At 43.5% G+C, this 72,089-nt stretch overlaps 2 protein-coding genes across 2 annotated transcripts; both read right to left on the bottom strand.

Annotated features, from left to right (window-relative positions):
- Positions 1-7,293: 7,293 nt before the first annotated feature.
- On the bottom strand, positions 7,294-7,716 carry LOC147625398 (uncharacterized). Its single transcript, XM_086817973.1, has one exon. It carries the CDS (start codon positions 7,714-7,716, stop codon positions 7,294-7,296), a length of 423 nt encoding a protein of 140 aa, XP_086674099.1.
- Positions 7,717-25,951: 18,235 nt separating this feature from the next.
- LOC147625399 (ubiquitin receptor RAD23b-like) lies at positions 25,952-56,743 on the bottom strand. Its single transcript, XM_086818735.1, has 12 exons — positions 56,420-56,743; positions 55,616-55,777; positions 54,889-54,942; positions 54,701-54,783; positions 54,558-54,596; positions 54,288-54,462; positions 54,022-54,216; positions 53,831-53,893; positions 27,179-27,226; positions 26,958-27,070; positions 26,794-26,872; positions 25,952-26,706 (listed from the first exon to the last, which is right to left on the bottom strand). The coding sequence occupies exons 1-12, from the start codon at positions 56,576-56,578 to the stop codon at positions 26,590-26,592; spliced, it is 1,287 nt and encodes a 428-aa protein (XP_086674861.1). The 5' UTR covers positions 56,579-56,743; the 3' UTR covers positions 25,952-26,589.
- Positions 56,744-72,089: the final 15,346 nt, after the last annotated feature.

Raw genomic sequence — 72,089 nt, forward strand, 5'->3', positions numbered from 1 at the left:
TATGCATGTATGCACATGTGTGTGTATGCATATGTGTGTGTGTGTGTTTGTGTGCATGTGTCTGTGTGAATCTGTTACATAGATGCATATCTGTGTGTCTCTCTCTCACCAGCATTTTCTCTATGCCTCTATCACGTGCACAAACACAACCCCCTCTCACACAGGCACATGCACTCTCTCTCTCTCTCCCCCCCTCTCTCTCTTCTTTCTCATACACATACACACCTCCCCTCCATGCGCATGTTTGTGACCATGTGTACATGTACATATGTGAATGTAAATGTGTTTATAAATACTAGTATTAACATAATATTATTATATATTTACTATATATACATTGATTACCTTGGTAGCCTAACACCCTTGCATAAAAGCAAGCAAGGTTGTGAGGCCACGTGGACTATGACAAAAATGGACGCTTAAAGCACAATGATGCGCTAGACAGTCACGTGGATAATGACAAAATTGGGTGTTACAAGCAACCTACAAACAATGACAAAACTGGGCATTAAGAGCAACTTGCACTCTAAATAGACTCAATGGACGCTAATAAAAACAGAAGTTGGTAAAAATAGAACACAGCATCTAGACACTAATAAAAACAGAAGCTGGTAAAAACAGAACACAACATCTACCACCGCCATCTTCAAAGAGAGAGGCAGAGGGACGTCTCATTACTACCGTGGTCGCCAGCATCAAACTCGTCTCCTAGGTTGGCATCTTACATATATGATTTTTTTATTATCATAATCACCCTTCGTCAACCTTTGTTGGCTTGCCCAACTGCTGTCACACTCCATAATCACCCTTCCTCTATTGGCTTGTCCTTAATCTACAAGAGGAGTTAAGCTGGGTGATGATTTTGTAGCCTCACACGCCTCGAAAGTCACCGGTGCCACCCACCATGACAGGCGATCTCATTGGTTCCAGCATTGACAAGGCCATATAGGCTCTTAGTATTCCCTTACACCTTCCCCCATGAAGCCTTAAACCTCTCCACTCCGAGATCATTTGGATCCCCAACTTGCCATTTTTCATTGGAGGTCAAACTTGGGCCCATTCAGAAATAGTGAGCTATTTGGGACAAATGACATGATAGGATGGATGCACATCATTAGGGCTTTCCAAAAATCCATAGTACACCCAGATCCGATGTCGTTTGGAGGGTCAAACTTATATGGTTGACTTTAACCAAAAAGTCAAAATGTTCAGAGGATATCTACGCTTTGGTCACCTACCAAACCCTCTTGGGAATAGTTATTACTTGTCATCACAAGCCCACACACCAAATTTCATCTAAATCCGATGATAAAATTTTGAGTACTCTATAGCCTAGTTCCTATTTTCAGTAGTGTCGCACAAACCCGAAAACAAAGAATATTATGGCTATCCAAAAATCTTTTGTTCTTGCATATTTGGATACTACGCCACAAGATCTATCCATAGAGCCCTAGATCATCAAATTCTGACACCATATACGCCTTCTACTAGCCATTTTCCATTTTTAGCCATTATGCCAAGGGGGCGTCCATCTAAGCAAGCGATAGAACTTCAAGAGACAAGGGAATACAGGGAAATGATGAATGAGGATCATGTAGAGGAGATTGGTGAATTTACAAGGCAACAACAACATTGCAAATGTGGCACATAGGACAAATCATCATGTACAAATTGGGCCAAGTTTTGCAGTTGTGGCCAATACATTAAATCAATTGGGGGGAGAAAATGCACAAGCAATGCCCGCTATGAAAAATGATATGTCACAAATGGTAATGATTATGAAAAGCATGATGGAAAGCATGATGCAAACCATTATGCCAGAGCTTATGAGCCTTTATGATGACATGAAGAGCATGGATGAAGATAAGGGTGGATCATTTCACAATGTTCTACAAGCTCATGTTGAAGACAAAGAGAATTATAGAAAGATTTAGGTATTGATGAGTATCATAGACCTCCATGGCTAATCACCCACCATTGATAGCTTCGAGCAACAACCTCGTAGTTGGCCAGTGTGGATGGCATGTCATCTGGCAAGAACAAGTCAAGTTTGTCAACACTATCATCCAGGATGACAGATTGTTACAACACCCAACACCAAGTCCAAAGGTTAAGCACTATGGGATGTAGTTGGAAAAAGAAAACGTGAGCAGGATTAGTAAAGCATCACATCACCTCTAAGTGAGTAGGGTTAGTAACGATCACATCACCTCTAAGTATGCCCATTACTAAGGTGGGGTCAGCATCCCTCTCTGTGTTTTGATGTATAAGTGTTAAATCTCCTAAACTGAGGTCCTTTGTCAGGTTAATCTCATATATTTGAAGCAGCGAGAGTGTTAGTGTAGACAAAAACAAGGTAAGAGTTTGAGGTGCTTTGAGGAGGAGTCATTAGCAATGAACCTATCTCTTAGGCACACTCGATAAGTTATCATAACTCATCCATTTGATCACTTCTTTGAGGCCATTATTTGAGGGCTAGCTGCTGCTCTAATTCCTAGATTCTTCTATCTTTGGCATTGAGGAGAGTCGAAATTGCAGCTTCTATTGCATCCTGAGGAGTTGTGAGCTCTGTGCACCTTCTCTTCGTTTCTTCGGGTAGTTCTGTGGGTGATAGCTTGGGCCTAAGCCTCCTCTAGTTGCTTGAGTCGATCTTGCGCGAGTGCTTAGCTGCTTGAGCTACTGGTTGACATGTTTGAGAACTTTCTGGTGACTCTCCAACATATGCTCCATCTCCTTGGTTTTTGCATATATTTGTGCTAGTAGAGGCAGAGTCTTGAAGCTAGAGTTGTATAGCAATTGGTCCATTCTTTCCAGGCTTTCTTCAAGGAACGTATCTTTTGCCATGTCTAGATGGTCTAAGAATGAACTTGTGCGCCTAAAAGGTTTTCGAACTCAAGGCGCCTTCTTTTGCTGGGGATGGGACTCTCTTCTTGCCTTTTCTGTTTTTGGCTTCCTTTGCTTGTTTCTCCAAACTAGGCTCTGGAGGTGCTGAGGTTTGCTCGATTTCCTTAATGACCTCTGCCTGTGGCTGTCTGCCTCTGGCTGTGGCTACTCCTCCTTGTGTCAACTTTCTCTTCCTTCTCAGCTGATGGGGGCAAATCTGGAAGTGTTGTATCATGCTGAGCGAGAGGTTTTTGAAGACTAAGGCCGTTGGGCTGGAAGGGGCATTTGGAGTATAGATTCTGGTATGTCTTGTTCCCCTATCCCCAAGGGTAACTACTCGGGTGAAGCTGATGGTTTCTACACCTAATTTAGAATCAATTGTTGTTTTGTCACCACAAGGGAACTTGCTGGCCTTCCAGGGCTACATTATATTATGCGATGTCCTTGGTCACATCTTCTTCCAGTCTTTTGGCTTCCTCTTTGACTTGTTGTCTAGTTCTTGGCTTTTTGGATGGTTCTGTAATGCTTCATTTCATATATTTTGTTTTGTTTTAAGTCTTTCCTTCCTTGGCACCTTTTGACATCTCCTTCATGAGCTCTTTGGTGTCCTTGAGGATAGCTTGCCCTAACTGTAGTTTTTCTTGCAGTTGTGCAACAACAGGATCCAGAATCACCTCTTACTAGACTTATGAGATAGCCTCTTCTTGATGCGCCGTGGGTATTGGAATGTTACCAACATAGCTTAGAAATTTGGTGAGGAGATAGGGGTTGCAGACCCTCTATTGGTGGGATTTGAGGTACTTCTCCATCTCCTTATGTAGGTACCAAGCCCAATCATCTTCTTTCTCCTTATGCACACGAGCTATCTTGTGAAGGGGTATTCGGCTAAACCTATCCACCGGCTTGTTTTGCATAATCATGGACATGGCAGGGTAGGCTCTCTCGTCCCCTTCTTCCTTTATGTTGTTGTACTCTGCCCCATTAGAATTGTAGGAGAGCTTCTTCAACATATCTTCAATAAGCATCTGATCAATGTGATGGAGATGTGTTGCGAGACTGGAGGTGGCAAGTGGAGGGCCTCTCTGATCATGTGTTTTGTGATATGGATCTGCTCCTTGGATCCATCTGGCTTGGTGAAGGTTCCTCTCTTGGTGTTTTTGTCATATGTCTTGAGGTACTCTGCACATCGGATTTGGTTGAAGGTTCTAGGGAGTACCTCAGCCATCCTTCCCAAGCCCACTTTCTCTAGCTTTTACTGCACATATGTGTCCTCTAGAATCTTGAGGCATTATGGGCTGTGATACTGGAAAAGGAGGTTCCCTTTCTCTGTCTGGACGTCTTGCTAGATCACCGTCCCATCTAGGTGGTCCTTGGCATAGAGGCCGAGATAAGTAAGTTTATGCCGCAATGCCCCCCTTCTTTCCTTCTGGTGACTCCAGTGCAGGATCTTGTTTTGTCTTACTTTTCTTCTTTGCCAAAGGAGATGTAGTGGTGCTTACTTGAGTGACCACAGGGGTCTTTTCATACTCAGGGTTGGAGTCTCCTTTGGTGGATCTGGAAGCCATCATGAGAGCGTCACCCTCTGATGGCTATTGGTAGGAGTTAAAGATTGCTCAGTACATGTGTGTTATGCTGTGGGGAGGTCAAAAACTTGAAATTGGCATCAAAAAGTTAGTATTGCATTTGGCCAGGTGTTTCATAGGCCTGTTATGACATTTCATGACATGAAATGCACCTTGGTTCATGGCGTGAAATGGCAGGTTTGAAGATGTAAATTTTGAATAGAATATGCAATTAATCCTCTAAGGGGTATATGCATGATGGAAAGAGGGTTAGTATGGTGAGCAGCAAACAAAAGTGTAGTGTGGATGTGAATTAGTAGAGAACATTTCACAATGTGAAATGGTACTTTATCACGAAAAAGCAGAGTTTAGGATTTCATGGCGTGAAATGGTGAGGCGGTCAGTGATGATTTGTGTTGGTTAGTATCTTTGAACTAGAACATAGATGTTTGAAGAGCAATGGTTAACAGGACAGATAGATTTTGTAGTTAGTTATGAGATGTGTGTATTTCACGACATGAAGGGGGATAGCCCATTTCATGGTGTGAAAAGGTACTTCACCTTGTAAAATAGCAGAGTTAAGGATTTCACGGCTTGAAATGGTGCTTCACCATGAAATAGCAAAGTTTGGATCTCACGCCATGAAATAATAGAATGCTATTTCACGACTTGAGATCAATTTGTCATTGGTGATTGTGATCTTAAATCGCAAATAGGTCAGGCAATTGAGTGCAGGAATTATCAGATGCAAAAGAGAACTTCGATCAATTGCAAGCATGAGGAGAATCGATTCAACATTTTAGCAGGGTTGCAAGCATAAGGAGGATTAATGAATCTTTAACATATGAGCAAGCATGATGAGAATCAATGAAGTATTAACATGTGAGAGCGTCTGAGCCCCTACTTAAGGAGTGGAAGTGGCAAAGTGTTGGGCTGATGATGCGCACGACATGATGAAAAAAATCAGCAGAGTTGAGATGCAGATTTCAAAGATCGATAGGAGCGAAGTGTAAAAAAAGGGAAAGATTGTCGTTTTTATGGTCTAGCCCATCTGCATGGTGGCTATCTTAATTAGGGATGCCACATAGAAAAATGTGATTCATTGGATCTTGCTGGCCATTTCTTGGCATGAAAAACCCTAGCTCTTCACAACGTGAAATAGTCTGCAGCTTTTCACGGCCTAAAATGCTGTTACATTGAGGTTTTCATGTCGTGAAATGGTCACTTTCCCTTATCCATGCAATTGGTGATACCCTATATGGTCCTATATGCTCATTCAGTCCAAGTCCAAAAATTATGCATGTATAGGAATAGATATCAAGCTCGTGAAACGTATGAACCTGTTTCACGGCATGAAATGGGTTAGACATTTCACGGCATGAAACGCTTAACTCTCTACCTTGTTGTACCCATGGAAAATTGAAGTCATGTCCTTGGTATCAAGGTACTTGTTCCTTATTGCCACCTTCCCTTGCCTTATTTCCAGGCAAACCATGTTGGAACTTTGAAGCTTGTTGGTATTTGTTGTTATAGACGCCTTAGTTCAGAATGAGAACTCCTCAGTTTTCCCTTATTTCCAAGCAAACCGTGTTGGAACTTTGAAGCTTGTTGGTATTTGTTGTTATAGACGCCTTAGTTCAGAATGAGAACTCCTCAGTTTTCCCTCCATCCAATGGAGGAGAACATCACTGTAATCTTTGTGAACCTATTGTTCTTCTTGTGCATGTGGGTCCACTTCTGTGTGTTAACTTTGTCTAGAACTTGGCCCCTCTTGATTTCTTTAGTGGGTGACCTCGGTACCAGTGGTGTTGCACTCTCTTGTCTAATTGTTTTCTTCCTCTAAACTAGTTTCGATGGTGCCTTGAAAAATAATATAGATGGGTCCTGATTATGCTTGTTCCCTTGTCTCTCTTCTTTGCTTTTTGAGGTAAACCCTACAGTGGATGTTTTTTTGTCCCCTGGTAACCATACTTGCAAGTCTCCTTGATATTATCCCTAGGCAGCTAGTATGTCTTTTCTCACCCACCTGTTTTCAATGATGGTGCTTGGGTTCATATGTGGTGCTGCTTCCTCTCGATGGTTTTGTTTCCTTGGCCCTTGCTTGTATTTCTATTATGCTGCCTTGACAACCCTGAGGTGTTGACATAGCCTTGGGCTTTGATGTTTCCTTTGTTGGATACATATAGTGCCCTTGCGGCAGTCCTCTTGAGTGGTGAGGTTTTTTAGAGGTCAATGCCTTTTCTGTGGATTCTCTTGATTTGCTTGTTGCTGGCGTCTCCATGTTGCATTCAATTGCTTGTTTTTATTTATTCAAGGGACTCCATAATGGAATGGTCAGGTGTTCATTGCCTTGACTGAGTTGCAGTTTCCTTTCCTCCCATTGGATGTTACAGTTGGTGGCGTAATTCCAAGACCTTCCTAGTAGCATCTCCTCTTCCATTGTACATGCAGGCATAATAAACACCTTCCCAACCAAGGGATTATTTTTTATGGAGATGTTGACATTTAAAAATCCCATGGTTTGTATAACGGATAGATGTACACTACGAACCTAGGCATTAGTTGCCTCTAGGTTATGTTTGTCCAGCAGCGCTACCCAAGTTTCATAGGAAATCAAGTTGTGAATTGATGTCGTATCATTACTGCAATACTTTTTACTTGATTACCCATTGTAGACATGTACACTTAGGCTTGTAGGTTCAATATCTAAGTCATCATCTTCTAGCAATGTGAGTGAAGCCATGTTTACATGTAGAGTTCTTCCCTAGAGTCTCTGTTTCATTTTGGCTTCCCTTGCCTTGGCTTCCACTTGAGCTTATCTCATTTTTCCGTTTTTTAGCTGTTTCTTTTATTTCAAAAGATGCTCTTGTGAGAGAATTTCTTGGATCAGTGGTTCGTAATACATTTTCAGCTTGCTTCCGTTGATGTAACCCTCCATTTCTACCCCATCTATAGTGTCAATTCTGACCGACCCTTGTGGGGTGATCTCAGACACTCTGAAGGGTCCTAACCCTCGATATTTCAATTTGTTTTTCCTCATGCTTCCAACACCATACATGAGGACAATGTCCCCTTTTTCAAGCTCCTTGTATTTTAGGTTATGGTTAAACCAATGCTTCCTTCGGAGTTTTTCGACCATAAGCCCATGCAATGCAATTAGCTGTGTTTCATCAAGTTTGTCCAAGTCAATCAACCTCTCGACTAACACATTCTCTGTGAGCCTTTCTTGTATCGTAATACGTAGGCTTGGAACTAAGATGTCCATAGGCATTACCGCATCGATGCCATAAGTTAGATGGAAAGGACTATATCCCATCACTACCTTATACGATGTACGATAGGCCCATAATGTTGTAGTCAACTTGTGCTCCCAATCTGTTCAACTGGCCTCCAAGGTCTTGGTCAAGATAGCACATAGAATCTTGTTGGTGCTCTTAGCTTGGCCATTTTCTTGTGGATAGTAAGGTGATGATTTATGATGTACCACAAGGAATCCCGTGAGTAAATGTTCAATCACCTCATTGATGAAATGTGGACCCCATTCACTGTCTAATTCTAGCGGGTAGCCAAATCTGAATATGATTTGCTCATACAAGAATTTAGTCATAGTTCGAGCATCAGCTTTTTTAGAGGCTCTTGCCTCTGCCCACTTGGTGAAATAATGTATGGCCACAATCACATATTGAGCTTATGTGATGGATGCACCTCTAGACTAATGGGTTCAAAAAAAATCAATGCCCTATTTCTCAAAAGGTTGTCTCACTATTACAAGGGTAAGTGGCATCATGTCTTCTTGTTGCGGAATGGAGAATCGTTGACATTCTTCACATCTTTTTACAAATTTGATGACATCTCCGAGCAACGTAGACCACCATATTGTTGCTTGAAGAACCTTGCGAGCTGTAACTTCTCCAGCAAAGTGTCCTCCATCTATTCTCGAGTGTGCTTCTTTCAATATCGTAGTGAATTCATCTTCTTGCACACATCTTCTGAGGATATCGTCCTTACCTAGCTTATATAGTTCTCCTACAATTAGTTGATATGGTGCAGCTAGCTTAATAAGCCGATGCATCTTATACTTGTTCAAGTGCCGATCTTGTGGTGGAAAACCATAAGCTAGATACTCATATATTTCCTCACTCCACTCAGGTACCATATCAATCTTGAATAGACATGCATCTGGAAGGTCATGGTCTACACCCATTTTGCATGTTCTATGTTTGGAATCCTTAACATATGGTCTACCAAAACATGTTGTGATTCTTTCCTTACCGTGACCATGAAGTCAAATTCCAAGAGTAAGACTAAACAACGTGTGATCCTTCCCGTGGTGCACGGCTTGTTCACCAGATACAATAAGGCTTGATGATCCACAGAAAATACAAACTTACTAGCAATGTCTATATTTCTTGACAACATATACCATGGCCAACCCCAGTTGTGGTATAGTTGATTTCTACATCAGTTAATTGTCGACTGGCAAAGCAAACCGAGTAATCCAATTTAAATTCCCGAGGTTGCACCAATACACACCCTATAGAAAAATTTGATGCATCAATGTGCACATGGAATACAAGGTCCCAGTTGGGTGGTCTCAAAATTGTTGCACTAGCCAGTGCTTTTTTTCACTGATCATATGCTAGTTGGCTCTCTTCAGCCCATTTAAAGACTATGAGCAGTTTATATAATGGCCTAGTAATTTTAACATAGAATATGATGAATCTTCGATAGTACCCAGCATGTCCCATAAACCATTGTACACCCTTGTAGTTTGTTGGTGGGTGTAATTCCAGAATCAACTTCACTTTGCTCTCATCGGTGGAAATCCCATTCTTAGACACAATGTGTCCCAATATCACACCATGCTTGACCCAAAATTGACATTTCAAAGGGTTTAAGGATATAGGATACAATCGACATCTCTTAAACACCTTCCTTAAGCAAGCCAGATGTTCAGTCCATTGTGAGTGTGCACAAAGATTGTCAATGAATGCCTCAAGCCACTTTTGCAAGTAGTCCTTGAAAAGCCATGCACATCAATCATTGAAATGTTGCAGGGGCATTAGTGAGTCCAAAAGGCATAACCTTATAGGCATAGGTCCCCCACATTGTGTTAAAGGTTGTCTTGTGTTGCTTCTCTGGTACAATGTATACTTGGTTGTATCCCGAAAAACCATCTAAGAAGCTATAGGCTTCATCAACTACTACTCGTTCTAATACATGATCTATATATGGTAATGGGTAGTGATCTTTCCTGGTAGCTGCATTGACATTTTTGAGCTCAACACACACTCTGAGCTTCCTATTCTTTTTTGGCACAATCACAATTGGTGACAGCCAATCTGTGTGCTCAATCTCGTAGATGAAATCTGTAGCTATGAGTGTATCAATTTCCTCCTTTACAATAGCTACATATTACGATTCATTTGTTAATGATTTTGCCTAGATGGTCTCGATCCCTCCATGATCAGGATAGTGTGTTGAACCAACTTGGGTGGTACCCACTTCATTTTAGTATACTTCCAAGCAAAACAATCCTTGAACTCTTTCAAGAGAGAAATGAGTTCCTCTTCAATAATCAAGTCATAAGCAATGCAAACAGGTTTGGAATCCTCTCTTGGCTCAGTAATGTCTACCTCTTTGACTTCTGTTGGTCCATCATAAGACATGGAATGGCCATTCTCCTACACTCTTTTTGCCATCAGTTGGACTACTTTTCGCTCTCATCGATGGTGTAAGTTTTGAAATGGTCTCGCACTAGGTGCAGATCTAGCTCATCATCGTCCTCCTTTCGAGTCATCGCCTTCATTACCTCTCACTTAGCTTCAACTCCATAGCTTTATTTTGTTTCCTTCTTCCAACCTTAGAAAGCTTAGGCTGATCATCAGGATCTTGAGGAGAAGATTTCTCTTCTTGTTTCCCTTCCAAGGTGATCTTACTCAACTCCTCAACCTAGTTCTTAGAGAACACATCGTGCACCTTAGGGACCTCAAGATATCTTAGCCATTGGGCATCCGTGGGTTTACTTCGCAATAGGGCATTGCATTGAGTGATATACCTCTTTTATTTCTGCCATTTCCTTAAGGTGTTTAGTGTTGTTTTGCAACCTTGCATCCTAGGCACTCATGTGCTTGAGGCTTCATCTTCTGTTTCCTCTTTCATGAATTGCACATTCACCATGCACACTGAGGTAGTAGGAATAGTTTCCAATTCAACATACTTTGTTTCTTTGGGAGGTAACATTTCTATGGTGGCAAGTACATGCATCCAGTTTTCACTAAAGTCTGGAGGTGGAAATGACACGTACATCTCGTTCTCTTCCTCTTCACATGAGTGTTCTTTAACTGGTTGTTGGCAGACTTGTAAGGATATGGTTCCTGCTATTGTGATTGAATCGAATCATCTCCAAATAATTTTCCTTCCATGGCACGTTAATGAATCTCGGTGCTTTCCTTTCCTCAGGCACTAGGTTCTTCTCAGCTAGAGGTGTTTGGCTCTCCTCTGTAGTGGTCGTTGGGTTCATTCTTCCTTCTACCCAATCTTTGGCATCTGCCAATAATGTCGGCGTGTTGCATAACAATGGTCCAAGTGGCATTTTGACAATTGTGGACAATACTACTGAGAGACTACCTATATCTCTGGGTTCTCTGGTGGCAAGTGAAGCCTCCTTCCACATATTTGTCTCATACTCAATCTCCTAGTAGGGAATGAATGGTTCGACAATTCTTGATCTAACTTTGCAAGAATCCTTGCCATCAGTTCACTATTAGTCTCTTCCTCAGACTCTTCCAGAATCGGAGTTGGCAGATCTAACTTCCTTTCTCTTAGCAACTCATTTCGTGGGGATACAATGAATCCCTAGCCTTGTTAGCCCCTCGATTTGGCTTCATGGTTGTGTTGACACTCCTTTACAAGGGCCTTAGCTTCTTTGAGCTTTCTTATTTCCTCCTTTGTATTCGGATATTCTCCAACACCCATTGGGGTCGCTGGTCTCTCTTTTACAGTTCCATGTGCTTGCTCATCTGGTCTCAAAAATAGATTGTCTCCTTCCTCACTGGGTGGAGCCAGTGTTAATGGTATCTTCCCCATATCCATACTGAATTATGACCAAGGTGTTGCCCTTGCCCACCTTTTTTGCTCTTCTCCTTCTCCCAGACTTAGAAGTTGTAATACCTTATGGGTGTTTCCTTTTGTCCACCTATTTGGCTTGTGCGCACATCAGGACATTTACTGGCGTGATATTTCTAGGCTTCATATCCACACTTGACACAGGAAAGAATTGGCATGGTGTGTGTCTGTGCCGCTATCGGTTGAGGCTGACCAACATTAGCTATATTTTTCAGAGGACACTCTAATACTCATTGAGGTCCATTACAATGGAAACACTCTATGAGTCCCTTTCTCATAGTCGAGTATATGTCTTTTACCTTCCACTGTATCGTGGTTTGAAACAATACTACTAGTGTGCTATTTTGTAGGACATAATACTCTAGTGTGATCTCGGGTGGTTCCTCATAATAGTCATTATTCACTTTTACTTCGCACATAATTTCCCCAACTGCCAAGGGTTCTTCAATTAACACCTAGTTGATCTTGGTCTGTGGTGGCTGTTGTGGTGGTAGAATAGGTTCGAGTAATGGCGTCATATCATGCATCCTAAATATTCCTCTCGGTAAATAGGATGCATTCGGCTTCCCTGCAGCCACATTGGGTTGCATTGGTGGTGCTAGTAAAGCTAATGGCACTCTGGGTGGATGTGGTGGTAGAACAAGTGGCGATAATGGCATCATATCTTGCATCCTAAACATTCCTCTTAGTAAATAGGACGCATTCGGTTGCCTTGTAGCCACATTGGGTTGCATTGGTGGTGCTGGTAAAGCTAATGGTGCTCTAGGTGCTGGCAATTGTGGTAAGGGTTGAATCCTCAGGTATCTGTACATGGAAGTATTGTTTTTTCTTAGTATTTGACAATGACCATAATAGAGCAACTGTCTCAGTCGTCTCTCGAGGAGTTCACTATGAAAAAATCCTATGTATCATGTGTGTTTAAGGAGTATTTAAAAAACCCCTTACATACTTTTGTGAATAAAATGACCCCTTTTTCTTTATAAACTTACGATTTTTTTCAAAATTGGTTAAAAAATCCCCTCCTATAAATGTAATTCTATAACTTTTTTAAATTAATATACCCCTCCTAATAAACTCACGTGATACACTTACATATTTTTAGGTGAAGCCCCAAGGCTTGGTATTAGGTGAGAACATTTAGTGCTCATATGATTTTGTCTACAGATTGAGCACCAAATTAACTCTCTCCGGGGGTAGAGATGGGCATTCCCCATGCTTCCCTCCCATCCTGGTTTTAAGCTTCTCCAAGATGGCAGTACTGAGTTCTTCAACTGTCATGTTGCCAACTTGCTTGTTTTTAGGTCCCGTGTCTTGATGACTAGAGACTCGTGATGTTACCGAAGCTTTGCCTTGGCATCTTCTAGTTGTGGCAACTTAAGCATGTTATCTTCATACTCGATAACTTAAAGAGCAAGTATTCAAAGTAGGTGGTTGGACTAACACCAAATAACCATGCATCTTATGATCTCGTACTCCTCTTCGATATAACAGGGCAATAACTGATCATCAGTTAGCCTTTTCCTGAATTCGCATCTTGAGTTTAGGTGCTTGATTAGAGAAACATAACTCCTCATGGATTTATTTTCTTTTTGCTCCATGTTATGGAGTTGAGCCATAGGCCCTCCATCTATCACCACTTCGAGCGAAGCTTGGTATGAACACATTCATAAGCCGAGTGAAATTAACTTTGTCCTCGGGCTTTAAGGTTCGATACCATTGGTGGGCCCTCCCATCTAGAGTTAGAGAAAAGACATGTATCATGGTCACATCGTTCACCAACCCATAAGTTTCAGATGTTGACTCAAAGATCTCAAGGTGTTGGATTGGGTCCCCATCTCCTGAGAACTTTTGCATGAGTTTCGAAATGATGTGCAGTTTGATCGGATATGTTGGATTCAAGGGTAGTGTCTAGAAACCTAACCATGCCTTTTCCCATTTCTACCCTTGTGGTCGTGTTTAGAACTATGTGGGGATCCACTATTTACCTTCGAGGAGAAATTTTCAACTACCTAGACCTCGTCCTCTACCTACGTATGTCCTTCTACTATTGAATCTGAGTCTACGGTTGGGTCCGATACATTCCTCATTACTTGGTTCTTCATTAGGCGGCCTCAGCCCGCCTTTATTAAATCAAGAGTTCCATGCTCTGCAAGAAGGTGGGATTTTTTATCATCTCATTTATCTCCTCCTTTGTGTAGATCCAATCCTCTTCTCTTGCAGATGCCCTAGGTCGACTGTCCTCTTCTTCTTGTATTTTGAGGTCTTCATCCGCCTTGGGTTCTAAGGTTGGTATCCCTCCTTCTGCCATTCCAACCCCCATGTTATCCGTGGCATCCCTAGATGTTTTTGCTTCCTTGCCACATAATCGAAGCAAATTATCAATTTTCCTCCGTTGCACCGCCATTCTACCCCTATCAAGATCTTGCCTTTTTAAGCTCAGAAGTCACAAAATTGACGCTTTGCTTCAACCATCTTAATGTAAACCTCCACTTCCTCAAATGTGGGGAAGAAGATTTGACCCATCTTGATAGCGTTCTCCCTCTCGCCTAACCCTAGGAGTAGTTCCACTAAGTCTCAACGTGTTAGTGTTCTTGGGGCCATACGTTGGGGTTGTAGGTGTTGTTAAATCTAGTTTGGGCCCATTTCCCTCACTCGTTGATGGACCCTTATCCGCAGATTGAGCTTCATCTTCTATGCCGAGTTAGAGACCAAATAATCCTCTGGCTATACCAAATATTCCACTGGATTTTGTAGGAGAAGTGGGTTTCCCTTCCTCTCCATTTTTGAAGAACCTTAGTCCTTCTTCCATGGATTCTTCACTACTGGTTTCTGCAGTGGTAAGATTTCTCCAAGCTACAACACTCAATTGAGTGCTCATCGTGCAACCTGAACAAACACTTTTCTAATAGGAAGATCCTAGGTAATTAGATGCACTGTCATCAGGGGTAGGGTCATCTCCAATAAGTTTTCCTGACCTCAAGTGCATGAAACAACAATTCAGTAGGCCAACTCACTACTCCAACTTTTATGCTCAGTTTTGTTTGTCAGATTGACATTTCATGTCATGAAATGGGTTTCATGCCGTGAACTAGGCTTCATGTTGTGAGATGTATTTCATATTGTAAACAGATTGTGTTTCACGCCTTGTAATTTCAGGCTAGAATTGCATTAACTGAGTCGGGGAGATTACTATAGTGCACTTATGACTCTCTCTTACCCTTGATTTGACAATACTTCACTCCGTGAACTCAACCTATCTCATGTTGTGATATGCAGTTATATCTCACTCCGTGAGATGCGGATGCATTTCATGTCATGATTGAGAAGTATTCGTTTCACAAGAAGAGTTTTTTAGTTTCCTTGTGTCAGTCATGTGTCAAGGATAAGATGCACTAACTTTGGTAAGGCAATCCCGAGATGTCCGTCATTAAGGCGGGTAGGATCTCACGTTGTGTTATGCAATTACGTCTCACGATGTGGAAATTCTTTCCTGCGCTTTCACGTGTTTGTCAATCGAGCCAACATAATGATTTTTTGAGTGGTTCGCATGCTTCTATTTTTCAACATCATGGACATCAAAAACCTTGTTAAGATATCGAGCGATATCAAGCTCAACTAGTGATACGACGGACATTGATGAACCGCCTGCGTGATAGCCTCCACACTTATGTCACTGGCACGTTTGGGTGCGATTATGTGATATGTTGCCAGTGGATGATAGGCTATGTAACAGCCACTTTGGAGTACTAGAATTATGGCATAGTTATAGCACCAGCTCATATAGTCGGTGGCTCACACTATAGACCAACTACTTTGTATGTTGTTGTAGGAGAGTACTTTCCCTTTATGTACGTACTCTTATCTTTTAGTTATATGGTTGTAGAGAAGAGAAGAAGATAGAAGAAAAATTCAACCATCCATCTCTCTTGTGCCTTGCACTCTCAAGTTGTGTGTGTGCATGTTTGCTTGCAAGAAGGAAGTCAATCTCTCTCTCTCCCCCAGAGTCTCCAATTCATGTGAGAGCTAAGGAGCAAGCAAGAGGCAAGAACAAGGAAGCAAGGAAGCGGTACACGAGTAAGAGCATCATTATTTCTTTCCTATCTTGGTTTAGGTACAACACCCCTTGGTAGCTCCAGGAGCTACACATCTCCAATTGAGGAACTATCTTCACAGGCTTGGAGGTGCCTGTGTGATACAAAGTACTTTATATTAAAATTTTACGGCCAGAATCGCGTATCGAGCGCGTCTCAGTCTCCGTTGTTCTGTCTCATTGCAAAGTATTTTTGACAGTTTCGATGGGGGAAGTTCTAGTTGAGAACTGTCTCTGGTTCAAATCTAGTTATTGTAGTGCAGCATTGCATTTTGGGAGTGTAGACAGTGTTTGCACATGTATTGTTGACATTGGGTGTATGTAAACGTACTTGGTCAGATCTGGTGACCTACAGGTTATGTTGTGAAAGTACCGCTGCAACAGTCCACAAAAGATACTGATGTGTTACAGGTTGCATACAGAAATTATCTGTTGCACTTTTTTTAATTGTTGCAGGAAAACATGTCTGGTGTGATGGAGTCAATCAGATTGTTAGTGAGAAGCTGGACAAGAACAACATCCATGCCTGGAAGTTCAAAATGACCAATTTCCTTATGGATAAAAGATTTTGCGACTATGTCAAAGAAGGCGACAGTAATAAGGAGCCTCGTGAGTTGTCTGAAGAGAATGCCACTCCAGCAACAGCAGCAGACATAAAGGCATTCAAGGATTGGAACTAGAGTGTAAGGAAAGTCATGTACTAGCTTTCAAATTAGTGTCACAATGATAGGTCCACATATAGGATGCCAACACTCCAACTGTTGCATGGCAGAAGATGGTGTGCAGATGTTTCAAGCTAACAAAAAGGCAACAAAATTACAGCTAAAGCAAGAGCTGCATATTGTGGAAAAGAAAAGTATGACTATCAATATGTTTCAAAGATCAAGAAAATTATTAAATACCTTGGGTCTATCAATGAATCGGTGGAAGATGATAACTTGGTAAGTATCTTTTTGAATGGGCTTGGCAAAGAGTATAAGCCATTCAAGACCTCCATTATAGTCAGGGAGAATATTCCCAACTTTTGGGACTTGATGTCTATGCTAATCATAGAAGAAAAGGCTTTAGGTGAGGACACTTCACAAAAAGTAAGAACACATCAGAACATGCCTTCTAGTCCAATTCAGATATAGGCAGAGGTAGAGGTCATGGTTGAGGCCAAGGTGGTGGCCAACAAGGAAATCAGAATTTTGGACAACAATCCAATTATTCACAGCAGCAATCATACACAGGTGGAAGAGGCCAGTCTAGAGGTAGGGGGAGCCAAAGAGGCTGAGGTGGTTGGTAGAGAAATCAGAATGCAAATAGCATAGAGTTCTATTATTTGTGGCAAACGAGGGCACAAGACAAAGGACTGCTATAAAAAGCAGAATGACATTAAAAGTGAAAAGTTACAGCAAGGCAACTATGCATTGTCATCTAGTAAATAAGGAGGTGATGACAGAAGTGAGCAGCTATTTATGATGCAACACTTGCTCAATTCCATAACAGGAGATGTGCCAAGATCTCAAGATACATGGTATGTGGATTCTGGTGCCTCTAACCACGTGACCAGTCATGCTAAGTGGTTTAGAGACATGTAGAAAATGGAAAAACCACGTTATGTGAAAAGAGGTGATGATACTACGCATCCCATTGCACATGTTGGTAAAGTGCCATTGTCTATGCAAAATGGCAAAATGAAGTACTTGGTAGATGTACTTCATGTTTCAAATATTACAAAGAACCTAGTTTCTGTTGGACAAATGGTTGAGCAGGGTCTGCAAGTGAGGTTTAATCAATGTCGCTTAATTAAAAATCAACATCGAAGACTTCAAAAATCAATGTCGCTTTATTGCAAAGGGTAACAGAAATGGTAAGATGTTTACTTTGGATGTGAACATGCCTGAAGTAAAGGCAGCCATATTTGCGCATGGAGAATACGTGTCATTTATAGATATTGACATATGATGGCACAAGCGCATTGGTCATGTGAATGTACATCGACTGAAGTCTATGCAGGCCCAAAATATTACTGCATGTTTGCCAAAGTTTAAGGTTGATGGTATGCATAAAGTATGTGAAGCATGCCAGCTTGGTAAGTAGGCCAAACATGCTTTCCCACATGAAAAGCATGTCAGTGCAAGGCCATTATATGTCATACATTCAAATGTATGGGGACCGACCAAGACTGCAACAATTGTAGGTTGCAAGTAATATGTTACAGTCATTGATGACCACAGTAGAAAAGTGTGGATTTACTTTATGAAGGAGAAAAGTGAGGTGTTTGCTCACTTTCAGAGATTTAAAGCCTTGGTCGAGAAGGAAAAAGGCATGCAAATAAAATGCCTGAGATCAGATGGTGGGGGGAATATTTCTCCAATGAGTTCAGCGATTTCTTGTGAGGAAGCAGGGAATCAAGAGACAGTTTAAATGCAAGTACACTGTGCAACAGAAAACAAGCACATTATAGAAGTGGCACGTGCCTTCTTGATCTGAAATGAATATGCCACATTATTTTTAGGTAGAAGCAGTAGCAACTACTGTGTACATTATGAATAGGACACCCACTACAACTGTTCATGGTATGACACCTAAACAGAAGTTTACAAGCATAAGACCGGATGTGTCTCACTTGAAAGTGTTTGGGTGTATTGTATATATGTATGTTCCTGATGAAGTGAGAACAAAGTTGGATCCAAAGGCAGAGAAATGCATCTTTATTGGTTATGCTGTGGAGCAGACCAGTTATAGATGTTGTAACCCTACCACTCGTGAAGTGCGAGTAAGCAGAGATGTCTTTGGCACGATGAGTAGCTGGTATGCACTAGTAATGAAGGCAATAAAAGATATAGATGTAAGAAGTGTTGATGCTGCACCGCATGTAGAGCAGCAATCATAGGTGTTTAGCAGACCTAGAGAGTCCTCTAGCAGTGGATCCAATGTTAGCCCATGGTCAAGCAGGTTGATGATAGATGTAGATACATGTATCACACAAAGGGAAGGAAGAAACAAATCAACCTTTTGTTCCTGATCTGTCAGCATGACACTCATATGCGAATGGTGACTCTAGCAGCTCTAAACAGAGCCTTGATGAGGAGCTTGGCATCCCATTCGTGTGGTTACTCCTGGAGAACAAGGGCTATTTTGAGGACACCTGACGACAGTGATCCAAGTGTACGCAGGTCTACGAGGGTTAGGTACCCTGTTGACAGGTTGAGATATAATGGATATACAGCCCATCATTATGCTTACATGGTTAAAGCAATACAAGATTCGGAGCTCACTTGTTTTGAGCAGGCAATTGGAAATAAGAAATGGGAAGATGCCATGAATGAGGAGATGGTAGCATTGGATTTAAATGAAACATGGGAGTTAGTGCCTTTGCCTAAGGAAAAGAAGGCAATTGGATGCACGTGGGTGTATAAAGTCAAGCATAACACTGATGGTTCAGTGAGCAGGTATAAGACAAGATTGGTGGCCAAAGGCTATGTGCAAACTTATGGCATTGACTATGAAGAGACATTCAGCCCAGTTACAAGATTGGTAACCACCATGAGAGCTGTCATTGCTATGGCTGCAACAAAGCGTTGGTCTTTACATCAAATGGATGTAAAGAATGCCTTCTTGCAGCAAAGGGTTGGTCTTTACATTAGATGGATGTAAAGAATGCCTTCTTGCATGGTGATTTGCAAGATGATGCAGCCACCAGGTTCTGAGAGTGATGCACACCCAAATTTTATGTGCAGGTTACGCAAAGCCTTGTATGGCTTGAAGCAGGCACCCAGAGCATGGTCAAACAAGATCGGGGAGTATTTTGTTACCATTGGATTTCAAATATCCAATGCAGATTTTTCACTTTATGTGAAAAAGACAGACATAGGGATCATGCTATTGGTAATCTATGTGTATGACTTGATTATCACTGGTGAGATAGTGATGTTGACATACAAGATGTCAGGAGGCTTTTGAAGAAAAAAATTCAGATGAAGGATTTGGGTGAGCTACGATATTTTTTGGGCATAGAGGTGATGAGATCACCTCATGACATTTTGTTATTACAAAGGAAATATGGCTTGGGCATGTTGTGTCCAAGTATGGTATGGCATGTTGTAAGCCTATTTTAATACCATTGGAGCAGAACACAAAGCTTTCTGCATATACAGGTGAGCTTTTGGAGGACCTCACTACATACAAGCGCATATTGGGTAGCTTGATCTACATGACCATTACTAGGCCACACTTGAGCTATGTGTTGGACTTGAGCTATGTTGTTGGACTTGTGAGTCAGTTTATGCAGACCCCTAGGAAGCCACACTTGGATGCGGCTAGATGGATTCTTAGGTACATAAAGTCCATAGTTGATTATGGACTTTTCTATGAGGGGGTAGTACAAAGATACAGCTACATGGGTACACAGATGATGATTGGACTGGTAGTGTTGCAGACAGGAGATCTACCAGTGGTTTTATGTTCTCATTTGGGAGTGCTACTGTGAGTTGGAGCAGTAAGCCTAGCAGCCAACAGCTACCTTGTTGAGTACAGAGGCAGAGTACAAGGGTGGTGCTATGGCAGCTTGTGAGGTCACTTGGTTTCAGAAGCTACTTGGTGATATGGGTGAGCCCGTGGATAGGCAGGTTTCATTTGTTGGTGACAATATGAGTAGCATACAATTGGCCAGTAACCCAATATACCATGCTAGAACGAGGCACATTGACATCCACTGTCACTTTGTGAGGAAGAAGTTTCTAGAAGGTGATGTAGATCTGGTATATGTCGGCACACAGAGGATCAAGTGGTTGACATCTTTACAAAGGCATTGGGCACAAAGAAGCTCCATAGGTTTAGGAGCTTACTTGGAGGGCAGTGTGTGGATTTGAGCTCAAGGGAGGAGTGTTGTGAGATATCGAGCTCAACTAGTGCTATGGTGGTGGACATTGATGACCCGCCTGGGTGATAGCCTCCGCACTTATGTCACTGGCACAATTGGTGCAATTATGGTTGATATTCCGCCAATGGATGACAGGCTGTGTGACAGCCACTTTGGAGTACTAGAGTTATGGCTAGTTATAGCGCCAGCTCATATAGTCGGGTTCACACTATAGACCGACTACTTTGTATGTTGTTGTAGGAGAGTACTTTCCCTTTATGTATGTACTCTTATCTTTTAGTTATATGGTTGTAGAGAAGAGAAGAAGATAGAAGAAAAATTAAGTCATCCATCTCTCTCTTGTTTCTTGCACTCTCTTGTGTGTGTGTGTGTGTGCGTGTGTGTGTGTGTGTGTGTTTGCTTGCACAAGGAAGTCAAGCTCTCTCTCTCCCCACACGGTCTCTTTAAACCTGGCATACTTGCATTATCTTGTTGTAACAAAATTTTCTATCTAAGCTACACACTAATTTGATCCATAGAGATCTAAAGTGCATTTTTGTGAATTTTCATGTCTTAGCATCTACATCAAATCATTTTCCGTGATAATTAGGAATTTTTCATGAGGTCTTAATCCATTCCTAGTCGCACATGAGAATTTCACCCGGCTACGCACACATACACACACGATACTAACCACGCACACATACACACACGATACTAACCACGCACACACAAGAGAACCACAAAAGGGTACCACCCTTTCCAAATATTGGCCACTTATAGGCAGTGGACAAGTTAGTCGCTTGGTCGATTGGAGTGAACACCCTGCACAGCTTTGGTAGAATTGGGCGTCATAAGTCAAGTCACGATCTTTGATGTCCATAGCAACCATCGTCCTTGATCCAAAGCATGAGCTTGAAGGACAAGCATTGCACATTGTTGTTATCGTAGGATTGCCAAAGAGAATGTGGAATCAAGCGCCGTGACGATCAAATGACGATGGCCTAAGGAGTGCGGATGGCTGCCTATGTGCCCACCTGCACACAAACACACCCTTAGTATAAGATCTCCCCAAGAGGATTTGAACCCTAGACCTTCCGTAGAAGGTCCAAAGTCTTATCCACTAGGCTACTGCCTTGGGGACCAACAAGCTATTAGTTGCAACCGACCTTAATTGACACCCTTGCTAACTTCATTTTGACCATAGCTTACTCTAGTAGCTTGTCTCCTACATGTACCCAATGTCTAGATGTGTCTAGACATTGGGTACAAGTAGTAGACAAGCTATCAGGTGCAACCGACCTTACTCGTCGACACCCTTGCTAATTTCATTTTGACCATAGCTTACTCCACTAGCTTGTCTACTACATGTACCCAAAGTCTACCTGTGTCTAGACATTCGTGAACCTTGGTTTTAAATGAGAACATGAATACCAGCTGGTTGCCCTACTACCAAGTATGCAAGAGGCTTTACATGTGTTGGGATGCTTGTAGATGTTGGAAGGTCATGGCTTGGCCGTCTACATACCTTTTCAGTAGCCCACCCACCCCACCTCTCAATGCAAAACCTTAAGACCAATCCATGAGGCTTCTCGATATTTGATAGGAAGTTAATGGTTTGCCATCACGCATGATGTCTCTACACCCCATTATTTTGCTATAGCTTCTAACACAGGTTGATTGTAGCACCATGGAGGAAAACCAACTTTTGGAACTTGGCATACATGGAATGCCATCTACACACGACCCCGGAGTTCTTAGCATGGCTCTTCCTGAACTTTCCCAAGGTCTTTGCAAGACCAACAATTCAATGTCTATAGACTAAAAGCAAACAAGTATATGCTACAAGAGGACTATCACTTTTGACGTTTTATTACCCAATCTTTTGTGAAAGAAAGCTTGTAGAGAAAACTCAGGGAAAAATAGCCCTGTACCTATTCTTGGAATTAATAAACCTATAAACACTCAAGTGGGGATTCTTTTGGCACACATGGGAGGGCGATTGGAACCCAATCTTGTGTCTTCTCTCTAGCTCATGTGTTTTTCTTTTTCGTACGCTTTTCGAGGTCTGTGTTGAAATATATATTATCTCTAGAGGGTCTACATACACCTTTAATGCTTGTACTGGTCATTTTATGAGACCCTACATTTGCATATTTTAATAGATATTATTTGGGATTTTTCTACCATTTTTATAGCATTTTATAGCATTTTAATGCTACAGGACAGCTGTCGGCCCACTACAGTTGGCCAACCAGTTCTCAGGAGGGATATATAAGAGTGCCCACTCTTTCCCTTAGTTTTCATCTCATTCTTGCACTCTACCATTTTTTAGGCATTTTATAGCATTTTAATGCTATAGGACAGCTGGCAGCCCGCTATAGTTGGCCGACCAGCTCTTTCAGGAGGGATATATAAGAGTGCTCACTCTTCCCCTCAGTTTTCATCTCATTCTTGCATATCTGCTGGAGGTCATTGGCTGTAGCAACACTCTCTTATGCTTGTAAGCACCTACGGGCTTCCAACCTTCTATAGTTTGTGCTTTGGGCCTACAACCTGTGTTTCCTCTTTCTTTCATGGAATCAGAGCCAAACGTTGATCTACAGGTAAGGGATTGCTGCATTTTTCTGATTGGAGCAAGACTTCATCAATTTATTACGTTTTCTGCATCTATACTGTTGGACTACTAAATTTTTGCTGTTGGAGGTTGAAGCTCTCTTCTAGGTGCTGAGACGACAGGGTTTTTGAGAGATTTTCTTTCTCTATTTATCTTTTCCTACCCTCCCTCCCTTTCTTCTTTCTCTCCTCTTGCTGTGCACATCTTGAGAGGGGGCTATTGTTGGATTTTACAACCCTCTTGCTTTAAAGAAGGTTTCTTGTCAGAGGACATGGCTTCAGGAGATTTCTCTATTGTTGCTCCTTCTCCCGTTGATACTCTAGCTCCTTCATTGCTTGGATCCCCTGCTCCCGCTCCCCAAGTGGTTCCTCTTCCTAATCTTTCTTCTTTGAGTTTCTCTCATCCAGGTCTTGCTCCCACCCCTACCCATATACCATCCTACAATCCTTCCCAAGTCAGTGACTCCATGAAGCTTACAATAACCAACTATCATACATGGTCTTTCTTCACTCAGTTGTTGCTAGAAGGAGCTAGTGTGTGGATGGCTATCTCCACACCTCACTTGGTGGATCCTGCTTTGAGAAGCATGTTGGATGCTCGAGCTCGTCTTATCATCATCCATTACATGACTCCATATATACAGACACAGTTTGTCTCTACCCGAAGTAATGCTCATCAAATGTGGACGGAGATCCAGGGGAGTTATGGGAGAGTTTCGATAGTGAAGATTGCCAAATTGGAGTCAGATCTGGAGAATCTTACAATCAATGAGTCAGATAACTTGATTGAGAAGATTTGAGAGTTCACCCATATCAAGCTGCAGCTTGAGGAGTACGGGAGCACCATCAACAATCCCATCCATAAACTTCTTGGTAAATTGCTTGCCTCCTTTAATTCTTTTAAGGATAATATTTATTTTTGTGATCCTCTCCCCCCTTTTGAGGAAGTCGTGAGTTATCTCCACGACAAGTGCATGCTTCACGGAAAAGCCAAGTTGGAGTCTGCTTTTGTTACCTCTGACAAGGGTAAAGGCAAAGGCGAAAAAGGGACCTCCAACAACAACAACAACAAAAACAAAGGCAAAGGCAAGGGTAAAAAGGATTCAAAGGAGTCCAAGGACAAAAGCAATGAATGTGATTACTGTGGGGCAGGACAAGTCATACTGATGCTCATTGCTTTGCTTCTGACACACATATTCATCAGCTTTTCTCCCCCTTGATGGCTTTGGTTTTTGAGGTAGATACTTCTCTATGGCATTCGCGCTTCGGTCATGTTCCCATTGCTGCTTTATAGAAGTTCCATTCTCAACAACTTGTCAGCGGACTACCTCAGCTCAGGTCTCTTTCACACATCTGCTCATCCTACATGATGGGCAAGCATCATCGAGATGCATTTCCAAAGGAGGCCGCTCATCGAGAAACTCAAAGACTGGAGCTTATACATGCAGATCTTACTAGATCCATGGAGGTTGAGTCTCTTGGAGGGGCTCGATATTTTCTTCTTGTGGATGATTTCACTCGCAAAGTCTAGGTATGTTTTCTGGCTTGCAAGTCGGATGCTTTTGCCACTTTTAGGGCTGGATCGCGATGGTGGAAAATCAGTCTGGGGGTACAATTTCTTTTCTCTAGGCTGACAATGGTGGCGAGTTTATACCGTTTGATAACTTACTTGCGTCAAAGGGCATTCACCGACAAACCTATGTTTCTTACACTCCTCAGCAGAATGGAGTTGTGGGAACAGAAGAACCGGACCATAAAAGAGATGGCTCGTTCTTTGTTGCATCTTGCTAATCTTTTTCCTACTTTTTGGGGTGAAGCTATGGCTACCTCAGTTTATCTCATTAACCATTCTCTCACAAAAGCGGTTCAGGGGATGACTCCAGAGGAGACTTTTACAGGACACAAGCCTTCTGTATCTTACCTACATGTTTCGATTGTGTTGCTTATGTGCATGTCCCAAATCAGGCCCTTATTTGCACCAAGAAAAGTAGCACCCAGTCACAGAAAGCACCAGCATAAATATACCTATGTAACACCAAGCCACTTGATTCGGTTCAGTTCCAAGTCTTCCAGTCAGCATTCAAGCGTTTTGTTAAACCTGTTTTATCATTGGCTTAGCATGGGAAGTGTGAAAATCATCCACCTCAACAAAGTGACTTGCTTTTGCTTGCACTTATAATATTTAAGTTTATGGGGCTCAAGGGAAGTAGCACTCTGTGCGAGGATCACCAAGTTGCCAAATCAAGGCACACACACGCACGCACTCACTCAAACACCAGTTCATAGTAGTGAAGGCACATTAGAGGATATAGGTTAAAAGTGGCAAGGGCATTGCTCACAAAGATGGTATACAATCAAAAGGAATGTTGGGGCTCTTTGTTGGATCCTCACATCTTCATAACAGCAACAGCATTAATGACCAAACAAATCTTGTAGACCCAATGTTCGCTTGAAATCATTCGCGTACAAACATCAAATGTAGCCAGATCCCTTGATTTGTTTCAGAACTTCTACTCCATTGCAAAGCTTACCCCCATGCATCTCTCGATGCCAAGGACCAAGAATCAAGTACATGCTGCATTGCTGAAGGCCAGCAACCAAATAAATGAAAATCTGAAATATTTTAGAACTTTAACCCAAGCAAGTCCCTTTTTTCCATGGTTTTTTTTTTGGGGGGAGGATTTGGGGGGGGGGGGGGGGGGGGGGGTTGGTTAACTGTAAGTAGCCTTGATTCCCTTTTAACTATAATGATTGCCTTGACTGTTTGGCATGGCAAAGGAGTTCGCAAAATGGAAAAGACCTACAACTAGAGGTCTCCATGACTGAACAGCAATCCTTGTTCTCACTTTACCATAAAGCTGCAAAATAATTATATGTCTAAGAAGAATCAAGGTCGCTTGACAAGTAACTTCCCAAAACTCTGACCAACTACTGGACCACCCTTCCGAACCAAAAATTAGGCACAAATAATGTGCAATGGTATCCATAGTGTGAGTTGGTCTAAATTAACAATTAATAAGCCCCTCCCAAATTCTCAGAAATAACCCTTCTATATGAATACAGTAAAAGAAGGCACTTAGCCCTTCCACACTAGATTTCTTCAGAGAAGGTTTGTAACACTTCTGTTCACTACAACCCCGAATCAATTGACTACCAGTACAAGGAATTATCAGGCAGGAAATGACTTTTGACCCCAGCCTGCTTGCCTCCTATGTCAAATTGAGTAAACACAATCTGTAACCAAACAGCAAAAGAAACAATAACGACCCAGTCTCTTCCCTAAACCCAAGGCCAAATGAATTGCTTGCTGTTAAAACCATAGCCTCCAAAAGGAAAATCTCCGGTTGTTCCTCCAAGTCCAGAACGTGTTAAGACAACTCGTGACCAGAAAAACCCTAGTTTCTTCTGAATAGTGTGCTCTCTCCTGCCAAAACCACTGAACCATGTAACTCTTGAGTGCATCATTCCTCATTCTCACCAGGATCCTCCAGGAGATAGTTGGCAGCCAAAAGCTCATTTCTATCACAAGCAAGGAAGGCTTCTATGACACGAGCCCGATCAAATCCCAGGGCCTCAAGCTGCACATCATAGAAAAATCATCAGGATTTGGGATCAGCATGTAGAGCTGAAGACTCAATTAAGCTTTAATCACAATAGGTGAATACCCGTTCAATGGCTTCTCTCTCTTCAGGTGTGACATTGATTGACTGGGGCATTGCTTCAGCAATCTGCCCAAGAATATCCCTACAAGAAGCAACTCATAGTTAAGTTGCACCTTCAGGCTTCAATACACCGTTGCAACAGCTTTGTGCAAAAAGTTGCAACATACCCTTCTGCTCCTTCTGCACCTGGTTCATTTATCAGCCGAAGAAACTCTCCCTGATTGTCCCTAATCAAACGCAGCAGTTGAGGATTTTGCTTCCCAAGTTCCTGCAACATGGGCTGAACATACCAAATACATTAGGTACAGACCATTTAAATACATTAGCCATTAAAAGCAACCAGAACTTCTACCTTAGATGCATGGAAAAAATAAAACAAATAGCTAACCTGTAAAATCTGTGGGTTTGCTTGAACCATGCTCCTAAGAGCTTGAAACTGTTGACAACAGAAGGTTGTAAGGCCATAGCTTTGCTATGATGGGGACTTGAACATCATGAGAACAACTAATATGCAATTCTTTGTGCTCATCGTGGCACTGAAGTAAGTCTCAAGGAGAACTTAGATCTAATCCCTGAAGAAACCAGAAGCATGAATGGCCACACACACACAGCTAAACGATTTGAAAGGTTAAAAACCAATGTGAAGCAAAAGATAACAATCAGTAGTGCCTGCCTGAACCAGCTCCAATGGCAAAAATGTGCTAAAAACCTGGGGTATGCCTTGCGTTATGGAGATGAGTTCTGACCATCAATGAGACATATAGGCACACCCCAGCCATTAGTCTCAACAGATGTGTGATCTACTAGTCCTTGGGCTCCATATCTTATGGCAGTTCCCTTATGGATCTGTAACTCTTGGTGAGAAGACCATTCCGTATCATTCCACAAATTTGGGTAAAATCCACTAATGGCATTGTGCTTTCTTTAGAGTGGATAAATCCCTACTTAGATAATCAGGACTTCACAGATTTGCTAACCAGATGAAAACCCCAGTTCTACATTTCCTTAAGGTACAATATGTCAAGCTTCCATACAAGAAGATCTAGGTCTCTATTTCAAGCCTCACGCAAAAAACGTGAGAGAGGACTCAAGAATAGCAAAAACAAACCTAGCTTGCCATACCATGTTTAACCACCCAACCATTATATATACCAGTGATGTCATGTGCATACAATGCCATGGACATTCTCAGGTGCTGGTCCAAAAGAGGCAGCCAGATAAAGAGTATGAACCAGAAAGAGCTAGGACTTGGAGCACAAGGTGCAGTGTTGGACAGGAGAATGGACTTGGATCCCTGTCAGCTGTACCAGAAACAGAACAGGAGCTGTCGGCTGAGACCAGAAGGGCCGTCGGCTGAACCAAGACAAAGGCGGCTACAGGCGCATGATGATTAATGAATTTTTGTCCAGCCAGCTGGCCGACAGCAGTCGGCCAGCTCTCCGTGATGTTCAAGGGACTATAAATAGCAAGAGTTGCTCCTCATTCTTTTCATTCAACTCATTTAGGAGTTGGGTCCTTAGAGTCCCAGTTAGGGACAGATTTTGGGGATGTTCACCTTTTCCAAGAGGGCAGCGCTGTAGATTAGGAGTACCTTTTTGCACCATATGAATGTACTGAACTTCCAGCCATATCTCTCTTTCTCTACTCTCTCTTCATGTCTGTGTTTTGCATCAGCATGTTTCCAGTAGTGTTTAGGGCTGAAAGAAGACCCCCAGAGCTTCCGCGTGTTACATTGGTATCACAGCATCAAGCTCAACAAAGCTAAACACTGAATCAGTCCCATATGATGGTGTACAAGTCCAAGGTACAGGAAAGTACACGGATACGAAGTCCACGGCGGCAAGGAGCACAGAATCGGGAAGAGCCCCTAGGAGGTTTGTTGGTGGTGTTCCACAAAGCCAGAGAGGATGGCAATCCTGTGAGCCAGATAGGTTCTCGAGCAACGGTCCCAAGGGAGGTTTATCCTCCAAGGATGATGTGAGAGTGCCAGACTCATTTCTCAGGAATGAAGACCAAGACAGTGTTCAGAATCAAGGCAGGAATGGATTGTGGACTAGATGGAATAGATGCATAGATCTTAATCTGAGACATAGTCATTTTGGAGACCGGGCCGGGTTTTCAATGAAAAGGGTTGCCAGAGTTGGATGGATGACAGAGGGACACTCCGAGAATAGAGTGGGATGATGACAATCATCCAAGAACAGGTTGGAATCCTGTCATCAAGTTTAGCAAAGAGGGATGTCATGTGCATACAATGCCATGGACATTCTCAGGTGCTGGTCCAGAAGAGGCAGCCAGATAAAGAGTATGAATCAGATAGAGCTAGGACTTGGAGCAAAAGGTGCAGTGTTGGACTGGAGAATGGACTTGGATCCCTGTCAGCTGTACCAAAAACAGAACAGGAGTTGTCGGCTGAGACTAGAAGGGCTGTCGGCTGAACCAAGACAAAGGCGGCTACAAGTGCATGATGATTAATGAATTTTTGTCCAGTCAGCTGGCCGACAGCAGTCGGCCAGCTCTCCATGATGTTCAAGGGACTATAAATAGCAAGAGTTGCTCCTCATTCTTTTCATTCAACTCATTTAGGAGTTGGGTCCTTAGGGTCCCAGTTAGGGACAGATTTTGGTGATGTTCACCTTTTCCAAGAGGGCAACCAAGGGCTGTAGATTAGGAGTACCTTTTTGTAAAATATGAATATACTGAACTTCCAGCCATCTCTCTCTTTCTCTAATCTCTTCATGTCTGTGTTTTGCATCAACATGTCTCCAGTAGTGTTTAGGGCTGAAAGAAGACCCCCAGAGCTTCCGCGTGTTACAAGTGACCCCGAGCGTCCAGTGTGTACCTTCCCGGCCACACACCATACTCACATGCCCCCTGTGTCCCCGCTCGTACCCTCATGCTACAAATCACTGGGTCTTTGGCCTACAACCGGCACCCACAAACGTTACCCGTTCACACTTATTATTATAAGTGATGATGTGCAATAGTATGCCACCATTGGTTTTCCCACGCAACATCCGTGTGTCCCATGCATTACTTGTAACACGCGGAAGCTCTAGGGGTCTTCTTTCAGCCCTAAACACCACTTAGAACGTGCTGATGCAAAAATGCAGACAGAAGAGAGAGGAGAGAGAGAGAGAGAGAGAGAGGTGGCTGGAAATTCAGTATATTCATATGGTACAAAAAGGTACTCAGTCCATAGCCCTAGGCTGTCTTCATAAAAGGTGAAAAATCACCAAAATCTGGTCCCTACTTGGACCCTAAGGACCCAACTCCTAGATGAGTTGAATGACTTCAATAATCAGCACGTGGCCTTTTATAGTACTCTTGGGACATTGGAGTGCTGGCCGACCAGCAGGATCATTCCTTATATTGCTGCACCTTCAACTGCTTTGTCCTCTGGTCCAGCCGACATCATCTTCTGATGCAGCCGACAGTCCCCACTTGCAACTGATAGATTCCTCTTCATGTCCTCCATGCCTTGCTCCAAGTCCACACTGGCTAATCTGCACTCTGTGCTCCATACATCCTGGTTCTATCTGGTTCATACTCTTTATCTGGCTGCCTCTTCTCGACCAGCATCTGAGAATGCCATGGCATCTTTCATGCACATGACATCCCCCTCTGCTAAACTTGAGGATGGGATTCCAACCTGTTCTTGGATGACTGTCATCATCCCAATCTTTTCCCGAAGTCCCTCTGTCATTGTAACGCGCGGAAGCTCTGGGTAGTCTTCTTTCAGCCCTAAACACTCTTGAAAACCTTCTGATGCAAAACGCACCATCTGATGCAAAAACGCAGGTAGAGAGAGAGTAGAGAGAGAGAGAGAGAGAAGTGCTGGAATTTCAGTATATACTATGGTACAAAAAGGTACATGTCTTTGCAGCCATGGGCTGCCTTCATAAAAAGGTTGCTAACCCTAAATTCTGTCCCCTATGGGACCCCTAGTGACTCACACCCCTAGTGGGAGTGAATGACTCAAATGAGGAGCACCCTTGGCCTTTTATACTTGCTCTTGGACTTCTAGGACTGCTGGAAACTGGCCGACTGCTGGTCGGCCAGTATTAATACATTAAATGATCTATTAATTCAGCCGACTGGATATTCCTCCTTGATCTTGGGGCGCATGCTGCCTACACCTTGCTGACGTCAGCCGACAGCTTCTGTACTCAGCCGACTGCCCCTTGGTGCTTCTCCAAGTCCAACCTGTCCACTACTGCATCTTGTGCTCCACAGTCTGACTCTATCTGGTTCCTAGTCTTTATCTGCTTGCCGCTTCTGGATCTAGCCCTAGAAATGTCCATGGCATCTGTGATGCACATGACATCCCCCTCTGCTAAACTTGATGACGGGAATCCAACCTGCTCTTGGATGACTGTCATCATCCCAATCCTGTTCCGAAGTCCCTCTGTCATCATCCATCCCTGGCAAACCTTTTTCTCTGAAACTCCGTTCTGTTCTCCAAACCACTCTGTCTCTGATGAAATCTATGCATCTGGTCTTCCTCTAGTCCACAATCCATTCCTGCCCTGGCTCTGAACACCGTCTTGGTCTTCGTTCCTGGAGCTGAGTCTGGCACTCTCACATCACCCTTGGAGGATCAACCTCCCTTGGGACCGTTCCCTTAGAACCTATCTGGCTCACGGAACTGCCATCCCCATCTGGCACTGTGGAACACCACCAACAAACCTCCTGGGAGTTCTTCCCGATCTGTGTTCCCGCCTTGGGCTTCGAATCCGTGTACTTTCCTGTACCTTGGACCTGTACACCATCATCTGGGACTGAATCAGTGTTTAGCTTTGCTGAGCCTGATGCTCTGATACCAATGTAACACGCGGAAGCTCTGGGTAGTCTTCTTTCAGCCCTAAACACTCTTGAAAACCTTCTGATGCAAAACGCACCATCTGATGCAAAAACGCAGGTAGAGAGAGAGTAGAGAGAGAGAGAGAGAGAGAAGTGCTGGAATTTCAGTATATACTATGGTACAAAAAGGTACATGTCTTTGCAGCCATGGGCTGCCTTCATAAAAAGGTTGCTAACCCTAAATTCTGTCCCCTATGGGACCCCTAGTGACTCACACCCCTAGTGGGAGTGAATGACTCAAATGAGGAGCACCCTTGGCCTTTTATACTTGCTCTTGGACTTCTAGGACTGCTGGAAACTGGCCGACTGCTGGTCGGCCAGTATTAATACATTAAATGATCTATTAATTCAGCCGACTGGATATTCCTCCTTGATCTTGGGGCGCATGCTGCCTACACCTTGCTGACGTCAGCCGACAGCTTCTGTACTCAGCCGACTGCCCCTTGGTGCTTCTCCAAGTCCAACCTGTCCACTACTGCATCTTGTGCTCCACAGTCTGACTCTATCTGGTTCCTAGTCTTTATCTGCTTGCCGCTTCTGTATCTAGCCCTAGAAATGTCCATGGCATCTGTGATGCACATGACAGTCATCCATCCATCCCTGGCAAACCCTTTTCTCTGAAAGCCCGGCCCGGTCTCCAAAACCACTCTGTCTCAGATTAAGATCTATGCATCTGTTCCATCAAGTCCACAATCCATTCTTGCCCTGACTCTGAACACTGTCTTGGTCTTCATTCTTGAGAAATGAGTCTGGCATTCTCACATCATCCCTTGGAGGGTAAACCTCCCTTGGGACCGTTGCCCGAGAACCTATCTGGCTCACAGGACTGCCATCCCCTCTAGCTTTGCGGAACACCACCAACAAACCTCCTGGGAGCTCTTCCCAATTCTGTGCTCCTTGCCTTGGGCTTCGTATCCGTGTATTTTCCTGTACCTTGGACCTGTACACCATCATATGGGTCAGTGTTTAGCGTTGCTGAGCCTGATGCTGTGATACCAATGTAACACGCGGAAGCTCTGGGGGTCTTCTTTCAGCCCTAAACACTACTGGAAACATGCTGATGCAAAACGCAAACATGAAGAGAGAGTAGAGAAAGAGAGACATGGCTGGAAGTTCAGTATATTCATATGGTACAAAAAGGTACTCAGTCCACAGCCCTAGGCTGTCTTCATAAAAGGTGAAACATCACCAAAATCTGGTCCCTACTTGGACCTTAAGGACCCAACTCCTAGTCTCTAGATGAGTTGAATGACTCCAATAATCAGCACATGTGGCCTTTTATAGTACTCTTGGGACATTGGAGTGCCGGCCGACCAGCAGTCGGCCAGCCGATTGGTTATATTCAGCTTTAAAGCTGCGCCATCTGGACATCATTCCGTATATTGCTGCGCCTTCAGCTGCTTTGTCCTCTGGTCCAGCCGACGTCATCTTCTGATGCAGCCGACAGTCCCCACTTGCAGCTGACAGCTTCCTCTTCATGTCCTCCATGCCTTGCTCCAAGTCCACACTGGCTAATCTGCACTCTGTGCTCCATACATCCTGGTTCTATCTGGTTCATACTCTTTATCTGGCTGCCTCTTCTCGACCAGCATCTGAGAATGCCATGGCATCTTTCATGCACATGCCATCCCCCTCTGCTAAACTTGATGACGGGATTCCAACCTGTGTTGGGGTAAAGACATTATGCCCACCTTATAGTGTGTACAAGCCCATAAGTTATAGTACATAGTACACTTAGTACTTTTAATGTACTAAGTGCACTATGTGTACTAGTGCAATATACATGTGTGATAGGGGAGTCACACACTCACACTTGGTGAGTTGACTTATCCCCACAACTCTCTCTCTCTCTTCTCCCTTCTCTCTGTGTGTTTGTCTCCCACACTGAAACCCTAATTCACTCTCCCATTCAACTGGTATCAGAGCATTCTTGATCCCCTTGTCAGAATATGCAGCGGAGATGATGACCAAATCTGGGAACACAAGAGCAAAAGCAAAAACGCAGGCAGAAAAACAGCACAAGAGAGAGACAGATGTAGGCGTGTAACTCTGCTCTATATACACAAGAAGATCCCGAGATATGATACAAATGAGGTATGGGGGCTGAGGACCTATATATACCTCCCTGGAAGGGCAGTCAGCCAGCATAAAGAAAGCCCACGACTGAGAAAAATGTCCACGACTGCTGAAAATAGCAGTCGGCCAGCTACAGATGCCTACGCCTAGTCAGAACAAGTCGGCCAGCACTCTGACAGCCCACGACTGATGTAGATCCAGTCGGCCAGCTTCAGAGTGCTCCTGGCATCACCTGGCAGCCCTCCCAAGCCTCAGAAAAATGGAAAAAAATAGGGGAAAAAATAGGGGTGTGGGGAAAAATGGGAAAACACCTCATAAGGGCGGGCACACCCACAACAAAGGCCCTGGTGTATAAAACTAGACAGGAGATGACTTCTAACACCCCCTCTCAGCTCCTGGCTGTGTGACCAACCACTGGGAGCTGGGGTGCCGCCTGAGCAAATCCTGAGAGCGACTTCGTGAAGAGGTCTACCGTACTGTCCTCCGTCGAACAGAACTCCAGCAAGATGTCATCAGCAACAATCTGTTCACGAACAAAGTGCCTCTGGATGACCAAGGGTTCCTCCAGTGGAAGCCCAAACCTGCAATGTAACCTCCTCTTGCTCCGTAAAACTGCTCCTGGGCCATAAGTAGATCCCCTCGTGTCTGAAGATACTGAATCTCCTCCCCAAACTGAGTCACTCCATCCGCGGAGTCGGACTCCATCCAACAATCCCCCTCCTGTGTACAAGAGTCTATGATCCTTCGCATGCCGCAGAAACCACAGGAAACGCAATCCTGCCTCACAAAGAGACATCTGCAACCAAGAGCTCAACTGCCTCATCAGGAAGCTCCCGTCCAATCTGGTGTCCATCAACCAGATCCATGAACCATATAGCTTCTGAATCACAGAGACATCACACTGCTCACAAGGATCAACACCTGTTACGGTGCACAAGCAAGTCCTGGAAACCTGATGAAACCTGTCAACAACCCCCTCTGAATCCGGAACCACAAAGCCTGGAGAAAACACCTCCTTCTGCAAGTAAGCACCTGCTACCTGCCTGGCTTTCCGAAAGGTCCCCGTGGAAAGAACATCCTCAACTACTGGAAGTTCTATGTCCCGAACACGACGAGACATCAGAGCATAAGTGACCTGTTCAGCTTCCTCTGACTCACGAACACAAGAACTACCAACATCAGTACTGGAAAGTTCCTGCCAACTGCTGCCATCTACTGGTAAGCTATCCACCATCTGGTCCCGGAAAGCCCGCACCTGCAGCGTATCCACACCTGAGTAGCTATTACCACACTGCCACTCATCACAATCTTGAGGACTTGGGAGAGAGAGTGCTGAAAGCCTGTAGACTCCATTCTCCACTCCACCTTCCCAAACCACTTGGCCTGTTGCTTTGTCCCGGAGAGCAACAAAATGCTCATCAAACTCCACCCGTACGCCAGTCTTGCAAACCTGATGCACTGACAACAGATGAAAACCAAGTGCCGGAACATACAACACCTAGGAGGAATGCTTCCCCCCTCTGCCATCGGGAACTATCTCCATCCTGCCCTCACTGTGAACTGGGATAGTGGACGTATCCCCAGTAAGAATATGACCAGAAAGCCTGCAGAGATCCTGTAAACCGGAACGGGAAGGAGTCATGTGCCTGGAAGCACCACTATCGAGAATCCACTCCCGAGTATCCGTTGCGGAGAGTCCTCCAATCTCCTCCCTGCCTGAAGAAAATGAAGCATCGGTGTCCATCACCTCCAAGTGCACAAAAGCCGGAGTCTTCATGATTGCTGAGGAGTCTTCACCCTTCTCGGTCTTCCGCTTGGGACACTGCCTCCAGTAGTGGCCTTTCTCGCCACAATCATTACAGGTCCTCTCTGCCTTTAGCTTCTCGCGGTCAGCGTCGGACATCTTCTCAGAAGACTTCTCCGATGAAGCCTTCCCTTTGCCCGAGTTACGGCCTTTCGACCGTTGGCCAGTAAAGGCCTCCGAACCTCCACCCTGAGGAGGGTTCGTGAATCGTTCCTCCTGGTCCAGGACCATGGGCACAAGCTCCTCCCACGTGATGGTGCTGAGCCTGCCACTGGTAATCAAAGAGGAGTAAAATGCTGAGTACGAAGAGGGCAAATGTGACAGCAACGTGATGGCCATGTCCTCTGACGATATCTCCTTCCCAGCCTGAAGAACTTCCTGCTGAAGAGCCTGCAGCTTGTTAATATGCTCCCGCATCGTCGCCGACTTTGCAGGGCTCATAACCCGCATCTGTACTTCCAAAGAAATCCTCTTCATGGGCGATACCCTGTTGTACAGAGAAGCCAAATGCTGCCATATACCTCTGGCCAGCGTCATGTGCTTTACATGATTAATTACCTGTGGTGTGCAGTTGAGGAAAATAAACGAACGGACCTTGGCGTTGACGCGATCCCACATCTGCGTTTGGGCCTCCCGGTCCTTTCGGGTTGACGGTAACTCCCCTTCCTCTACTTCCGGCCGTGGAATACCAACAACGACGAAATCGGCGAGATCGTAGGACTCCAGAACGGATTCCATCATCACCTTCCATATGCCGTAGTTGCTCCCGTCCAACTGACGGTCCACCGGGAACGTGGGGAGAGTCGGAATCTTCACGTGTCTCTCGGCCATCTCAAATAGATCTGCCATAGCGGGGATGTACTCTGAAAAGGGTGGGTGGGTCGGAACAAAGAAGAACTGATACCTGCAAGTGGCTGTCCAGCAAATCAGCCCGCCTTCCTCTTGCTTCTCCTCTTCCCGAACAGTCCAAAACAGTCCACCAATCAGCCACAAAACAGCCCCCTCTTGCTCACACAAATCCCAAGACCTATCTAGAGCCTAGGGCTCTGATACCATGTCAGAATATGCAGCGGAGATGATGACCAAATCTGGGAACACACGAGCAAAAGCAAAAACGCAGGCAGAAAAACAGCACAAGAGAGAGACAGATGTAGGCGTGTAACTCTGCTCTATATACACAAGAAGATCCCGAGATATGATACAAATGAGGTATGGGGGCTGAGGACCTATATATACCTCCCTGGAAGGGCAGTCGGCCAGCATAAAGAAAGCCCACGACTGAGAAAAATGTCCACGACTGCTGAAAATAGCAGTCGGCCAGCTACAGATGCCTACGCCTAGTCAGAACAAGTCGGCCAGCACTCTGACAGCCCACGACTGATGTAGATCCAGTCGGCCAGCTTCAGAGTGCTCCTGGCATCACCTGGCAGCCCTCCCAAGCCTCAGAAAAATGGGAAAAAGTAGGGGAAAAATACGGAGTGTGGGGAAAAATGGGAAAACACCTCATAAGGGCGGGCACACCCACAACAAAGGCCCTGGTGTATAAAACTAGACAGGAGATGACTTCTAACACCCCTCCCTCTTCTTATGATGGCTGCACCCTGTTTTTTTTTCAACTAGTATTGCAGCCTTGATAGCATCTTCGGCCAGTAATAGAACAGTGGAGCTTGACGGGCGGCAGGGACAAGTGCTTTGCAATATCACTGTTCTTTATGGTCAACACTTCTTCCATGGGCTTGCCTTTAATCCATTCGGTGGCTACGGAGGAGGAAGCGATGGCGGAGCCGTAGCCGAAGGTCTTGAAACATGAGTCCACGATCTTCCCGGTGTCAGGGTCGACCTTGATCTGCAGCTTCATCACGTCTCCACAGGCGGGAGCCCCCACCAGGCCAGTTCCCACGTTGGGGTCGTTCTTGTCCAAGGAGCCCACGTTGCGAGGGTGGTTGTAGTGATCCACCACATTTTCGTGGTAGCAGGCGCGATGGACCATCATGGCTGATGAGGAAGGCACAGAACCGCCGCCTCGCGCCGTCCCCAAGGCCCGGCCAGCGATGGTGCCCAGCGTACGACGCATGGCTACTTGCTTGATCAAAGTAGCGGCTGATTTAGAAATCAGAGAGGGAGAACAGGCAGGCAGTGAAGGACTTCAAGACTAAAAACTCCAAGCCAGCTGTAGTCAAAGAGGATGCCAAAGTTCTTGCCGCCGAATCTTAGGGTTAAAATAGCCAGCTAGGAGAAGCCTTGTACGCCTGCACCTGTCCGACTACAACAGTAGTATACAGCAGCAGCATCATCTATACAGCAGCACCAAATTCGACACCCCCTTTCTGCAACAGAAATTCAAAAATTAAGAGGTATTTGCTTCAATTCTTTGGGAATTTCTTATCAATTCAATCAATTGAGCAGGTACAGGTGCCGAATTGCTCAATTTTGAGCAAAATTGGCAAAATTGGGTGACATTGGTCACAATCAGGATCAATTTGCAGGAAATTGGATGTCAAAATTTGGGGCTTTTGATGTATTTGTGCAATTGGGCATTCATACATGCTGTATGATGTGAGCAATCTCACATTCAGGCCAAAATTGCAGGAAATTGCAGTGCAGATCAAAGGGCTTTTGTGCCGATTGGATTGATTTGCATGCAGGCACTCGCATTTGATGCTTTGGGCAATGTGTTGATTCCTGTCAAGCACTCAATGTGCCTGTAAATCAAGGGGCTTTTATGTATTGGTTGTATATGTGGCCAGGGGGAAGCATCGTGAAGACTCTGGATGCCTTCATGTGCGTTAATGTACCATGTACGATCAGAAATTGATCTTAAATCAAGGGGCTTTTCAAGATTTTATGCTGGTTGAGCTTGGCAAAGCGGCAGGCAAGACTTTTATGCTTTGAATCCTCAGAAATCCACTTGCAGTCAAGGGGCTTTTGCTCAATTTCAGTCCGGGACTATTGTATGCAGTGTTGGGGACTGTAAAAGTCTGATTTTCACTCATTTGGACAGCCAGGAGAGCATTTATTGCTACTATACTTGCTGGTACAGATTTGGTACAGATTTGTACAAGTTTTGGCATGGCTGCACATTGATTTGAGTGACCAAAAGGCTCAATTTCAGCTGCTGTACTTGCCGGTACAGGTTTGGTACATCATTGGTGAGCACTTAGTACTGCTGTACAGTACTTTGGAAGGGCAACAGAGCACATTTAAGGTGCTGTCCTACATCTGCAGCAACCAGATTTTGGTGATTTCATCACATACAGTGGGAGAAAAGTTGCATTCGTGCTTCCGCAGTGGGAGATAAAGCTTGGGAGAACAACTGTGAGCACTTTGTGTGCTTTTTTGGTGCAGTGTTTGCACATTTTGCAGGGAGTCAGGCATTGACAGGTTGCATATTGCTATGGCAACCACAGGTGAGAGCTCTTCATTGCTTCACATCAAGAAGCTTGAAGGCTCACATAACTATGATATTTGGCAAACCCAGTGCTATAATGTGTTGCTCCAGAAGAAGCAGCACAAGCCTATCAAAGAAAGGGGTGTAGTGCCCGCTTCTCTTACTGCTGAAGAGTGGGAAGATATGGATGAGCTGGCAAGATCTACTATCATGTTGTCTGTGTCAGACTCTTTACTTTTCAGCATTCGTGAAGAGAAGACAGCTTGGGGAATGTGGCAGAGATTGCAGGACTTTTATGCCCGGCAAAGTGCCTCAAGCAAAGTGTATTGGTTGAAGAAACTCATAGGTCTTCAAATGAAGGAAGGGGCGTCTATGGCAGCCCATCTAAATGAGTTTAATGGTATTGTCAGCCAAGTTATAAATCAAAAGTTGGCAATGGACGATGAGTTCAAAGCCACCTTTCTCTTATGCACTTTGCCAGAGAGTTGGGACACATTCACGACAGCCACAAGCAATTCGAATGCTATGCTGTCATATGCAGATGTTGAGGGTGCTCTTCTTCAAGAAGAGATGAACAGGAAGAACAACTCTGTTGGAAAGTCCAATGCAATGAATGCACGTGGGAGATCCCAGCAAAGGGGTAAAAGCCAAGAACGGGAAAGGAGCAAGTCTCGCTCCAAAAAGGACTTGGAATGCCATTATTGTGGCAAAAAGGGACACATCAAAAAGCAATGCTACAAATGGAAAAATGATCAAAAAGAAAAGGGAAAAGGCAAAGACAAAGACAAAGATGAAGCCAAAGATGTAAAGCCAAAGGGCAAAAGTGGAGTCAAGATTGAAGAAATCAATGTGTCACATGCAAGTGACAGTGAGGATGAGGTCCTATTCACGTCTTCACTTGATGCCCATTCACTTCTTACAGGAGATGGTCATGGTATGCACTCATGGATCATTGATTCAGGTGCCTCCTTTCATGTCACAGGTTGCAGAGACTTGTTTGTCTGGTATACTGCTGGCAATGAAGGAGTAGTTTATTTGGGTGATAACCATGCATGCAAGATTCTTGGCAGAGGTGATGTGAGGCTTGTGTTTTCAGATGGCTCACAGCTTATGCTCCATGATGTCAGGCATGTGCCTGAGATCAAGAAGAACCTGCTTTCTACTGGACAGCTTGATGATGCTGTTTATGTTACCACATTTGGTCGTGGAAAGTGGAAGATTAGTAAGGGCTCACTGGTTGTTGCCAGAGGCTCTAAGGTGGACACTCTTTACTTTATGCATGCAGGTGTTTGTCACCATGCTAATGTAAATGCAACCGAGCTGCCGGAAATCTCTGTGGCATAGCCGGTTGGGACACATGAGTGTCAAAGGAATGGAGCAATTGTCTCGTTTGGGTTACTTGCCTTCTCTAAAGTTTTCAAGTTTTTAGTTTTGTGAGCATTGTATATATGGTAGGCAACCACAGTGCCCCCACAAGAAAGCTCTTGGACAGAAAGATGCTCAGTTAGAGCTTGTACATACAGATGTATGTGAGATGCCTCAGCTTTCTTTGGGAGGGGTAAAATATTTTGTGTCCTTTATTGATGATGCCACACGCAAGGTGTGGGTTTATCCTCTTCGTTTGAAGAGTGATACATTCTCAGTGTTTCAGAAGTTTGTTGCTCATTTTGAGAATCACCACCACTGCAAAGCATTGCCCTTGAGAAAAGTGGCAACTTTCCTCACCTTAGAGGACTCTGTGTAATTTCCACCAGAAAAAGCAGCATCAAACTGCTATAAAAAGGTAAGTGCTTTAAGTTTATCCTTGGCCCACTGAATGTATCAAACTTCACTGCAGCTCCCCCTTCCTTGTAATCCTTCGCCTTTCCCATAGGCGTTAGATTATCATATGGAAGTGGTTTCGCAAGATTGCTGCCCCCAACATTCATACCCATCATTGGGTCAACATTTCCCATTCCCACACCAGGCATACCATACATTCCAGCCATGTTTCCAAACATTCCATTATGCATACCTGGTTGCATACCACCAAACATATTGCCTTGCATCCCAAGGTGCATGCCTCCAAACATATTTCCTTGCATACCGGACTGCATACCACCATACATATTCCCCTGCATACCAGGCTGAAAATTAGCTCCAAAAGGCCCGTGCATACCCATGCCTCCCTGAGGGTAACCCCCAGTCATAGATTGGAACACCGAGCCACCACCAAAATAACCTGAATGCATATTCTGCTGAGGAATAGGTGGCTGTCCATAGAAGGAACTCTGAGAGTTTGCACCATAAGCATGCTGCATGTTCGGAAACTGGCCAAAAGATGGTTCCTGTGGGATGGCTCCACTATGACCCTGTGGAAGATTCTTAGATCGAACCTTCTTTTTCTTCTTTTTCTCGGGCTCTGTGCGGGGCTCTGTGCGGGATCTCATAAATTCAGCAAATCTCTCACTCTGAGTGAGCTGCATAAATACATCCATAACACTAGCCAAGCGATCTTTGAACTGAGCATCATCATCCTCTTTACCATGTGCATCCTCTGGCTGTGTTACATCCTCATAAGGCTCAACATCTGCAGCCTGTTCTCTTGCAAAAATATCCTTAGATACATCTCTCTCAGGAGAAGTCTCTTGCTCTTCCTCTTCATGATAGACATCCTCTGTATCAGACATGTTTGCTGAATTTTTCAGCGATGGCTTTCTTCAAAGCAACCACGAGCTCACCCCCTTCAGAAAGTTGATGATTGGTCCCGGCAACGGAACCTTGAAACCGGCCTCTGATAGAAACCAGAGTGCGGTAGACTAGCAGTCACCCGTCCACTTGTAGTCTAGATAAGAAAACAGAAAAAGATTGGGGCTAGAGTGCCCAAATCTGAAAACAAAGCGACATCTGTTGGCCCCAAAGCTTGGCGCCCCTTGCGGTATTTCTTTATTCAATTCCAAAAATATGAATGGCTGAGTACAACAAAAATCAGCCAAGAGATTACACCTGTATGTCCAATCTGACGGCCCACAATACCTCTTAGCACAAAGGATCTATGCACACAGATTTGTGTCTCAAAATAACACACTGTGCCTCCCTCTGATCAGCCAAGACCACTAAGCAGGGCAGCCATGAGCATACATCTGGCATAACTCAAGCACATGATTCAACATCTCAGCTCATACATACATGTACTGTTCAACCTCTCTCAACCCTTGTCAATCTGCCATACCCCTCCTCTCACAAGGGGCCAGATAACTCAAATCTGCAACAGACATCAAGCAGTAGAAAGAGAGATAGATGAACAGAAGCGGAGCTTACCAAATTCAGCCCATGAATCTGCACTGGAAGAAGCAACGGTACCAATCTGTACTTGCAGGCACTTGTTTCCACAACCCTGCTTCACACCTGAGTATGTACTTGTCTGTACCCTCCTCCTTGTGTTTACCTCTATGCTGTACTTGACTGTATAGATCTGAAAAACAGCACTGTACTTGTTTGTACTTGACTGTACGGGCTATTTGTCACCAGCCTGGACATTTCCCAGTCTGAAAGGGGTCTGGTGGACTCCAAGATGTTTAAATATTTGAAAAGTACAAGCTTTGGGAATGGGAGATTATCCTAGAATACAAAGGACCACACTCCTAAAATTTAGGAGAGTTGCTATTTTTGGCCCGACTCCGATGGAAATTCTGTTCGCGTCATTACATCTGGAATTGAGGAGATACCAAGAGTTGGCAAAGTGCCTATGACAGAATGTCTACCAGTTGGGATATTTTTAGAGATAAAGTTTATGGAAGGACCCATCTCTTAGATTGGGACCTGTGGCAAGAAAGTGGACCAAAGTGAGACAAGTGGCCTGACACTTGTTAGAAAGTGGATCAAAGTGAGACAAGTGGCCTCACACTTGTCACTTCAGCTATTGTGTGGCTCTCCACTTGTCATTGTAGCCTTCTCTTGCCATTTTAGCTCATGGGAGGCCCAAATCTATAAATTGGAGCCCTCTCTCTTCATTAATGGAGGCTCTCTTGCTCCACACTAGCCTCTACCACCGTTACAGGTTGCCCTAATGATGGCTACTCTCTTTCTCTCTCACTTGAAGGCTACCCATGAAGAATACCGGCTGTTGGGGACTGTTTTGGAGGCTTCCATCGCGAAGAAATACTGAAGGCAAGGGTATTTAATCATTTATTATGATTTCTAGCCATTGTACTTGTTGTACCAGCATTTGTACTTGTTGTACAAGCTGTACCAGCCCTTGTACTGGTTGTACCAACTTCTGTACTTGCTATACCACCCATTGTACCGGCTGTACCAACTTTTGTACTTGCTGTACCTGCTGTACCAACCACCGTACCGGCTGTACCAGCCACTGTACCTGCTGTACCAGCCCTTGTACTGGCTGTACCAGCTTTTGTACTTGCTGTACCACCCATTGTACCGGCTGTACCAATTTCTACACTTGTTGTACTTGCTGTACCTACTATACCAGCCACCATACCAGCTGTACCAACCACTGTACCTACTGTACCGGCTGAATGGAGAGTTGTACTTGTTTTACCCTCTCTATTGCATGAAGACCCGTGGTTTTTGGGGAAGAATCAGTACCCACACCGAGGTATATGGATTATATTGTTGGCTCAGCATTTCTACAGCCTATGTTCCGGCTTGGTTGCCTCGTGTTGGGCTGTGTTATGGCATTTGTATAGGGATAATCCGGCATCTCCCGTGGGGAGAGTAAGGCCCTCAAAGCTTGTACATGATAATATTCTCCTTGGGTAATAAAATACTCCAAGGGGGGGGGGGGGGGGGGTCGGCCCATTCCGGCCTCTATGCGGTGTCACACATGCAAGCTCCATTTTCAGCATTTGTGGATGTTTTGTCCAGCTTTATGTTTTATGCAAAGTGATGATGGATATGTGTTAAGGCTATGGCCATGTTTAAGTGTTTTAATATGCATTGATGGTATCGACAAGTGTGTCAAAGGCCCTAGTCCCCCGGGCACCCGCCGCCAGTTACATTGGTATCAGAGCATAGGCTTTCTTGGAAGCGGAGGCTTCCTTCTATCAATAAGGAAGAGAAAAGATCTCAAGTGGGGACCACACTTACCATCATTGCTGGTAAGCATGGCCAGCCGCTTCATAGCTTATGAAGCAAGAGCATGAGCAGTAGACAGCTTGTTGATCTAAGGATTTATGAATTCACAGAATTTTATCGTGGAAGTGTGAAGTTGGCTTTATGTGCAAACGTTTAGCACTCTTTCCATATGGATATTGTGGATTATATTATCAAGCTTACAGGCAAGCTATATGGAGATATATCTCAGGATATCTTAAGGATATGGTGACGAGATATTTCTTTTGGCTTCATGACCAACCTAGCAAAGAAAAGCTAAGTATACTTTTGAGTTTGCAAAGTTGGTGTTTTGGCTATTTACTATGACGTGTTTTTGATGTTCACTAACCCTTGTATAGCTATGGAAGGAGAAAGGTGTTGTTGTTTGCCTTGAGATGGTTTCAGGGAAACATTGTTTATGGCTCCCTTTAATGGGATGAATTCTTTTCATGGCTCCCTTTAATTGGGATGGATTATATCTATGGAGATTTCTTTCTTGGACGAGATTTATATAGATATTGGGCTCCACAAGCAATTTCTATGGATGAATCTGTCCGAGTTTATAGAGAAGAAATCTTTGGATATCTCATGGATATGATGCTTTTATGGATAAAGTCCACCTCTACTCCAAGGTGTGTGGTTAGCACGGAGTATGTGGTAAGAGTTATGGTATACAAGGATTATGGTATACAGGTCTATGGATTCCTGGACTTCTTTTCTAGGGATTTGGATCCATCCTTAGGTTTATGGATTATGTTTATGGCTCCCTTTTACTGGGATGGATTATCCTTTTTGGCTCCCTTTATTTGGGATGCACTGGACTTATGAAACTCATGATTCACATACCCTGTGTAGTGTTCTCTTGTCCTATGTGCTCTCTTGAAGATTATTTCTACCATGTGAGGGTGGAACAATAGAGAGCAGATGGAAGGGAACATGGGCACTTCAAAGGGTAGTGACAAGCACAACATACCCTATGTAGTGTTCTCTTGTCCTACGTGCTCTCTTGAAGATTGTTTCTACCATGTGTGGATGGAACAATAGAGAGCAGATGGAAGGGAACATGGGCACTTGAGAGGGTAGTGTGAGTTGGTGGCGAAAATGCCTACAAACTATTGGTGGCTGAAATGCCTATAAACTATGTGTAGCAGAAATGCTTATGGAACACCAGGTTATCTATGCCTGCGAGTGATTGTTTTATCTTGTTACTTGAGCCCACCTCTCATCCAAGGTGTGTGGTCAGAGTACCAACACGGAGTGCAAGTGGTAAAGTGGACATGACGGGACTTATGTCTATGCCAAGGGTCATGTGGACCGATGTCTTGTTGGCAGGAGACTTATTTTGTCTCGCCCATTTACTTGGGACATGGATTATGATATCTGGACTTATGGGACTGATTTGTCTCGCCCATTTATCTTGGGACATGATTATGATATCTGGACTTATGGGACTGTTTTTGTCTCGCCCATTTATCTTGGGACATGATTTTGATATTGGTATTATGGAGACTTATTTAGTCTCGCCCATTTCTTTGGGACATGGATTCTTTAGTTATATTGGATTTTTGAGACTGTCTCGTCTCGCCCAATCGATGGGACATGATTATATCTTGAATATATGGCTTGAAGCTCAAAGTTGCGGACAACTTTTAAGAAGCTGGGGAGGATGTCACCAGCCTGGACATTTCCCAATCTGAAAGGGGTCTGGTGGACTCCAGGATGTTTAAATATTTGGAAAGTACAAGCTTTGGGAATGGGAGATTATCCTAGAATACAAAGGACCACACTCCTAAAATTTAGGAGAGTTGCTATTTTTGGCCCGACTCCGATGGAAATTCTGTTCGCGTCATTACATCTGGAATTGAGGAGATACCAAGAGTTGGCAAAGTGCCTATGACAGAATGTCTACCAGTTGGGATATTTTTAGAGATAAAGTTTATGGAAGGACCCATCTCTTAGATTGGGACATGTGGCAAAAAAGTGGACCAAAGTGAGACAAGTGGCCTGACACTTGTTAGAAAGTGGATCAAAGTGAGACAAGTGGCGTCACACTTGTCACTTCAGCTATTGTGTGGCTCTCCGCTTGTCATTGTTGCCTTCTCTTGCCATTTTAGCTCATGGGAGGCCCAAATCTATAAATTGGAGCCCTCTCTCTTCATTAATGGAGGCTCTCTTGCTCCACACTAGCCTCTACCACCGTTACAGGTTGCCCTAATGATGGCTACTCTCTTTCTCTCTCACTTGAAGGCTACCCATGAAGAATACCGGCTGTTGGGGACTGTTTTGGAGGCTTCCATCGCGAAGAAATACTGAAGGCAAGGGTATTTAATCATTTATTATGATTTCTAGCCATTGTACTTGTTGTACCAGCATTTGTACTTGTTGTACAAGAAATACCAACCCTGGTACTGGCTGTACCAGCTTCTGTACTTGCTATACCACCCATTGTACCGGCTGTACCAGCTTTTGTACTTGTTGTACCTGCTGTACCAACCATCATACCGACTGTACCAGCCACTGTACCTGCTGTACCAGCCCTTGTACTGGCTGTACCAGCTTTTGTACTTGTTGTACCACCCATTGTACCGGCTGTACCAGTTTTTGTACTTTGTTGTACTTGCTGTACCTACTGTTCCAGCCACCGTACCGACTGTACCAACCACTGTACCTGCTGTACCGGCTGAATGGAGAGTTGTACTTGTTGTACCCTCTCTATTGCATGAAGACCCGTGGTTTTTGGGGAAGAATCAGTACCCACACGGAGGTATATGGATTATATTGTTGGCTCAGCATTTCTACAGCCTATGTTCCGGCTTGGTTGCCTCGTGTTGGGCTGTGTTATGGCATTTGTATAGGGATAATCCGGCATCTCCCGTGGGGAGAGCAAGGCCCTCAAAGCTTGTACATGATAATATTCTCCTTGGGTAATAAAATACTCCAAGGGGGGGGGGGGGGGTCGGCCCACTCCGGCCTCTATGCGGTGTCACACATGCAAGCTCCATTTTCAGCATTTGTGGATGTTTTGTCCAGCTTTATGTTTTATGCAAAGTGATGATGGATATGTGTTAAGGCTATGGCCATGTTTAAGTGTTTTAATATGCATTGATGGTATCGACAAGTGTGTCGAAGGCCCTAGTCCCCCGGGCACCCGCCGCCAGTTACACTATTCCTGCAGAAAACCAGAAGTAGCCGCCTGCTGTTTTGATGCTGGTCGCCTGCGCTGCCTTCAAAAGATGACGCCCAGCACCCGTACTTGCTGTTGTACAGCAGACACCACCTGTACCTGACTGTACGGCCACCTGGCAGCAGTCGTACAGGTGTCTGTACCTGCTGTACAGCCCCTGTCAGAGCCCACAGCCTCTGTACCCTCTCTGGCTATCTGCGCCGTCTCTGTCCACAGCAGTACCTGCTGTCGTACAGCACTGTACGGCTGCTCTACGGCCTGCTCTAGCACAGATTTCAGCAACAGCACCCCTCAGCAGTCGACCAAAGCTTCTCCTCAGCTTTTCCACGGATGAGAACCAACAAGAGTGTCTTTTTCCCAAAAGCTAGAGAGAGGGGGAGGAGAGAGAAGCACATACTCCAAAAGTGGAGTGGCCTCCTCCCCATAATAATCCTAGGGCCCCAAACTTAAAAAGTCCCTAGGGGCCACTTAGGCCTAGGGGCAACTTTAACAAACATTAAAAGTTTAATGTTCTAGTTCCCCCCCTTCACACCTAGGAATGCCCACACATCTTTAACTCTGTCCGGGCACCCCCTCATGTGAATCATTCAATATTCTGACTCTGCAACCACCATGCCCACACTTGTGCTGTTCCATTTTCACAGGGCCATGACAGACTTCTTCTCAGAAGACTTCTCCGATGAAGCCTTCCCTTTGCCCGAGTTACGGCCTTTCGACAATTGGCCAGTAAAGGCCTCCGAACCTCCACCCTGAGGAGGGTTCGTGAATCGTTCCTCCTGGTCCAAGACCATGGGCACAAGCTCCTCCCAAGTGATGGTGCTGAGCCTGCCACTAGTAATCAAAGAGGAGTAAAATGCTGAGTACGAAGAGGGCAAATGTGACAGCAACGTGATGGCCATGTCCTCTGACGATATCTCCTTCCCAGCCTGAAGAACTTCCTGCTGAAGAGCCTGCAGCTTGTTAATATGCTCCCGCATCGTCAACGACTTTGCAGGGCTCATAACCCGCATCTGTACTTCCAAGGAAATCCTCTTCATGGGCGATACCTTGTTGTAAAGTGAGGCCAAATGCTGCCATATACCTCTAGCCAGCGTCATATGCTTTACATGGTTGATTACCTGTGGTGTGCAATTGAGAAAGATAAACGAACGGACCCTGGCATTGACACGATCCCACATGTGTGTCTGAGCCTCCCGGTCCTTTCGGGTTGACGGTAACTCCCCTTCCTCTACTTCCGGCCGTGGAACACCAACAACGACGAAATCAGCGAGGTCGTAAGACTCCAAAACAGATTCCATCATAACCTTCCATATGCCGTAGTTGCTCCCGTCCAACTGACGGTCCACCGGGAACGTGGGGAGTGTCGGGATCTTCACATGTCTCTCGGCCATCTCAAACAGATCTGCCATTGCGGGGATGTACTCTGAAAAGGGTGGGTGAGTGGGAACAAAGAAGAACTAAAACCTGCAAGTGGCTGTCCAGCAAATCAACCCGCCTTCCTCTTGCTTCTCCTCTTCCCGAACAGTCCAAAACAGTCCACCAATCAGCCACAAAACAGTCCCCCTCTTGCTCACACAAATCCCAAGACCTATCTAGAGCCTAGGCTCTGATACCATGTCAGAATATGCAGCAGAGATGATGACCAGATCTGGGAACACAAGAGCAAAAAACGCATGCAGAAAAACAGCACAAGAGAGAGAGAGAAGTAGGCGTGTAACTCTGCTCTGATATACACAAGAAGATCCCGAATATGATACAAGTGTAGTATGGGGACTGGGGGCCTATTTATATGCCCCCACATGTGGGGTCGGCTGCCTACAGCAAGCCGACTGGCCCTGAGAACACGACCAAACACATCTCCAGTCGATCAACAGCAGTCGGCCACCTCCCAGATGCAGTCGTGGACCAGTTCAGCAGTCGGCCAGCACATGGGTTGCCTCCCAAGCCACAGAAAAATGGAAAAAAATAGGGGGAAAATGTGGAGAGTGGGGAAAAATGGGAAAACACCTCATAAGGGCGGGCACACCCACAACAAAGGCCCTGGTGTATAAAATTGGAAAGGAGATGACTTCTAACAGAAAATTCCCACCAACATCATAATCTCATCAAGACTAATGTCCTCATCAATTTGCACAATACTTTGAGATACTTGCATGAAGTCTCTGTCTAATCTTTGCACAAAACCCTCTATACTTTCCTTCTCTTTGTTGTCGGGGACGGAATATCTCTCCATATAGCTAGATAGAGAGTCCTCATGTGAGAATACCATGCATCGATCTCTAAAGCACTTTTGCTCTTGGGTAGTCACAAAGTGTTGCGCAACATTATATGCCTTAGCCAAAAAAGCAAGGCCCTCTTCAAGTATAAAAAGGCTTGAACCTCTCTTCTAGCACCATGAATAAGATCGTGAAGTGTGTGGAGATCATCTTCATCATTATCAAGGAGTAATCATCATTGTAGAAGATTAAGAGCTCATAATCGATATCATCATCGAGCGTGGGATTTTTTCAACGCAAACCAGCATCAGTACCTCTACATCTTTACCTGATGTTCAGCGCTTGTGTACCTACCTGTCGACTGTTGACAGACAACGCCACCTCCGCTTTTGTTTGTGCCGCCAGACAAGCCGACCGGCCAGCCAGCACCAAATCAGCCAGCGCAAGCCAGTGCTGCTAGCACCACTAGAGCTTGTGTTGCTGCCACCGCCATCACCCGCCAACACCAGCATCCCCTCCTGCCACCACTTTCTGAGCAGAGCCACCTGCACCACTCCACCAGCACCATCACCCGGCAGCTATCCTAGACGCTGCCACCATAGTTGTCACGGTACGAAAATACGATACCGTATGGTACGATATGAAATTTTCAAATACCGTACGATAAAATACGGTTTTTTTTAACACTTACAAACTATGGAGCTTCAAGCGGAAGGTTGGGGAGGGAGGAGTCTATAGTGCTTGAGGAACCAGAACATAGAGATGTGTCTCAAGATGTGTCTCTCCTAGTTGGATCTCCCAATTGTCTTCAAAAAAAAACCTGCATGAGTAATGCAATACCAGATTTTTTAGGTCTCTCAACAACCCCATATGGAATACTGAGTGGACACGAAAGTTACGAAGGATTGCGGGCATTTGGGATCTTCATTAAGCAGGATTTCTTTTTTTTTTAGCATTTGGAATTTTTTTCTCAAGGTGGAGAGGGGGGGGGGAGAGGGGGGGAACTCATACCGTACGAACCGTACGGTACGAATGGATTCGTATCGGTACGAGAAACAACTATGGCTGCCACCAACAACAGAGCCGACCTGTACCTACCTATTGGCCGCCTACCTTCTGACCGTCATTGCCACTTGAAGCACTATCTCCATCGCCTTCTAGCCAACATCAACTCTCTGAGCGGCCTTCTTGTGGATTGTCTCTTTCTCCAACTTGGGCAACAAAACCTACAGTTGATCATCGTTGGATTTGGATTTGGATTTGGATATTGGATCTAGTACTAGCCCGGTGAGAGATTCTTGTGGGTCATCCCCGTGGTGTGCTCGGCTTCAAAGATCTCGTGCCTCAACATTGACCTCGACTTGGGTTTCTACATCGGCATATTTGTTTGCTTTTGTATTCATTGATTGTATTGATCCTGGCTTGCAAGCTCGTGGATTGTTCCTGAATAAATTTCTGAAAGGGGACGGGGCATGTTCCCTACTCAGTGTGTGCACTGTGCAAAGATCCTTGAACCCTTCTCTCTCCCCCTCTCTCTACCTTTTCTCTATATATTTCTATCTCTTGGATAGGTAGTTGAATCTGTCACAGCACGCCCCGCAAGGTTTACAGAAGGCCAAGCCTCATATCACCCGTACTGTGGCCAAGGCGTGGAACCCACTGTCAGGGATCCCAATTTAGACTTCCCACTAAGTTAGCTCCGTGCTCGGGAAGACCTACTATTTACAAGTTCCAGGAACGGGAGCTATATCCATTGCATAATGCATATGCACGCATCTTTGCTTGCTTGAAACTCTTTTCGCGTGACTTGTTTTCGTGTGACTGCTGCTATGACGTGTCCAATTCATGGGCAAGGGACACCCACCCGTGACCGTGCGAGTGCCTTGTATTTTGACATGGTTTGTGGCATGTGAATAGGTGGTAATAATTCATTTAAACCCTTGTTTATTTTTCTAAAGGTTTTATAACCTTCGCTATTCACATTCATTAAAATTGGGCACTGGCCACTGGCCAATGATTGGGGCCCAAGGGACCCATGTATGCGCAGCCTAATCTTTGGGCACCCTTTTGCTCATGTGAACCCTCTTTATTCAGTGGACACTAAAGGAGGTGCCACCTTTAATGAAGGTGGGCACTGCCAAATGTCGAAGCGTTGGACACCTTCCACCCCCCTTCACTAACCTATCCCACGAGTGCTTCTCTCCCTGTCATTAGAAAGGGAGCGCATCATTGCTGGGCTCTCTCTCTCTGCAAATCGACACCAAGAAGATACATGCCTGGCTGCCCTGTCTAACTGTACCTGCAAATACACCTGAGCAGTACTTGGCTGGAAAGTTGAAACGCTACAGTACCTGCAGTACTTGCTGAAAACCCTACTTTACCTGCAAGTACAGCCTACTGTACCTACAGTACCGGCGTACCTGCACTACTTGCTGAAACCCTAATATACTTGCAAGTACATCTGCTGGAAACCCGACTGTACCTGCAGTACCAGCTGGAAACTCTACTGTACTTGCAATAACTGTTGAAACCCTATTGTACCTGCAAGTACACCTGCTGGAAACCCTACTGTACCTGACGTACCTGCTGTAGCCACCTACCGTACCTGATACCTGCTGTAGCCGCTGCTGTACCTGCTAAAACCCTAACTGTACCTGCAAATACAAGCTGAAACCCTAACTGTGCTTGCAAGTACATGCTGGAAACCCTACTGTACCTGCAAGTACATGCTGAATATCATCCTACATCTACAATACCAAATGTACGTGCTGTGAACCGGCACCAAGTGTACCTGTTTGAGTACTTGCTATTGACACCACATACCAGTACATGTTTGTGTACTCGTACCTATTCACATACCTATACCTGTTTGTGTACTCGTACCAGGGAGGCTTGAGCCACGGTCTCTGCGAGGGTGTGAGCCAAGCTTTTGTGCATGATCGCGGAACAATGGTTTCGCATTCACTTCCCTCTAGGTGTATGAGACTGGTGGTAGCCAAGCTATTTAGACTCATTCGACAAGTCCGGCATCGACAAACTACTCCGACACACTTCTTTTTGGGTAGCTTGTCTTCATACTTGCATTGCATTGGATTATCTGGCTAGCAAGCCCTGGGAACTCCAATAATATATTTCCGTATTGAGGGTGGTGGCAGAGGGGGGGGGGGGGGGGGAGGCTCGTTCGCGGCCCCAATGGTGGCATAATGTGCAGTGCTTCTCTCTTTTGCAGATCATCTTGTGCAATGATGTATCATTCAGCTATGTGCAACGTGGCTTTTACATATTAAGTGTGACGTGCGTATTGCTTACGAGATGGTGCTCAAGGACGTTCGCACCTAGCTGATGTAGTTATAGCCGTCCTATATGCACTAGGGTTTACACTTCCTACAGTTGATTCTTTCAGCCTGAGGTACTCTTGTTCGAGCCATGTACACAAAAAGCATCCGGTAAAGTCCCAAAAAGCAAAAACTCCCAAAAGCACATAGGATTCAACCCTCGGCATAACTCAACCAGCTCTCTGTATGACACAGCAAACAGTCCCAAAACCTCTTATGCATGAAAATGACCAAGGCCTAGCTAGGGAAACACACGCATACAAGGGCCAGTCAAGGACCATGCAAAACTCAGATAAAACATAGCAAAAGCTCTTGCTTTTTCATAGATACACAACATCACAAAGACTGTATTCACGTATATCTAGCCATGCCGTCTTCCCCACCCTAATCTGACTCTGCTCCATCTTCCGCCCTATTTGTCCCATATCATCAGGCCTTGGAAGACAAAAGCAACGCACAGACTCCAAACTAAAAGAACCTTGGCGATGGATTCTCTCTTCTACTCATTTCTGAGTTGCAGAGTTTACAACGCGTCATTCCACCAGGTCTGGCTCTAATACCAATGTAAAGTCCCCCAAGCTAAAGCCCCTATGATTGAGCATAAACCAATGACACCGGCATCTAGCTCACCAGTGTTCAGGCTCACACCCGAGCACAAGAGGTAAGCAGCATCAGATACATCGCTCCACGTGCAAAGTCCCAAGCGTCCCATACCACCAGAACACACCCATCGGATGTAAGCATGGAGTAGTCTCAAGGCCTCCAATCCAAGTCTGAGGAGCTCTCCCTCAAACCGACTCATAAAGTCACTTATATAGGCCTTCTAAAACCAGGGGCCAAATATAGCACGTCTCATAAAAGCTACTAACCCCCGCTTAAGATGCCTAACCCCAAGCTATGGTTTACCTAACCTGAAGGTCTTAACCCTGATTAGCCTTGGGTTTGGCATCCCGTAACTCCTAGAGTCATTGACTGCCCATCAACAAGCTGCCCAAATAATTGATAATGCATGAAACAATAGATGTCTTTGAATTTTGATCCATAATATCTTTAGCAATTGAAGTTTCATAGTAAGCACACCTGAGGATTGGTTCTCAAGAAATCCAAAGCCCCTGGAGCAGCCGCACCAAGACCAGGCATGCCCTGAAATGAAACAAGTTCCAAAAACTGTAGTAAGACACATATAATGAAGTTAATTCTTTGACGCATTCAGAGTACAGATTAACTTCCAAAAATCCTGATTCGCGTGGTAGAAACTAATAGCTCACAACCTGAGGAAAGAGGTCCAATGGAGCTGCATTTGGTCCTCCACCAGGTGCCAGCTGGGTAGGGGCCGCAGGAGGTGGCACTGGGGCAGGGACGGGGGCTAGGGCTGCTGCCGGCGTCGTTGCTGGTGCAGCACCCGTGGCAGCTGCAGCAGGAGCCCATGGTGCTGGAGCAGCAACCTCAGCTGCATCTGGTATACCCTGAAAAAAGTACGGTAACTGCTAAATACTTGTTCCTTCACTTTCTATTTGATTTCTGGTAGGAAATTTACATTGTAGAGATATTCAACAGCTCGCTCTGGATTGTTAAATGCAGCACGCAAAGCCCGCAAAACAGTCTGTCTTTCCCAGCTTCCTCCACCCATGTCCATAATCCATTCAACAGTTTGTTCCAGATTGGTCCCTGCAACCAGATTAGAGGCAGCCTGCTCATATACACCTGTATTCCTGCAGTCAATATTTGAAAATTACTTTCTGTCTACAATACTAAATGCTGTATTGACACACCAAGTTTTGTTAAAAAGATTCATAACCATACTCACTGTGTGGGAACTTCATCGGGTGCTGACACAGCTGCCAATCTGTGAGGCAGGTAATATATTAGAGTCAAGCAAGCCATCCTGCACTAGCAATAGGAAGAATACATCCAAAAGATAAAGCTTTATCAAAAAAAGAGGGTACTCACGGAGTAGGAGGAGCTGCAGCGGCTGGAGATGCAGGTGCCGCAGGGCTGGGGGCAGGAGCAGGCGGCAATGTTGTAGCAGGGACCTTAAAACACACACTCAAATCTCCATTTAACCCTTTACAAATATTCCCTCTGCCAGAAATCACACAAGCCCACAATCAACAAAAAGGTTTATATTATATAATCACCTGAGATCCACTTGCTGAAGAACTTCCAGATGGCCCAGATGCTGTTGCTTTGGTCTATAAACATGAAAAATATATTGGTCACAAGGCTCAAACAAAGGTTCTATAAGTAAAGACTAAAAAGGGAAAGTATGGAAAGACTAAAAAGGAAAACCAAATTGGTAACAAAATCTTGAGAGATGGCATCCAAGCTTCTCAAGATTGTAAGTTATAAAACTTGATCTACTACATTTTTTAGAAAAATGGAACCTACACTGATGAACAAAACTCATGACCCCACGCAGGCCCACGTGTATAGGAGAACGTGACAAGAGTGCTGGCCATTACTTAATAAGATGTCCCCAGTGAGTTGGTCTAGTGGCTGCTAATGGATGTTGCCCAAGAGCATAAGTTCAAACCCCCTAGTGAGAAAGATTAATATTATCACTCATGGGTGTGGCTAGCCCTCGTCACACTAAGCAAGGAGGGGAGGAAGACTGCCTGCAAGAAAGATCGCTACTAATTTCTTGTGGCTGAAACCAGCATGGATGGGGCCGAGTCCAACTTTAGGGTGAGTTTGACGCAATAGATACCCCTCACCCATGGCTATGAGAAGAAATTTAAAAAAATGCAATACAAAAGTGATTGCCCACTTCCAAAACCATTGAAAATTATCTATCATGCTATACTATGATCATCTGTTTTACCTAATGATCCAATCTTAGAGAAAGACCAGAGATGCTTAACACACCTTCGTGAGCATTACTACCAAGAAACTGTCCTCTGTCACACTGTTTTCTTCCATTGTTGTCTCATCCTTCAGTACCTTCCCCTTGTAGATAAGCAGTTGTTGAGAACATGGGAAAGCTTCCTTCCCTTGAATATCTTCAATTCTCTTCTTGACTGCCATTACCTGCACCATAATGAGATTAGAAATCTAGAAACTGAGATACTGGATGCGCTCACTATATGGAATGCTAAACATGTCTTGCTATGTATTCCGAACACAGCAAAAGAAAACCCCGGAAAGTGCTTTGCACCGGTGGATTGCCAAATCCTGATGTGGTCCATCCAGCTTTGATAAGCATGTGCAGCCAATCCCAACACTGGGGGATGTGGTCCATCCAACTTTGATACTGAGGGATGTGGTCCATCCAGCTTTGACAGGCGATTCCAAAACATGTGATGCAAAACATATGGAGGAGACATATTTACATAATAAAGCCTAGATGCAATCCACCTAAAAAGCTTATTCCACCTGCTTAAGGCAACGATCTTGTCCAAGGAAAGTTGAAATGCTTAACAGCAGATGCTTTTGCTTTCGATGCTCTAAGGCAAGGCCTCTGCAAGAAAATTAGAAGCAGATGCTTTTGCTTGCCATGTCCCAGCATATTTCAGGAAATCGCAAGGGTTCGCAAGGGTTTCAAGGCGATGCAGCAAGAAGAAATAAAAACCTAACTCTAAACCCTTCAAAAACAGAAAATCCTTGGCCCTTATCCTAACCCTAGGAGACGGAAACCAGAAAAAACACAGAGAAGAAGGCCGAATTGCTTACTGTGTCGGAGATGCTGACATCAACGTCGAAATGGTTGCCCTTAAGGGTTTTCACAGAGACCTTCATGCTGCTGTAGTTCGATCCACCTTCTTTTAGAGTGTATAGAAAAAAAAACGAGCTCGCGGAGAAGACGGATGAGGGTGGGTAAAAAAGTAGCATCGAAAAAGCTTTGGCACCTCCTGCCGTTCACATCTAACGGCGCCGTCAAAATTTGTCTCCGTCGGCCTGGTTGCGTCGCCGATATGTGTTATCACTTTCAACATGGGTTGATAGAATGTAGAAGTCCTCGAACAAAAAAATGTAGAAGTCCTCGAACAAAAAAATTGACCCAAATCTACCCCCGCATAGTGGAAAGTGATGGCATGTAATTTCAGTACCCTTTAGTATTAAAAATTAAAAAATAAAAAATAAAAAGCTTTGAGTTCAAAGAGAGATTCTGACGTTATAGCCAAGCTAGATGACACACCAAAGTAAACAAAATGGGAGGATCTCTTGGTTGGTGGATAGGAGCCTGATGTGTAAAGTGCTTCCCCACACACATACAAAGAAAAAAAGAGATGTGTTGAGCCTTAGCAAAGCAAGCAAACCACATAATGATCAATTTCAAGGCATTGAAATACAAGGTATATGACTTTAACCCAGGATCTTTGGGGGCAAATAACAATGCCAAATTGTATGGGTGTCTTATTTAAAGGTTCAGGTTGTGTGGTCAGTTGTCAATGGATGAAGAATAATCTAGAATGGTAAAAAAGGTGTAAATGAGTTAGATGGATAAAGGATGCATTTATTGCACTCAAAATGGTGGATATGACATCTAGAGAAGACCATAAAATGGTGTACATGCATGTTGTAATGTGTGCTTAATTAGTGGATTGATTTGGTTTTATCCCTGAGCTTTGCATAATCTCTTTTGTATGCCTGATCTTCATTAGTATCTTTAACCATATTATTTGAACCTCCTTAAATCCAAGTTTTAACTTAGGGAAGATCTCTTACAACCATGAACAATGACATTTCTCATATTTGGGCTTAGCTTTATTTTGAAAATCTCTATGGATCTTTTGTTTTTTCTTAAGGATTTCCCTTCCTTAAATTATTCCAATCTTAATTTCTCAAGTTCATTTCCCTTGAAATCGTCTTCACAATTCTTAAGGATTGGACCTCTTTGAATTAAGTACATTAATCCCTACTTCTCTTATTCTTGACCTTAATCATGGTCCTTATTCAAAGTATATTTAGTTTGGCCTTTTCAAGGTACTCAATACAAAAAAGCTTTTGAGGTACAACACTACAATTGACTAAGGTACTCTCAATCTCTTGATTTAAGGATTAATCGTGGCTTTCTCTCTCTAAAAATATGTTCATGTCAAGAACCTTCTTGCTCTCTAGCAAGGGAGTACTAGTTAGACAACTTGTCTTGGATCATGGAAGTCCCTTTGAAGAGGCTAAAGAACCCAAAAGGTGTGTCAATCCCTCCTTTTTAAGCCCTCTCTCTACTCACTAATCAAACAGACAATCCTTCTTAAGGCAATGGTTAAGTTAGAAAGCTTGAACCACCCTCTTCTAGAATCATGCTCAATAACCCTCTCACTCAAGCAAGCAAGCAAGCATGCACACTCCGTACACACCTTCAACACACACAAGCATACACACTACAAGAAACGAAGCAAGAAGGCAAGAGTTCAAGAGAAGAAAAAATATTTGCCTTGAGAAATGATAGAATTCCCCCATTCACATCATCAAAAGTTACATATATATATATATATATATATATACACACACACACACACACACACATAAAAGAGGTCTTTGCCGGATCTCCTAGCTTAATTAGGTGCCCAATTCCTACCTCTACCCATATATACAAGGTTTGTGGCTATGACAAGCTTCAATACAATAGTGGCCCATGGCCTAAACATAATGTGAATACAATTGAGGTTAGAGGTGGGGATTTTAGGTATATGGAAAAGAGTTAACAACCCCCTCTTTGTAGATTTTCTTTCATCCTCATCTCGAAAGCTGAGAAAGACAGGTGTGTCGATGTGAGGATCTTCACTTCATCTTCGTGAGATGACTGCATCTAGGTGTTGCACCGATGCTTGTTAGAGAGGTTTTTATTGTTGCAGGTGAAGACAAAATGGTAACTTGAGTCGAAAGAAAACATCCCCTCAAAAGAATGCAGAAAGCCTCCAAAAACTAGATCTTCGCAAAAAGCCCATAGATATGTCACAATGTAGGCCCAAGATTAAGGTCAAAGGCAAGGCCTTACATAGGCAGTGCGCATGACTCCCTTCTCATCCTTGAAGTCTTGCAATAAAAAACTTTATCGAAGCTCGGAAGGCCACATTCAAGACGTCTTGATAAGAACTATGAACTGGATAATTAGCCCACACATCCATTCCTCTCAGTGGGAAGCATTCCAAATGGTAGTGACTTGAACTTTGGGAAGTTGAGGAGTAGAGGATTAGTCTTCTTTCTTGCTTCACAATGCATGCATCGGTGTAGTATCGGGTTGATTCTTTGGTTGATTGGCATGGCATAGTACGTGGCCTATCTTTGCGCTATTAAAAAGCTTTATCATCAGCTAGTCTTCTATAACCTTTGCAGTCTTGGACTAGCATATTCTGTATCCATTGTTCGAAAGGATACTCGAACAACAAAAGCATGCCTAATTCAATTGTTAAGTAATTTGTCACCCTAAAATGTTTCATAAGATTATCCGATTAAAGATCATGCAATGCAAGAAGGAATATTATAATTGGTCCTCAAGCGATGGGTCATACAGTAGGCCAAGACACTTCGAGGTTTCTCCCTTAGTGACTTGCTAGGGTCTCCCACCCAGAGAAGCATGCAAGAGGCTCTAATTGGATTGTAGTATGTGATTAGTGCGTGAGTAATACCTAGACTTGGAGTTTGACCCTTATGCCTATCACATCCCACATAGGGCGACTTGACTTGATCGTTATGCTTGTCTCTCAAGCATAAGTGACTCCATAGAAAAAGACCCTATAATTAAGTATGTGCATGTTGTGCTTAGGACTTACTATTCCCTCGGCACATTTTAGCCTTTACTATTCCCTCGGCACATTTTGGCTTCCGGTAATTTGACAATTTGTAGGTAGCCCCCGGGTCTTTTCTTGTTACTTTGTTCTACTTATGTTTCTAAAGGTGATAGCATCCTCTTTACAAACAAGGTCAACATTGAAGACTTTATGCTTCTTGGGGCTTTCCATGGCAAGGTTTGCTTGTTCTTTTGGATTTAGAGGAACCTTCTTCATGCTGGAGGTTAAGGGGATGTCCTAAATTTGCCTTTGGAGTTGTTTCTACTCTTCCATGTGGTTAATTGTTCCTCTACTTTAGCCTTTCCCTTGTTGGTCCTTTTGGGTACCCATACTAACTGTGGCTCAGCTAGCTTGTGGGTTGGCTTTGAGTATGATGACGATTTTTGATGTTATTTGACTTCTGTGCTTTATTGATTGGTGATGGGCCCCCTTTGTAGACTTAATCTTTGGCAACCAGATCAAGCCTTGTCCTTGATAATAGCCTTGGGCCTTGAGGGGGCATTCTGTGGTTATCCATCCTTGGGTGGTTGGATCATTTCTTCACCTAATGTTTGTCCCTCACTTTGGGATACATACTAGCTTGTCATAAGGGGTTTGTTGTAGATTTGATATACTAGACTTTGGGACCCACTCATGGTCACACGCTCGGCCTACCATAAGGTGCTTTGCCATCTTATCTACGCGAGCGGGAACTTATCTTTTGTAAGACAACGTTGGAACATATAAAGCAACCTTACCATGAGCTTAATATCAAATAGGAAAAGTCTACTCACTTAGTTTACATAGTTGCTTAAGACTAGTAACAGAGGCTATACCATTTTTTAAGTTTGGTTGGCCTACTATGAAAACCAATGTCATGAGAATATATTTTAAGTCCTCTAGAAAAATATTATTTATCCCCTCTTGAGTAATTTGGGAACGCCTAGATTACTCTTGCGTCATGCTGGCTAGGTTAATATCGTGGGTGACACCACTATAAATATTAATACGTGCGGTATATGACGTATGTTTGAGGCCACCTATGATTATTTCAGTTAGGTTTGTATGGCAGGGTGATTCTTGGGGTACTTACGCCTGGTAGTCATGAGTTGGTGATGATTTGTGCCTGTTTAATATTTGTGGGATTAATTTAATAATTAATTGGGCTTATATTTTCAGGTGATGAAGACTATGATAACTTTGGAAGAAATGTCTTGGTTCATCACATTTCATTTTTGGCAAGCATAGTAGCTTGTAACCTTATCAAATGATTTTTCCATTTTGAACTTTAGGAAAGATACATTTATTTATGTGGAATTTATTAAAGCCTATGGCTTTACCCTAGTCCCAATTTGACACTCTATTTTTGTTAAAGAAGAGTGCCGTGCTCTCTAAAAAGCACATCTTGTATATTTTGGGGGCTATGGCCTAATTTTGGTGAAAAAGAAAGCTAATAAAGAAATACTCTTGTGTGGGGAGAGGCCACGCACAAGAGGGGGGAAGATTGCACCCAATATGGTCTATGAGCTAAGTATTTTTAATTTTGTTTAAGTGTTTAAGTTTCAATTGATTTGATTTAGTTGAAGCTTACAAGCAATGGTTTTTATGATTGAATTAATTCTCTACTCTTCCACAATCAATTCCTAGAATAAGATTCCGGTTGCAGTGGTATCAGAGCTTGGGCTAGGAGATTTGTGGAGAAGGTAGGAAAGGGCTTCAACTTCTCAAAAATCAAGAAAGTGCAGGAATTTATCCAGTGGACAGAAGGGTGTTTTGTAGGTCTTTACCCAAAGGTCAAAGATTCAAAACTAGATCTACTCTCAAACCCACTCATCACCACCCTGCAAAACCATCCCTCTCTATCAAAAAGTGGTTTTTCCAAATACTCAGTGAAATCAAAATCTGACCGTATGGATGAAATCCTCATAGCCAAAAACCTCACGGGTTTCTCTCAGAAATCAGAAAGCTTCAAGCATGAGTAAATCTATAATGGACGGAGCAGATTAATTAGTGTAAAAGCCATCAAATAAATCTCCAAAAGAATTCCAAGAAGGAGGCGCACGGCGGCAGCCTGCCGGCGTAAATCGGCGATTGGAGAAGAAAAAAAATTTCCAAGCTTAATCCCATAAGCTTTAATCTTCATAAGCTTAATCTTGGTTAATCAAGCTTACTTTTCCCAATCCCCATACAAGTCACATCACTCCTTTTTGAACCTTTACTTTTCCCTATTTTCAAATTTGAAGAGAAATTCAAAGGTTTTCAATTCTGAAAATTTCTGGGTGCAGAAAAGTGATTTACAGGTTTTAAAAGGCTTGAAAATTGCCTAGAAAAGGCCAGAAAATTCCGAAATCGCTTCTGAAAAATTCTGAAAATTTTTAAAAAATATTACAGAGATTGGGCAAGGTTTACAGGACTGTTTCAGTAGGTTTCAAAGTGCAGAAAAATTATTTCATTAACAATTCGACTAGCTCAAGACTCTTGAAATCACACGAAATCGTTCGGGATTTGTTTGAAGCGATAAGGATTTTTCCTAAAGAGATTAAAGCACATGAGGGTACTTCTTCTAAACCATTTACTAAATCTTTTTATGCTTCAAAGAAGATGTATAAACCAGGTTATGACAAAGGCAAGGATGAGGCTAAAGGCAACATGAGTACCAATAAGAAAGTCAATGGTGGCAAACCGAAGACATCTACTATCAAATGTTTCAAGTGCCACACAGAAGGTCACATAGCACCGAATTGTCCGGAGCGTACCAAGAATCCAACACCACCAGCAGCAGCAGCTCGAGTCAATATGATTGAAGAAGACGACAATGAAGAAGAATCATTCGAGCAAGAGGGTAATTCCGATCCAGATTACTCTGAACAAGAAGGTAAACCTCATGTTCATTCTTTGCTTAAAATAAAAGGAACGATAAATGGACATGAAGTTCTTATTTTGCATGATGATGGTAGTACACATGATTTCATTTCTGAAAAGGTACTTAGAGCATTAAACCTTCATTCTTCACCTACACACTATAAAGTCAAAGCAGCATTTACTGGAACAAAGTATAATTGCATGCAAGAGGTGAAAGATTTGGATTTATGCATCAAACCTTTAACAGAAAAGAGGGATTTCTTAGTTGCACCTTTACAAGGGGTAGATATAATTTTGGGTATGCCTTGGAGACACAAATACAATCCTATTATAGACTATGACACTCATAGCATTTCTCTAAGGAAGGACAATGAAGATATTATCCTCCAGTGTCAAGTCAAAGGAGAAATGAGTCCTTTGTTGAGTCACACTCAAGCAAAGAGAGCTCTAAGAAAAAAGAGACAAGACTTATATGGTATGGGTTAACCAGCTTGATGCTGAGTCTGACACATCTAAAAGACCAAAGTTTGATCTTTTTATCTCCAAATTCATGGAAGATCTGCCTCCAGGATTACCTAAGTCTAGGCCTGAGGATCATAGTATTGACTTATTGCCTGGAAATTCACCGCCTTGTAAATCTCCCTATAGAGTCAACAATTTAGAGCAAAGAGAAATCCAAAGCCAAATAGAAGACTTGCTAGAGAGAGACCTTATTCGACCTAGTAGTTCACCTTTTGGAGCTCCAGTACTTCTTGTTAAGAAGAAGAACGGAACTTACTGAATGTGTGTAGACTATCGTGCATTGAATAAGATTACTGTCAAGAACAGATATCCTATTCCTAGGGTAGATGATCTTCTTGACAAGCTTAGAGGATCAAAGGTCTTTAGCAGGATTGACCTAAAGTCTGGGTATCATCAAGTTCGTATGACTTAGTCTGACATTTTCAAGACAGCTTTTAGAACCCAAACTGGTCATTATGAGTTTTTGGTTATGCCATTTGGTTTGACCAATGCTCCAGCTACTTTCAGTCGTATGATGAATCGCATATTCCTTAAGTTTCAAAGTTTTGTTATAGTGTTCTTTGATGACATTCTTGTTTTCAGCAAGGATCGACAAGAGCATGAACAACACTTGGAACAAGTGTTCAACCTTTTGAGAGAAAATGAATTGTATGTCAATCCTGAAAAGAGTTCTTTCTTTCAAGAGGAGATTGAATACTTAGGTCATATAGTGTCGGCTGAAGGGATTCATGTAGATCTTAAGAAAATTGAGTGTATTGCTTCTTGGCCTACGCCTAGAAACATACATGATCTTAGATCTTTTCTTGGCCTATGTAGTTATTATAGGAAGTTCGTCAAGAATTTTGCTTGTATTGCTCATCCTTTGACTGAACTCCTTAAGAAAGCTACAAATTTCAATTGGACTGAAAAGCAAGATAAATCTTTTGCAACACTCAAGAATGCTTTAATACAAGCACCAGTTCTAACACTACCTGATTTTCAAAGACCATTCTTTATAGTAGTGACTGATGCTAGTGGCCAAGGATTTGGAGCTGTTCTTATGCAAGACAACCATCCTATTGCTTATCAAAGTAGAAAGCTTAAGCCTGCAGAGCAAAATTATAGCACTTATCACAAGGAATTAGCAGCAGTAGTGCATGCTTTGAAAATCTGGAAGCATTACCTAATGGGCTCTGAATTTCTCATCAAGACAGATCAACAAAGCATTAGGCATTTGCTTACGCAACCTCTAATTTCAGATAGGCATATCAAATGGGCAGCTTTCATTAAAAGTTTCCAACCTATGATTCAATATTAACCTAGAAAAGAAAATGTTGTTGCCGATGCTTTGAGTCGAAGACCAAATATCAATAACATTTCCATTATTGAAAGTGAACCATTTGTACTTATGAAAGAAACTTACGAAGTTGATCCAGATTTTTCTAAAATATGGATCAAATTGTGTGAAAACAATTGGACACCTCAAGGAAGTTATTCTCATAATGATGGCTATCTTTTATTTGAGAAAAGATTGTGTGTTACTCAACCTTATAGACAACTTGTCTTGGAAGAGATGCACCAACCACCATTTGTGGGACATAGAGGAGTTTTCGCAACACTTCAAGTAGTTTCTCGAGAATTCTATTGGCCTCATTTGAAGAATGATGTAGCTAAATTCGTAGCTGAATGTAACATTTGCCAAACAATTAAAAGCTACAAAGGCAAAGCTTTAGGATTGCTTATGCCTCTACCTATTCCTGATAGACCATGGGAACAAGTGTCTATGGACTTCATTACTGGCTTTCCTACTACTTCCAGTCACCATGACATGATTTGGACAATAGTGGACAGATTTAGTAAGCAAGCCTATTTCATTCCATGTAAAAAGACACTAACTTCTCAGCAAGCCACGAACATATTTGTTAAGCAAATTTTTGTTCATCATGGACTACCCAAAGTGATAGTTTCTGATAGAGATTCTAAATTTTGTAGTTACTTTTGGGTTGCTCTTTTCTCAAACTTAGGCACTAAGTTAGATTTTTCCACAGCTTTCCATCCAAAATCGAATGGACAAACCGAAGTCACAAATAGCACTATCTTAGATATGCTTAGAGCCTATGTTTTCCCAGCAGCCTAGTGCATGGGATAAGTACATACAACCTTTTCGAGGAACACTTCCTACTCACCCAACATATGAGGAACCACCTCTTATTGAGGGAGAGGAAGAAGTCTTAGTTCCTGATGCTATCATTGACCAAGAGATAACAACAACAAGAACAGGTAATCAATACTTCAAGTATCTTTTGACTTTCAAGAATCATCCTCAAGAAGATGCTAAATGGATGCCTGAGAAATTTTTCCGAGTTTACCCTGAAATTCTTCATTCTTTTCAAACCCAGCAAATCCGCAATTGAGGACAATTGCAAACTCAAGCAAGAGGGATGTCATGAGAATATATTTTAAGTCCTCTAGAAAAATATTATTTATCCCCTCTTGAGTAATTTGGGGACGCCTAGATTACTCTTGCGTCATGCCGGCTAGGTTAATATAGGGTGATTCCTGGGGTACTTACGCCTGGTAGTCATGAGTTGGTGATGATTTGTGCCTGTTTAATATTTGTGGGATTAATTTAATAATTAATTGGGCTTATATTTTCAGGTGATGAAGACTATGGGAATTGAAGAGTTTACTTTGGAAGAAATGTCTTGGTTCATCACATTTCATTTTTGGCAAGCATAGTAGCTTGTAACCTTATCAAATGATTTTTCCATTTTGAACTTTAGGAAAGATACATTTATTTATGTGGAATTTATTAAAGCCTATGGCTTTACCCTAGTCCCAATTTGACACTCTATTTTTGTTAAAGAAGAGTGCCGTGCTCTCTAAAAAGCACATCTTGTATATTTTGGGAGCTATGGCCTAATTTTGGTGAAAAAGAAAGCTAATAAAGAAATACTCTTGTGTAGGGAGAGGCCACGCACAAGAGGGGGGAAGATTGCACCCAATATGGTCTATGAGCTAAGTATTTTTAATTTTGTTTAAGTGTTTAAGTTTCAATTGATTTGATTTAGTTGAAGCTTACAAGCAATGGTTTTTATGATTGAATTAATTCTCTACTCTTCCACAATCAATTCCTAGAATAAGATTCCGGTTGCAACCAATCACTTGTATATAAGTCGTTTTTGATAATAAGTAATACACAATCATTTCCATGTTGCCATAGTTTTCTAGTGAGCTCTCCTTCTTCCCTCTTCTTCCTTGCTGTTAAATCTTGCTTGCTTGATGGATGCTTGCTAGATAAATTTGATTGTAGGTTTTTTTCTTGCTTGATGGATGCATGCTAGATAAATCTGATTGTAGGTTTTTTTCTTGCTTGATGGATGCATGCTAGATAAATTTGATTGAAAGTTTTTTTTCTTGCATTAGCTTCCTCTTCTTTCCCTGCCTTTTGCGAGAGAGAACCACTATGAAGATGGATTTATCCTCACCTCCATCTAGGCATTGAGAGCTCTCCCTTCACCCTTTTGGCAAGGAGCATTTCGGTGTGACAATGGAGTGAGGATGCGAGGACAAGCACACCCACACATGGGAAGTTACAATTGTAGCTCAAAGGCAAGACCCAACAACACATGCTTTGGGAAGGCTAAGGTAAGCTATTGACTTAAACATATTTGGTGCCCCTATTGGAGACTAACCTACGGATTAGCTCCGTTTCTGAAAAACATATGATTTTGGAGCATTAGATGTGTTTGTTTATTGATTTGAATTTCCATTTGAAGTTTATTTTACATTAGGGCAGTCAATATTCATTTATTAGTAGGAAAAAACCTTGATTTTTTAGGGATTTGTGTGCAATTAGAGTCTAAGAGGCTTAGATTCATTTCTTTAATCCAAGAATTAAGAGTGAAATCCACTCTGAAAACATGAGCATTGAGCTCTATAAGGTTAAATTAGAGTGAAGTTATCAATTTTGTTCATGCATTGTGGAGTTGGTAGAGTAGAAGCATGCTAAAACCATTAAAAAACAATCAAAAACCACTTTAGTTGCATCACAACTCTTAATTAAATTTAGGAACACTAAACACACCCCATTAAGTCCAAAAAAGATAAAAAAAACCACAAAAAACTAGGCCAAACTAGCTCTTGAGTAGGGGAAGTGAGCCCACAGTGCCTTGCAAAAAGACGTGAACCTGGACACGTGAGCCACTTGGACACATGAGACCTAAACCTGGACATGTGAACCTAGATACGTGAGCCATGAGCCTCAAGATGTGAATCATGTGGACACATTTATCCATTGGAAGATATTCTTGTCATACAATTTGTACAAATTCCAAGGAAAATTATTGACCTTCATAATTATTAGGGAAAAACCAACCTTGTTCATAGACCCTGTTCCTAGATTTGCATGCCCTAGATAGGCCTATTTCACACCAACGGGAAGGACATGAGCTGAGTTCATACAAAAAAGACATGGGCCTGCATACGTAAGCCTAGACACATGAGCCTATAGACATGAGTCTAGAGGCATGAACCCGGATATGTGAGCCTAGAGATGTGAACTTGTATAGGTAAGCCTAGACATGTGAACCTGTAGACATGAGCCTACAGATGTGAGCCTAGAGATGTGAACCTGTATACGTAAGCCTAGACAGACGTGAGCTTACAGATGTGAGTATGAAGATGTGAGCGTGGAGGCGTGGGTCTAACGGTGTGAAACTAGACACGTGAGCCTAGTAGCAAAAAAAATAAAATAAAATTACTCAAACAATTCTCAAACTTGATCCAAAAGCACTTAGGGTCTTTACTGTTGAGATATCGAGCTCGTCTAGTGAGGCGGTGGCCACTGATGACCCGCCTGGGGGATAGGCCCCACAGTTACACCACTGGCATGGTTGGTGAGATCTTGGGTGATATGCGGCCAGTGGGATGACAGGCTGTGTGACAGCCATTCTAGAGACTGGCATAGTTATAGCGCCAGCTCATTTAGTCGGGTTTACACTATAGAGAACCCGTGTATGTATTTGGTTGAGTACCTTTCATATTGTGTGTACTCTTATTCTTGTATATGGTGTGTTGAGTGTTGAGTAGAGAAGAAGAAGATTTTCAGCCTCTCACCTTGTGTGTTCTCTATTAGGGTTTTGTGAGTGTGTGTGTGCTTGTAAGAGCTCAAGCTCTCTTCTCCCCTGCATCTTTTCATGGTATCAGAGCCTGGTTCGTGCTAAGGGTTGAGCTACAAGCAAGAGAACCACAGGAAGCGGTACGAGGGTAAGAGCTGCAACTACTCTTCCCTATTTGTGTTGGTGACTACACCCTTGTCAGGAGCTCTACGGGAGGCACCGGCAACGATCTCTGATTGAGGAGCTTTCTTCGCGGGAGTAAAGCTATAGGGCAACTATATTGTCCTATCGGACGTCATTTCCTAGGCCAAAAACGCGTTTCGGGCGCGTCTGGACCTCCGTTTTTCAGAAAGCAGGCGATTTCGAGCACTGCGGGTAAGTCATCGATTCTCTGCAGAACTCTGTTTTAAGATCTGCAGGAAGACAGATTGACTGTGCAAACACTGTGGGTGCTGCAAAGAGGTCTACAGTTGCCATTGGGTGTATGTATGCACATTGAAGTCACTGGTTGTGACATTTGAGAGTACTACAGTACTGCTGCAGAAAATACAGCAGTTGTGCAGGAAAAACCAGAGTGCAGTTTCTGGTAAAATTGTGTGTTTGGCAAGATGTCTAATGATGGCATAACACAGATTGTGGCTGAGAAGCTGGATAAGAATAACTTCCATGCTTGGAGGTTTAGGTTGACGAATTTCCTGATGGGAAAAGGCTATTGGGACTACATAGAAGGTGAGCATGAAGAGGCACCGGAGATACCGCGGATATAAATCCGACTGCTGCAGATGTGAAAGAGTTTAAAGACTGGAACCAAGGAGCCAGGAAAGTAATGTATTGGCTTTCCATTAGTATACAGGACACCATGATTGGGCACATTCAGGATGCCAAGTCGCCCAAGGAGGCGTGGGACACCTTGGTAAAGCTTTATGAAACAAATACCAAGGCACGTAAGATACAGTTGAAGAATGAACTTCATACTGTGGAGAAAAAGAGCATGTCTGTGAATGACTATGCGTTGAAGATAAAGGGCATTGTGGAATCCCTTGCATCTATTGGTGTGTCAGTAGATGATGATGATAAGGTGGAGGTCTGTCTACGTGGTCTCGGGCCACAATACAAGGCGTTTAAGACTATTCAGACTCAGGAAAACATTCCCAACTTTACAGATTTGGTGTCTATGCTGATTATCGAAGAGAAGAACCTGGGTGAAGACCAACAGTCTTCATAAAGCAAAAACAGTTCAGAGCAACAGGCCTTCTACACGAGTTCAGGAAGAGGACGAGGTAGAGGAGGCCGTGGACGCGGTCAAGGAGGTGGCCGAACAGGTAATCAGAATTATGGCCAGCAGCAGCAGCAGCAACAACAGTCCCACAATCATCAACAACAACAACACGCAGGTGGAAGAGGCAAATTCAGAGGTAGGGGGAGTCAAAGAGGCCGTGGAAATTGGCAAAGGCAATATAATGATGCACGTGAATGCTATTATTGTGGTAAGCCTGGACATGTGCAGGCAGAATGTTATAAGAAGCAGGCTGACATGCAAAATGGGAAAGTGCAGCAAAACAACTATGCATCCTCAAGCAGAAATAATGAGGATAATGAAAGGTTGTTTGTTATGCAGCATGTCGTGAATGCCATGTCTGAAAATGTTGATGCAGCACAAAAAGATAATGTATGGTATGTGAATTCAGGCGCTTCGAACCACATGACAAGTCATGGGGAGTGGTTCAAGGAGATGAAAAACCCGGAAAGACCAGGTTTTGTGGAAACAGGGGATGACACTGCTCATCCAATTTCCCATGTTGGAGATGTGCCATTGTCTATGCAGGATGGCAAAGTGAAGTACCTTGCGGATGTACTTCTTGTACCGAACATAACAAAGAATCTAGTTTCAGTTGGCCAGATGATTGAGCAGGGTTTGCAGGTTCGGTTTAACTCTGATGGATGTTATGTTGAAGATTTTAAAGACAAGTGCAGGTTGGTTGCAAAAGGCAACAGAGTGGGCAGAATGTTTACGTTGGATGTAGACATGCCTGAGATGAGTGCTGCAATGTTTGCAAATGGTTCAGAGATTGTTGCAGACACAGACATTTGGCATAAAAGGATTGGACATGTAAATGTGCAGAGACTGAAGTCTATGCAGACAAAAGGAATTGTGACAGGGCTGCCAAAATTTAAAGTGGAAGGTATGCAGAAAATATGTGAAGCATGCCAATTTGGGAAGCAAACAAAGCATGTGTTTCCACGTAACAGATATGTGAGCAGAAATGCACTAGATGTTGTGCATTCAGATGTATGGGGTCCTACGAAGACCATATCTATGGGAGGCTGCAGGTATTATGTGACTTTCATTGATGACCACACAAGGAAAGTGTGGGTATATTTCATGAAGGAGAAGAGTGAGGTGTTCACTCACTTTCAGAATTTCAGAGTTTTGGTTGAAAAGCAAACAGGGAAATATGTAAAGTGCCTAAGGTCAGATGGAGGGGGAGAGTACTTCTCCAATGAGTTCTCTGAATTTTTGAAGAAGAATGGTATTCGGAGACACTTTACATGCAGATACACTCCGTAGCAAAATGGAGTTGCTGAGCGGAAAAACAGGCACATTGCTGAGATTGCGCGAGCATTGATGGAAGAGAAGAATATGCCACATTGCTATTGGGCTGAGGCTGTTTCTACAGCAGTATACATCATGAACAGGACTCCAACTGCAGCCATACATGATGTAACTCCAGAGGAGAGGTTTACTGGCAGAAAACCAGATTTGTCTCATCTGAAAGTCTTTGGATGCATTGCATATGTGCATGTGCTAGATGAGCTGAGAACTAAGCTGGATCCAAAAGCTAAAAAATGTGTGTTTATTGGATACTCCCTTGAGCAAAAGGGATATAGGTGTTATAACCCTGCTACACATGAATTGAGGGTAAGCAGGGATGTTGTCTTTGATGAGATGAGCAGCTGGTATGCTGCTGAAAAAGAAGCTGTTGGGGCTGATGTGAGTGGAAGTGTGGTTGCACAGAATGCAGGTCAGCAATCAACAGTCTTTGAGTGGACCAGGAGAGTCCTCATCTAGTGGGTCTATTGATAGACCATGGAGTGGCAGGCTACGTCATAATACCAATCCTGCAAATGTGATTAGTACATCACGTAAAGGAAAAGAGAAAGTGGTTGAGCCCCTTGGTATACCTGACATTTCTGCAGGGCATTCTCATGTTGATGGAGAGTCTAGTGGCTCAGATATGAGTCTTGATGAGGAGCTTGGGATCCCAGCTATGAGAACACCTGGTGTAAAGAAGGCTATGGAAGCTATGAATGAAAAGCTGCGAAGATCAGGGAGAGTGAAGAACCCTGTGTAGAGATTTACATATGATGGTTATGTGGCACATCACTATGCATATATGGCAAAGGTTGTGCAGGTTGTAGAGCCCACATGCATTGATGAGGCTGTTGGAAATGTGTGTTGGGAGAAAGCTATGGATGAGGAGATGGATGCACTATATGGAAATGAGACTTGGGAATTAGTGCAATTGCCTGAAGGCAAGAAAGCCATTGGATGCAAGTGGGTGTACAAAGTTAAACATAACAGTGATGGAAGCATAAACAGGTACAAGGCTAGATTGGTAGCCAAAGGATATGCACAGACATATGGGATTGATTATGAGGAAACTTTCAGCCCAATTGCCAAGATGGCAACGGTGAGAGTTGTGTTAGCAGTGGCTGCGTCAAAGCAATGGTCTTTACATCAGATGGATGTAAAGAATGCATTCTTACATGGGAATTTGCAAGAAGAGGTGTATATGCTGCAGCCACCTGGTTATGAGGATGTGAGTCACCCCGAGCATGTTTGCAGGTTGAAGAAAGCCTTGTATGGCTTAAAACAAGCACCAAGAGCATGGTCTGACAAGATTTCTGAATATCTTGTCACTATTGGCTTTCATGTAGCCAATGCAGATTTCTCGCTGTATGTGAGACATGGTGATAGAGGAGTTGTGCTTGTTGTCATCTATGTAGATGACTTGATCATTACGGGGGACCATGATGTAGAGATCTTTGATGTAAAGATCTTGCTTAGACAGAAGTTCGAGATGAAGGATCTGGGGGAGCTCAGATATTTCTTGGGCATTGAGGTGATTAGGTCACCACATGGTA

This window comes from Cibotium barometz, chromosome 24 (genome assembly GCF_041138505.1).
Source record: "Cibotium barometz isolate CiBa-2024 chromosome 24, ASM4113850v1, whole genome shotgun sequence".
NCBI classification, from domain to species: Eukaryota; Viridiplantae; Streptophyta; class Polypodiopsida; order Cyatheales; family Cibotiaceae; genus Cibotium; species Cibotium barometz.

What these genes read in the sequence shown, in the direction of transcription:
- LOC147625398 (XM_086817973.1), bottom strand. Translation starts at nt 7,716, where the DNA reads ATGCCTATGGACATCTTAGTTCCAAGCCTACGTATTACGATACAAGAA.
- LOC147625399 (XM_086818735.1), bottom strand. Translation starts at nt 56,578, where the DNA reads ATGCTACTTTTTTACCCACCCTCATCCGTCTTCTCCGCGAGCTCGTTT. An exon ending in CAAACCCACAGATTTTACAG is followed by an intron (nt 27,071 to 27,178) that starts GTTAGCTATTTG and finishes TGGTATGTTCAG; the next exon opens with CCCATGTTGCAGGAACTTGG. An exon ending in AGAGAGAAGCCATTGAACGG is followed by an intron (nt 26,707 to 26,793) that starts GTATTCACCTAT and finishes TATGATGTGCAG; the next exon opens with CTTGAGGCCCTGGGATTTGA.